At 26.1% G+C, this 56048-nt stretch overlaps 1 protein-coding gene across 1 annotated transcript; it reads left to right on the forward strand.

Moving 5' to 3' along the window:
- Window positions 1-33271: 33271 nt before the first annotated feature.
- LOC122855113 (hemicentin-1-like) lies at window positions 33272-51646 on the forward strand. The gene is made up of 6 exons (XM_044156275.1): window positions 33272-34309; window positions 43640-46321; window positions 46419-46587; window positions 48072-48250; window positions 48363-48635; window positions 48886-51646. Exons 1-6 carry the CDS (start codon window positions 34240-34242, stop codon window positions 49044-49046), a joined length of 3534 nt encoding a protein of 1177 aa, XP_044012210.1. The 5' UTR covers window positions 33272-34239; the 3' UTR covers window positions 49047-51646.
- Window positions 51647-56048: the final 4402 nt, after the last annotated feature.

Genomic DNA, 56048 nt, shown 5'->3' on the forward strand with positions numbered 1-56048 from the left:
AAGATGAATCACACGCAGTTCAATTTTCAAATGAAAATGAGTTTTTGTATATCACAAAGTATACTTTGCCGTTTGTGATTTTGCAAAAATCGTTTTCCAGTTTTGTGATAGTAAGTGAAGGTACTGTGACAAAAAAAAAAATCTGTACAATATATTTTAGTATTAATATCATCAATATATTATTTATACTTAATCCTATTTTGAAATTTAAAACTTATTGCAAGTATTTTTATTAATATAAATAAATTCATGTAATTAAAAAATATAGAATTATATATTTCTTCAAGTACTTTATCTTGAAGTATAGTATATATGTACGTCAGCTGCAACTATAAGGGCACGGTAGAAGTCATTAAAAAATTTATATTTATAATATTTAAAAAAAAGAAAAAAAAATGATTATTAATTTTAAATTAACTTCATTAGTATCTAACTCTTCAAAATTTGATACGTATTTTTTAATTTTTAATATATCATAAATGAAAAATTAAAATAAAAAAATCATATTGTTTCTTTGATTGAAATTAAAAATATCATTTAATCTTGATAATAAATAAATAATATATCTTTTGATAAAATATTTATATATTTTTTTTAGCAAATACCGAACAAGGGTCACCATGACCAAGCCTTAGTCTAAATTTAGCATATAATTTTTTTCTTTTTCTTGAATTCTACCCCTTCCATAATATTTCATGAGTCTGGTGAACGCTTGGAGAATCGTTGAACCCGCGTGAAAGCGCATCACCCTTTGGCCGCGTCCCAGCACAACACAACTATATATATTGCAAAGTCTCTCTTATACTTGTCTCCTTTTTTTTCACCATATATATTTTTTTTCTTTCTTCTCTCTTTCTCTCTTATTCTTCATACATGTATGTATATATGATAACCATTGACGTATTTCCCCTCGTTTCACATGCCAAAGGCACTGGGGATAATATTCTCTTAGACCCTACACCACCAAGTATAAGTGAGAGTCGAGTTTACCCTTTTACCACGCGTTGACTATATACTCTATATATATATATTATATTAAAAAACAAGTAGACTATATGATAGTGACATGCATCACTGTTTTTATAGATACACGTTGCGTCACTCTCTCGGGATATTAAACTTTTGTACATAATATATATAGTTTAGGAGTATTATATATATAGAAAAAAAAAATGCACTTTCTTTCTTCACTCTTGTCTTCTATCCCTAATAAATTTTTTTTCTTTCCCACATTGAATTTTTACTGACTTACTGTACTCGTCATAATGATTTTTTAGTATTTCATTGTTTTTGGAGATTAAATCGATATGAAAATGAATACTGTTATCAGTTAACGAATTAGTGTGGAAAATTAAGAAAAAATGTGTCACTAAAATATTTTAAAATAATAAGTATATTTAAAATAATGAAATAAATCAAATAAATGTTGAATTATTTTAATTAATATTTTATATCAATAAAACATGAATTATTTTTTAGAATTTTTAAAATAATTTTTCTGAAAAAATATAAAAAGAAAAGAGAAAAATGTTCAAAGTGAAACTTTAGATTTCAAAAATCAATAAAGTAGTTGGACAAAAGTCTTCAGAAATTTCATAAACTTCCAAGAAGAAATTTCCAAGAAGTAAAATTCAGCTTTTAAAATATCAGGTACAAAAAATATCAGTTTAGGAAAATATAATTGGCGGAACTTTACAATTTCTATAGGTACATAAGGCTTGTAGATATCTCGTTGCGACTGTAGCGTCAGTGTCTTACTGTGCAGTGTCTTACTGTGCAGTATTTTACTGAATAACAGTTCTTTTTTTCAATACGATTCGTTACGAGAAAAAAAAAAAAAAAAAAAATTCGATCTAAAATTTTCAGTCGATACTTTCGGTCTCGGTCTCGGTTCCGCATGAAGCCCTACAGTTAAATGTTAGTTCAACATTTTTCAGGTGTTTTGAATTGATGTAATTTAACAGGTAAAATATATTTTTTGACTATCTAAAAAGTAAAATTAATATTGTTTTTTAAATTCAAGTTTGAGTTGACATAAAAAAACATGTCTCTTTAATATATTCCAACAGTTATTGTGTTAATTTGACACATAATTTTTGTCAAAATTTAATTCAGCTTAGCGTTGGATTAACACAAAAAAGTGTGATCATTTTTAACATCTGATTTATGATAAATTTTACATTTTTTTCAACAGTATAAATGAAAAATAATGAGATTATTAGCTATTTTTGGATGAAGATTTATTAAATTCATTAAAAGCTCGTTTTTCAGAACAGTTTGTGCAATATTTACCATCACTTGATGATACTAATGAGCATGTACCTATATGTGCATGCATAAACACAAGATTTTAAAATGATAATCTAGTTGAAAATTTATATTCACGATGGTATGACAAATTTAATTTTTATTCAATGTTTTAATATTATATATTTATAAATTTTATTTATATTATATTATAATAATTTATTAATTATTATTACTACTTATTATTCAAATAACATCAAATCGTATCAAAAACACATATATTCATTTTATCTTGTATTTTTTTTTCATCATATGCTGCAAAAAATAAATGATATACAATTGAGCCATATGTTTTTTTTTTTCTTTTGTGATTAGAAAAATAATTCGTGACCAAAAAAATTCTTCGATAAAGCAGGAAGTAGTTAGGAGTAAAAATAAAAATGATCAGAGTAAAAAAAAAAAAATTTGTAAGAAAAAGACAAAATTTTTTTTGCCAAAGATAAAAATTATCTGTTCGAATTAAACTAGATAGCATATTTAAATACATTTTTTTTCTTTTATTTCTCGATTTAAATAAAGAAATAATTTCAAAGTAAAAGAAAAATATAAAGAAATATAAAGAAATTTAAAATAAAACGAATTTTTATAAAGTGAAAGTTATTTTATCTATTATTCTGCAAATAATATTTTTAATTTAAAAAAAAATTTAAATAAAAAATAAATTAAATAAAGCATAGTAACTATAAAAATTTAATCTTGTACTTTTTTATCTTTTAGTATTTTTATTTGTCGTTAATTCAAGCATTCAGCAAATTTATATTAGTTTATAAAAAAAAAAAAATATTATAATTAATTATTATTTTGGTCGTTAAAACGAGATGATCTATAAAAATTATAATTTCATGAATTTAATAATGGATTATACAGTCATTTCCGGTGGATCAAATAAAACTAACGAAAAATAAAAAATAAAACGAAAATGTGAAGAAAAGAGAGGTCATATTATTATCAGAATATATGACCCATAGTAGCTGACACATATAACTCGAGTTATAGTAGTTATTAGACGACTTTTGTGCAGTAGCTTATGGCGTAAATATATGCAGATACAATTAGCAGTAATAATCTTTGGTCGTTAATGTTTCACAAACTTTCCATGAATATTTGCATGACATTTGTCGCTATATTCTCGAAATATGAAAATGCATACATGGAAAATCTTCTTTAAATTACCTGTAAAATTTTCTCTTTTATATAATTATGTAAATGTACATATATATATGTTATGTATATATACTCAATTAAATACTAAATACTCGTCTAATTATATTACTATTATTTCGAAAGTATATTATTCGAAATTTTCAATTGAAATGTATTATTATTATTATTATTGTTTTTATTGTCATTACTAATTATAATGATAACTAAAAAATATTTATGACTGAAAAAATAAATTCTTAATTCAATAATTCTTAGAAATATTCAAATCAATTAGTAAATCATTGGAAGGTTATGTATAGCTTAAAAGTATTATTGACCTTCACGAGAAATGAAAAAAAAAAAACTTTTACATTTAAAAATGATTAATCAGATAAATAGTTATTAATAAAAAATTAGAATCTATCACACATTTTGGTAGATTTTATGGTTCATTCAATGTTGATTAATTATTTATATTTATTATTAAACACTATGGTGAGTTTAAAATAAAGTTTGAAAACGTTATAGGATTCAAATAATATTAATGATTATTTTAATATGGTATTTAAAACCAAGTATAAGTAGACCGTATCATTGGTATGTGATCTGGAAACGAGGGCAAGAACGAGACTAATACTAAAATGAATCGACTCAGGACCAATTCGTCATCGTTACACTTTTGTCCATACACATTACACATATATCAGAAAATAATTTCGGTCAGTTCATGTCAACAGATTTCATGTGTTCATGCCTTACACAGAAATACTCACACAATTTTATACCAATAGCCATAACAAAATTCAACTTTTTTTATTTAATTTTACTATAGTATAATATATAATATATACATATAATACATGTATCAAATAAATACATGTTTATTCCAAAAACACTCTTGAAATATCTTAGGAATATCTCGACATATCTTTAGATATAAATATAATGGATATTTGGAATTCGCTGCACAGCGTGAACATAAAATATATCTCAATTGAAATTAGAAATATTATTGCGACTGATATATCAGTTTGGTGAGTGTACACCGATTTAGATTTTTTTATTTCAAAATATTTTTTTTTTTGTTAGAATATATTTGAATTGAGAATAAATATTATTTATTGTATCAATTATTGAAAAATGATGTGAGAGGTTATAAATAATTTTAAAAAACGTAGACTATTAATCAGAAATTATTTTTTCAATATAAAAGCTACATATATATATATAGTAACCATGTCAATTCTATGCATTTAAGGCAAAGTTCTACATCGGACTAAAGATTAATTTAAACTGTAATACACAAATTCTCAGAAAAATTATTTAGTTAATCATGCGATGATCTCTTGTACTCATATATACATTATACACAATAAACTCTAATTCTTTTATTCTATTTTACTATTACTTCTCGTTGCAACTAAATTAATCAAATGATATAAAATCATATTTTGGTTTTTACTAAATTTAATAATAGTTATAAATATTTCCAATACATCCTTAGTCAAGAGGTTTTTCCCAAGTGAAATCATCAAACTACGTTTTTTTAAAATTTCTCGAAATTATGTAAAATGCTTAAATTAAAAAATATATATATACATACATGTATTTTAAATCACTTTACTTGGAATCTCTATTATAAGATTGCTTGAAATTTCGTTAAATTAAATTTAAACACAACTAGCATATATTATTTAAAATATACCTTATTTATATTAATTTTATTTTTATTAATAAAAAATTATATATTTACATTTTCCATTAAAAATCAAAGTTCTAAAGTTTAAAGTTTCACAAAAAGTTTTCCCACCCTGTAAGCACACAACTACTTTTATATAAAAAAAAAACCCTCAATTCTAGTGATTTAAAAAAAGCTTTTTCTCACATAAAAAATCTACATTTATTTGTTTAAGAATTTATAGTATTACTGTTTTTGTCACAAATTCAATAAAACGTCCGAGTTTTTTAGCTTTTTCTTTACCGTATAAAATAAAAAAAATAGTAATAATAATTTTAAAAATATGCCAAGGTACAAACTTATGTGAAATCCGGTAATTATGATTATTTCAAAGATTAAAAAAAAGAGTCACGCGTAGTACTGTATGATTACGTTTATGATCGGCATGTTTAGTTGAAAATAAAATCTGACATTTTAGCTAGTTAACGCTGAGTTAAATATTGTTTCCAATTAGTGGTCACGCGGCTCATATAATTTTTTAAACATAGAATTTCTTTAACCTTTTCTTATTATTGCTGCTATAATACCTTCCTTCTTCCCCCGGGTCTCATAAACAAGTTATACTCGTTAACCTTATCTTGCTCACTAGTTTTCTGCAGAATTGTCGAAGCAACTTTTGTCCAAGATAAACAAAAAAAATATAATAATAATAAAGTTGAAAACAAACAATCCTTCGTCTATTTTACCTTTAGCGTATTTTTTCATTTTTTTTTTTTATTTAAACTTATTTTTTTTTTTAATGCTTCTGTTTTCTAACCATTGTCCAAAGATTTGCTTTTTTTTACTTCATTTTTCTTTCTCTGGCTTTGGTCCCTGAGGTGAAAAGAAAAAAAAAAAAAAAGAGCCAAGATCACAAGCGAATAAAAGGATAATACACACATACACATACCAACACATTTTAGCCTCTTGTGTTGCAAATTATTCCCGGATGGTTGTCTCCAAATTGCAGTAGCAAAAAAAAGTTTAAATTTATTTATTCAAAATATTATGCATTGTGAAAATGTAACACAAGTTTTATTCAAAACAAAAAAAAAGTTAAAATTTTATTATTTTTTTTTCTTCAAATATTCTCTATGAATGTATAAAAAAATTTAAAATTTATAAGATTTAATTTGCGAGTAAATGTAAGATTGAGAAAATGTAGAAAATTATACTATTTTAACAAAAGAAAAAGATAAATTATTACAAACTTAAAGCAAGGCAGATGTTAAGAAATTGAATTTTATATCTGATGTAGCGTTGATAATTACTTGAAAATATGATTTATTAGATGAAATGAGATTGAGATGATGTGGTAAATGTATAATCAGATTTTATTTATAAATGTGTGATTTCAATCTGACATAACTTTTCACCTATATAATGAAGACATACGATATGAAACTACTAACTTATTCTTGAAGAAAATTATAATTTGTGAAAATTTCTTGTGCATTATCCTTAAAATTTTCACTTTGTATAAGTAATTATAAATGTATACATATTATTTTCTATAGCATATTGTTTGAAAATTTAATATGATAAACTCGTTCTATTATATTTCTTTCTTAAAAGTGTGTGTGTATATGAAACTTCTCTTACACTGAAGGATACTTCTACTCTGCTAATTATTTTTTGACAGATTGACATGCTTTTTAGAAACTCATTTAAATGTCTTGAATATAACTTGAAAATTAAAAAATCTAAAACCCATAATAATGCTATTTATGTAATACAATTGTGGTACTTGTTGTCATAGAAATTGTATAAAATCAAATCAACAAACTTTCTGTGTTGATAAAAAATAAAAAATTTTTAACATTATTTTTTTATTGCGAAAAAAATTAATTAACCCAACGACCTAATTACCATTGAGTTATTTGACTGGTAGATTTATCATTTTTATTTTTTTACCTTTGGTCCGAGCTTTAAGTCAAAAATCCGATATTGGATCGACTTTCAAACTCGGATATGCGGTTACTTTCAAAAGCAGCTCATAAAATAAAGAATGATATGTATTTAACATTTACCACGACGTAAAAAATAATATTAAAAAATATAAATGCCAGTGAGCCAATTGAAAAGAAAAAGTAAAGAAAAACTGTCTAGAGTTCTCTTTAATACATTGATAAAAACAAATTTGGCCTTCAATAAGGGTTAAACTTTGCACAGTATATAATGTCACTCAACTTGAAATAAATGGCGATTGCAAGACAATATGCCGATCCTCGTGTTGATGATATATACAAAAGGTTAAAAAAATCAACTTCAATTGAGTGAATTTAATAGATGATAAATATAATAATACAAGAAAAAGAAGCATCAGACGAAACTGTATCACTACACTTGGTACTAAAAAATAAAACGTGATCACGAACACAAAATTACAGTAAACACATGACAATACAATGACAACGACCAAGACAACTCGATGCAGAAGATATTTTTTTGTTTATTTTTTTTCTTCTTTATCTTTTTATTTTAAACTAACTATATATATTTTTATCATTTTTATCATTCCGCTCCAGAAAAATAAAATCCTCCAATGTGAAAGATAGAAAACTCCAATCAAGCGAAATACTTGAAGAAAATACTCATGGAAAATTGTTTGCTATAGGTATATTTTGCCATACTATCACCAGATAAAGTTAGATAATAAAAAAGTTGATTTCTCGAATTAAACCAAGGTACAGTGAAAGAAAAGCCAATCAAATTAAACATATACATCGGAGCAAAATATATAATATCTGGAAACTTTCTTTTTTTTTTTTTTTTTTCAGTTTCAAAGATGATAATAAAAATAAATCATTCGTAATATGATAAAAAAAAAAGTTTGAATTTATTATAATGAACCATTTAAAAAAAAAAAGCAATAAAAATATTGTAACTATTCAATATTTAATTAGTAAAAAAAATAAAAAATCTACCTGACCAAAATCACCTCATAAATATTACTAACACGCTTCAAAATTCTTTCAACTTTGATTATGCTTATTTTTTCTATTCAACTAAATAGAAGTAAAAAAAAAAAAAAATGAACAATAAAAGCATAGAAGTTGAAAAGAAAAAAAAAAGTAATATCATGTACCTTGACCTTGACCACAAAGTTCGTGAATAGACAAAGCAAAATGAGAGCTAAGCAAGCAGCAAAAAAAAAAAAAAAAACCAGTCTTAGTAGGGGCCAGGTCAGGCCCGAGCAAAGCAGCCACGAGAGTATTGTAGATCTGCGTGTACTTTTTCTCCATGGTTCATCAGGTAAACTCGACGAGGATTGATGCTTTTAGAAAACTCAATTTCCCTCTCTTCTTTGCTTACTTCAAGTTAAGGACAAAAGAGGTCACGAACCAGGTACGACGGTAAACATGGCAGGAAAAAAAGAAGAAGAGATGAAGAATAAGAAAAAAAAAAAAACAAAATTGTGTATAAAATATATATATAAAAAAAAAAGTAATATTCAAGTGGGGGTTCTCGCTGTGGAGCCTGTTCGGGCCAGACAATGGCGTCAGGGGGCCGGTTCTTGACACGCCAACTCTCTCGACTTGTGCGAGGCTGCCAAGTATAAAAACCTCTCTATACTAATACCCACAATCAGATAAAGACGGAAAGAAAAAGAGGAAGAAAGAAAAAAAAATAAACAAGGTGGGAGAGATTATAAGGCCCCGCGTCTAACTGCAAGAACGTGGGTCCATTACAGCGTTGCCAAGTTGTATAAAACCGGCTTGAAAGAGTCCAGGTAGCAAAACAATTCTCTGCTCCAAAGCGTCTACTTCAATCCTTCCTAACAGCCTCCAACAAACTTTAATTTTCTTACAAGCATTCCCTTCCATCAATTTATATTTACGTGGCTTCGATGCTCTTTTATATCATCCAAGTTAACCACTGATAATCATCATCATCGTCATCATCATTATTATCATTATCATCATCATGCCACGATAAAAATATAAACACAAAAGAAGCGTGTTATAGTCTCGCTCAGTGTTGCCACATTTATAAATATAACCATACATTAAACATGTAAGAGAAACGATTTAAACTTTATAGGCATCTTTCAACTTGCAAACAGTCTCTCTGTATAGTCAACGAAAAAAAAAAAGAGACGAGGAGAAAAATATTACTGGGGACCATCTGCTTGAGGCCTCGGGGGGCTTTGAATCTTTGATGGCTCTCGCGTGACTCGGCAGCAATACTCAACTGCTGCTGTTCACTTTTAGCTACATTTATCTCATTTCAAGCTGAGCTCTGCCAACCAACTTCATGATTACAAAAAAAATACTATATAATATATTTAACAAACCCAAAAATGTTTGAAAAGGAATCAACAAAAAAAAATCACACTAAGTTCTATGCATATAGACTTTATAGAAAACAAAAAAACTGTACCCTTTGAGAATGAAATATGAAAAACTATTATTATTGAAAGAAAAATATATTAATAATCTATAGGTACAATATTATTTGAAAACCATCGAATTTGATATTCTTTAACGTCTTCAAAGCCTACTCCTTCAAAGAAAGATGGAATATATTTATTTATTATTATTTTATTCAACCTATGATATAGCTGGGCTTACACTAGTTCAACAGCACAAGACCAATAAAAGGACTCTAGGTTAAAATTATAAGTTGTATCACATAGTGAACTCTCATAAATTATCTCTTATTAACAATAATAGTAATTACATTTAAAGTACAGAAATATTGTTTAGAAATAAATACAACTGATCAGTATTAGTATTAGCATAGACCTTGAGGTATATACATTAATCATATTCGTACCCAGAGCATTTGATGCATTGTAATAAATAGAGTACATGATATTGGTTTACATTCTAAGATTTCATTAAACAGACTCGTTTTTCTACAGACTTTGTTAGTTATCTTGATCATATTAAGTAGAGGTGATGAAGCTTGGTAAACAATGCAATCAAGACTTTTTTAAAATATTTCACTGAAACAAAAAAATTCCAAAGAATGTCAACTCGTCATCATTTTGAAGAACTAAAATTAAAAATTTTCATCCAATTATTTTGGCATAAAATCAAAGCATATCCTTCTCTTAAAATTAAAAATTGATGTTATTATTTTGAAGTTTTCATTCTTTCTTCGAGTATTGATGAAATGAAAATACAAATTTAAAAATATCTTTGATTACACAGTCATTGAGTTGATATTATTTTGTATGTGAGTACTTAAAAATAATGTTTTCTTGTTTTAAAAAAAATACCAAGAATGAAGAAGTCAGTTGATGGAAGAAATCAAGAGGGTGAAAAATAAAAAAGAATAAATGAAAGCCAGCGGGTGGACACTTTCCCAGCGGAATGGTATACACACAGCAAAGAAGATGTCTCTTGGTTTTTGTGAGAATCGCGTTTGAAAAAAAAAAAATAAAAGTGCTGGAAGGTTTATACGAGATAAAGAGGTAGGCTAAAAAGAAAAAAAAAAGGTTGACAGAAATGCGACATTCGCGGATTGTTGTTGAGGGTTTGTTCAGAGACGAATTGTCGTCGACAGAAAGAGGGTTGCTGTGTGGTTCAAGATGATGGTAAAGTTTAAAAAGAAAAAAAAAAGAAAAAATGATTTTAAAAAAATATAAAGAAAGCCCGGAAGTAAAAATAAAGGGGTGGCTACCAGGGATATATACTTACGAACAAGATTTTTTTTTTATACAATGAAAAAAAAAAAAAAAAAATTTAGAATAACGACTCGGACGGAAGAAATTCTAGTTTTATCTTGCGGAAGTGACGAATAGCCAACTTTTTTACCCTCTACAATTTAAGTTGATATTTTCAACACTTTTTATTATAAAAAAAATTCAACACTATATATATATACGAAAATTGAATTTCTATTAGTACATAAAAATTTTAAAAAGAAACATAATAATAAACTATTATTAGATGAATAAAAACGAGAGGAAAAAAATAAAAATAAAAATAGAGGTAATAAAATCTTTATTTGCTTCGTCTTTAAAATAATATATATTTTGGATATTTAAATATAAAGTATAATGGAATTCAATCGTCAACGATATACCCCAACCATTTCCGGGTTTATGCTAATATACATCTACTATATATAAATATTTTTATTTCAGGGGTGTGAATGTAATATCTGCAGCGAATTGGGTGGGACGAATGAGTTATAATATATTGGTAGCCTCGGGGATTGATATATACGTTGGTAACGTGTACCAAAAAACAAAAAAATATAAAAAAAAAAAGATAAATAAATGCCAAAATACGAAAAACGAGTTTTGCTGATAGAAGCGCGTTATTTTGCCTCGGCTTCTCTCACTTTTTGAATATATATATACCAGTTGTGACTTCTCCACCATCTTTTAAAGGTCCAACTGTAATTTAAGATCTTGAGGATGATGGTAACATCAAACTCTTAGCCTGGAGGAACCAAACAAGGCTTTAAAAATAAAATGAAAAAAAAAAAAAAAAAAATTCTTCAATCTTGTTTTTCAAGTTTTTTTTTTTACCAATTTTATTTTATTTTTTTTTATATTCTTTTTTATCTCAAACTTTTGATGATATATAATCCTTCTTCCAATTTTTTTATGTTAAATAACAATAAATAAACAGATGTTTTAAAGTCTGTCTTAGTAACAGAAGGACTAAGGCACAATTTTCGAGAATTTTTTTTTTGGTTTTAGGCTTTATTAGCATTGTTTTTCCTAATATTGAGATTTTGCGTTTATTAGGCTTTATGTTAATAATAAAATAGTGCTCAGTGCTTGATTAGTCAAAGCTTTATAATCCTTAACTCATTTAATAATAATAATCACAACAAAAAGGATGCTTCTCATCCAGACAAAAAATAACAACGTTGCAGCGAAGTGTCTACGTAAATTAATTATAGAGCTACGACATTTTTCTTTTTTTTCTGGGAGAAACACAATTCCATGGTGTCCCTGCGGAGTCCACCTTCGTAAAATTCAAAAGAATCTATACACCTGTGCAGTTAAGCTTTTCTTACATTGAACTCGGAAATTCTACAATAGTAGGTTGATCTTATTCTAAAAGAGAAAACGTTTAGAAGAAGTAAATCCAATTAGAAATATTTTTCATTTATCCAATAAAAAGGCAAATATGAATGTTTGCCTATCAACATAAACAGAAAATCAAATCTCGTTACATTAACTCTATTGCTGACACATGAAAATTTAAGTTCATTTCATATTGGTTGAAAAGTATATACAGTAACTAATTGAAATTAACAAATATTAAATTTCAAAATATCGTTCGTGATATTTTCCATTTTCATAAAGCAAAAATTGACGTGATTTTATACGATGACATTTTCCGCTATCAAATTATTCACGAGTATACTTGAAAATACATAAATATGTAACCATAAAATAATAATATATATGTACCAAATTTATACACAAAATCAGCAGTATGTTCAGTTATTTTGGTAATAATATATTGGATGATTTGCTTTGATTCAATTCAATAAATTTACCAAATGGTTTCAGGTTGAATGATTTTAAAGGCTAAGCAATTTGTTAAACTGCATGCTTTTGTAATGCTCTGCCAAATTGAAAAAATAATAATAAAATAAAAAAATTATAATTTATCCGTTTATATCAGCATAAATGTAATTAAAATGTCTGACATTTTAAATTCCAAAATGTGCAAAAAAATTGAACGTTATTTTTACACAACAAAAATATGAAAAAATTCAATTATATCTATTATTTATTTAACTGTAATTAAAATTTTTTTTTATCGATTTAATGTCAGTTCTACACCCTGGAAATAAAAAAAATTATAAATAATAAAATATTACATAAAGTGTAGAAATTCTGGAAAATAACAATTCTCAGTTATTAATTTATAACAGATTAATTTTTACAAAATTAAATTAATAACTGTTTAAAATAAATAAATAAATTATTGATAATATGATATATTATAATATATATATAAAAATATGCATTCAAGTTTATCAACGGAAATAAAAGAAAAATCTTATGATGGAAAAAATAAAAAAATATTTCCATCATGCAAAAAATTTATAAATGATAAAAAAAAAAAAAAATCTTAACAAGAACTTAAAGCTCGAAATAAAATAAAAAAATTCAGACAGAAGAGTCAATTTATACTCGTATATACAGTTTGTATCATTGGTTCAATACTTGTAGATATACTCGAGTGTTTCAGAAAGTGAGAAAACTTTTTGCAAGCATTGGATGGCTGACGTCTGCTGGACAAAGTTCTCGACCTCTAGGGTCTATAGCCCAACACAGCAGCAGCAGCAGCAGCAGAAGTACCACCACCAGTAGTATCTCACTTTCTGAAAAATAATCAGTAGACCGCAAAGCCACGAAAACTACTCTTTCCTGTATTCTTTTTTTTATTTTTTTGTTCTTGGATTTTCCTCTCGTTTTTCTATCCAAAAGTATCTTAAACTTTTTCCAATCCTTCTTGGAAATTGGAAGTGGTAGGAAGAGTCGAATCTGTCGCCAACTAGTCTTTTCAATTAGCTGAGGTAACTGGTAATCATGAAAAAAAATATAAAACAAAAAAAAAGTATAAGATATCCTTTATATAGATATATTTATAGGATAAAGTATCGATGTAGAAAAGTCCAAAGTAAAGTTTTATTCGACTATATTTTTCGTTTGTTTATATATTATTCTTCATTTTTTTTATTTTTTTGGTGCGGAGAGTAATGAAACAAAAAGTATAAAGTTACCATACATTATTATTATTATTATTACTATTATTATTATTATTTTTTAAAGTTTCATTGTAGATATCATATTTTTATGTTGTTGACAATTATTAGCTGTGTTTATCAACTGACTACATTCATTTCGAGTCAAATGAAAAAACAAATAAATATTGTTTAATGTTTTATTTTCAATATACAAGTATATATTAGGATAAAAAATTACGACTGACGAGCAAATAAGTACAATTGAAAAAAATGAATTAAGGTGGTCTGATGGCCAGACTAGTCAAGTGAAATTTATAAAAATAATTTATAAAGAAAAAAGTATTCAACATGTTTCGAGTGCAAAATAAATCATTTAATATCAATCGATGAATTATATTATGAAAATTAACAGGGTTATAATTTTTTTTCCATTGAAATATAAAATTTATCGTGTTTTTGACTATAGTGAAGTTAGTTAATTTCAAGTTCTCATTGAGACTCAAATTTTTACTTTTAAATCAAAAGTCCCGTTCAAATCACCATAGTGACTTTAGATATAAAAACGTTATCAAAAAAAAAAAAAAAAATATACAAAACACAACGATTATTTAAAATTAGAAATTTACTCTCAAATTTATTTGTTAATAAATCAAAAACAATTGATTATTTTCTTTTTTTTACACAGTAACTTAAGTTGTGATAAATTCAATAGGAAATGCATATTTATATCATTGGCATAATACAACATTTTATCACACTTCTAGTTAGCTATCAGACCATCTTCAAAAAAATTCTGCACGGTATATAAACTATTGGTTTTTACATTAAGCAAAACACACCTTGAACAACGTTAATTTGTCAAGACTCAAGAGTATACATATATCAAAATAGACACAAATTTTCTCACGTCATGCAATAAAACTCGTATAGTCACTGTTGAGTAAAGTAACATGAGACAAATAGTTCCTCTTAAAGTGAAAACCACAGGGTGTTGATATGCCCCTTTTCAACCCTAACCTCAACTCCAACCTCAATTTACAAGTTGAACTATTTTAGACCTCCCAACATCTGAACTTTCACTATTATACTAACTGAGGTCAACACAAAAAAATAAATAAATAAATAACAATAATTAAATAACGTCAATATGCAAAAATAAAAATAAATAATAAATGTATTTTCAATGAAATAAAAATAAATCAGAGTATAATGAACTACTAACGATAATAAACTGACGTTATATTATACACAATTTAATATTATTTATAACTTTGTTTCTTCATCATTCATTACTCTATCACAACACTTTATCTTTCTTTTTCTTTTTTTTCTGTATATATAGAATAAACTTTTATAAACACTCTCTATCAGAAAACGTAGCCAAGAAGTCAGTTTTTTATACACGATATCAATATCTATATATGTGTAAAGTATATTTCTACGCTTGTACACACATTTAACTTTATTTTTTTGTTTTGTTTCATTCTCAATTTTATTTACTCATTTATTTATTATTATTATCATTATTTTATTCTCATAAATTTCTAAAGGGGGAAGTAAAAAAAAATATTAAATACAAGCAGCAAGTATTTTTGTGGTTCACAGAGCACGATGATCGTTTGTTGGATTGCGTCTGAACTTTAGTCTATTTATAACTGATAACTTAAAGTACGATAAAGATGAAATTAATGGGTATCTTATTCCGGTCTTGCGTTATAATTTTCATCGAAATATGTATAACATAAAAATTACGATAAATTTTGAGTTAATGAATATTTTTAAAATTTGTATAATTCGATCGACACCTTCTCCGGGCAATTAGGTATTTCAAAGTTTCCGTTAGAATCAGGTATCTTAAAAATAAACATAAAGTTTTTTTTTTTTTTTGTATGTTATGACGGTGGCACTCATTGAATATTAATTTTTTGAAAAATGTAAAAATAAATAAAAAGAAAGGAATTTTGAAAAGTGATATAATACTGGTACTTTGTTCGTATTTTTAAAATCATCTTGGATTAAAGATAAATATTAATTGATAAATATTACTTTGTTAATTATGGTGTTGAAATTTATTTTTAACAAATATTTAAGAACCAGATTACAATTTAAAATCAGTTGTTTAATTGTCCTTTTTCCATGAAAATATTAACATGAAAATATTACAATTAACATATTTTCATGTTAATATTTTCTTTTAAAAAAAATGCGTGTTTATATTATGTTATCGACAACAATGTGTAAATTTTGTTATACATAATTGATAGATTCTATAATTGACGGATTAACTGTCATCGCTTTGATGGATATTTATGAGTGAAACAACACTTGCTGTGTTCAAAATTATAGATTTAGTTTGCAAGTGCATGACTTGTATCAAATGAAATATTCGCATAAGCCATGATTGGAATAAGTAAAATTTATCAGTATGCTAAATAACATATATATACAAAATATATGTACGTCTATGTATATAGCTGGATGACATACTGTTAGTAGAATCCAAGTTTAGGCTTGTGGCTTTATGCGTTCTAGTTTAAATGCATGCCTCTTGGGCAATTCATATTTCGAATATCAAGTCAAGTTTCTACCAACACGATACAACAACATACATATATGCAACGAATACTAAGTGCCCGCGAGGCATCTAATCATGAAGAGAGGACGAATTCAAAGTGTTCAAGTCAACAGACCCCATATATATTTAAACTGCTTTGTCTATGGTCAATATACATTTACGATGGATATTATCCTCAAACTACTTTTATTCTACATGATGAATTAAACATTGATGATTTCGGCATCGTTCCAAAAATTTAACAAGGTTTTAAGCCAATCATTTATGTTGCTTATCGATAGCTTTAATGACACTCAAAACATCCATACGTATATATATCATCATGCCTGTATGAACCTAAAGTTATATATAGGTATACTTTTTTTTATTATAATGTAGAGATAAAATTTTAAAAATTATTATTTCATCTGCTCTGGCACTTTGAGCTTGTGTATAACATTTAGTGTAATTATTTTACATAAAAAATTTATAAGGTTTTAAAAAATATAGATAAAAATAAAAAAGAAAATTGTCAAACGATTGTAAAATAAAAACTTGGATGAATTTTTTTTTTCAAATACCTATAATTATTATTATTCTTAAGATAACAAAAAAAATACTTTTATTATAATAAATAAATAAAAAAATAGTGTCAATTTAAAAAGACATCTTATATCTTGTAGTCGGCCATAAATTTATTTAGAAGGTGAATTTACTCATTCAAAAAAATTTTATATACTTAATGTGGCCTCAGTTTAGATTTTAATTCAAAAAAGTTTTATAATTTCAACTGATTTCAATAGTTTTAACTCGTACAAAATCAGATTTCAGTTTGGATAACCCAATGATTTTACAAGTAGATATTTTATTATCCAAAAATTATAGTGTACACACAAATATAATATTTTTCAAGTATATAGCATTAACTCTCATGTTGGGTTAACGTCATAATGTAATGGCTTATCTTAAGTATAGCGGTAAAGTTTCTTTCAATATACATAAAACGTAATTTTTTATATATATAAATTTCTATTTTTATTTTATTTTTTTTCTTTTCAAGAAAAGATCCACTGATGACCCTTGAATATGAATTTACTTTTAATGTATATGCAGTATAGAAATGGTTAGCATGTATCGATGAATAACCCATACATACATCGAAATGTCAATGTGTATAATGGTAATGTTGTGTACCTGTCAGCCATCACGAAAGAGACTGCATCTCATCGGGAACCCAAAACGGGCATAATGGATTTACCCGTTATAGAAGACCCTTGATGGTCAATGTATAGATATTTTTATTTTTACTTCTATTATTATTATCAATTGAAATTTTCTCATTTACCATTTAATAGCAAATAAAATGCTTGCCTATATTTATTTTTACATTTTTTTTTAATTTGAAATCAAATATGTATATTGGAAATAGAGTGAAGAAAAATAGTAGATACTAAATAAAAAAAACCGAATTGTCAATTTTTTTTTACCCCTATCACTCAATCCAATTTTATTGTTATTTTTTTATTTCAAATCAATTTTTTTATCAGTCAGGTACTTTTTCTTTTTTACACACATTTAAAATTAAAAAAAAAATTTTTTTTAAAGGTTTTTATTTTCATATGTTCTCTTTCAGAGATATATATAAATGGACTAAATACATGTACACATTTATTTGTCTATACAAATTTTTTTTTTTTTATTCTATACATAGTGAAACTAAAAATCGCATTTCTAGTTGCAGATTATTTTTATTCCCACAATAACCAAGTTTCTCTGTTGTGGTATTTCGACCATCAGGCCCCAACCATATTCTCTGTTTAAAAAAAAAAAAAAAGATATAGGCATATGATTTCCCTGTTTCATTCTCTTCCGGGTTATTTTTTTTTTTTTTAATATATTTTTAAAATCTCTTTCAAGTTTTATATATGTATGTATTTTTTTTTTCTTTATTTAAACCACCTGGCTAGAGATGATTTAAACCACAGCTTTAATATCCTAGCCACATCATATTTTTTCCCCAACACTTTTACTCTAAAAGCAAAAAACAGTTAGCAATAAACAAAAAAAAAAGCCTCTTGAAAATGTGTATAAAATTTTCTAGCACAATATATCGATACAAAAGTCTAGCCAATAAAATATAATTCTGTATTTTCTCACATTTTAAAATTTTATTATTTTGTTAAAAAATACTGAGTAAAAAAATAAAAACTACATTATGTACAGAAGTACAGTGAAAATAGAGTTGTATATTTTTCAAGCACCGGAAGTAAGTATTTTTTGCTTCTTTGGGTGTAATGTTGAACGAGAAAAAAGAAAGTATATATATAGGTGGGTGAAATTGGGTAGTTTTCTGGTTATTCTGAACCTCCCTGCAAGCAATTTTGTAATGTATATTTTTTTTCTTTTTTTTGTCAAGTGCACCTCACGACTTTCGTGGAATACTTGACCGCATCAGAAGAATGGCTGGTTTGATACTTACCAGACCACCATAAGACGACGATAAGAAACCCTTTCCTCATCTCCATATATAGTCGTTTTAACATATATATTTTTATTCAGCAACATTATTTGAGAGTAACTCGGAGAATAAAATTTTCATATATGAATGAGTATAGTCATGAAGTTTTCACTGAATAAATAAATACTCAAGTCAACACATATGTAAATAAAAGCTCTTGAATCTAAGGGATCATTCAGATTCCAAATGAACAAAATATTTTAAATAAAATTTTAAAATTATCATTTCGAAAGATTTAATATTTTTCTTTCAATATATAACTAATATTATCATTTTAATTACAAATATTAGTTATATTAATGATACATATTTCGTATTAAATCAACAATTAAATTCCGAGAAACTTGATGATCGAAAATTAATAACGTTATTATTATGAATTTATAAATTTTAGTATTTGCGATAATAATGCTTTGATAGAAGACGAAACAAGCACATATCAATAACAGTTAATATATACGACTAATAATTTCAATATTACAAGAATAATAATGATTATTATTTATCATAATTGTAAATAATTATTGAGTTTTATTTATTCTACTGGTAGATAAAATTTAATTATGATTAATCATTTTTATTTTTTTGCGAAAGTAAATCACTAGTTTTCGTAAAATGTTTGCTTCTTCAGGCGAAGAAGACCTTCTTGATGAAAAAAGTTTTCATACAAGGGCTCAATTACTTTCCTCTGTAGTTGTAATCGCGAGATAATTTCAATAAAGCATTTTTCATCTACTATCTCAGGTAGAAATAAGAGTCAATTTTTTGTCTCCTCGTATCAAATTAACGTGTGAAGTCAGAAAGTGACCTCAAATTGACTCTAATTTCTTCCTATATATAGTATATTAGGAATGCTTTATTGAAATTATCTTGCGATTACAACTCATGTGCAATTTCATGTGCACGTTTAAAATCTTATGAAGTTTGGAGTATAAATTGTTTGGCTTTAAAACTTCGTTCGAAGGATCATTGCAGACTATTTATATACTAACATCGACATTATTTTGACAATGTATTGGATGAAGCTAAACGACCCTAGAAAGAATCAAATTAGAAAAATATTTCTGTTAGTTCATAAATTAAGAATGAGGGTGGGTATGGGGATGGAACTTATTTTATATTTTCAAAAGTATTCAGATACTTTGCTAGCTCAAGATGTCTTGAGCATATTAAACATAATGAATCTTATCAAAGAAATTGTATTTGTTATTGTATTTCAACATCGTCTCAGCTGGTGGAAATATTTCTCCGCCTTTTCCCCATTTTTGTTCAACTTTTTCTACTTTTTTCCGAAAACGACCCATGGTTGGAGAAATGGCGAAGAAGTTTGGAGGAATTTTCGGAGAAAAAAGCCCCATGCCCATGCTCATTCTTAATTTATAAGTTAACGAAAATATTTTTCTAATTTGACTTTTTCTGAGGGTCATTTAGCATTATCCAATACTCTGTCAAAATGATGATGTTGTTGATAATTGCTGTGATCTCTAAACTCCAGTTTTAAAGCAATACAATGGAAAATGAAATTAATATCAGCCAGTTTTTCCACCGCAACTCACCAATATAAAATGATCTATTACATTTGGAAGGTCATAAGAAGTAAGAAGCAAGGTTATATAGAGCATAATTGAGCAGCCAATAATTTCTCTGGAGAAAAAAATGTTCATCTTGGTCCATTGCTTCCGTGACGAAAAAATATATATCCTGGATATACACGATTCGGATATATTCTAGATATACATATTATATCCAAGAGTGCAGCGCCCTACCAGTATTTTCTTCAAAATTTTCAGGATATATCCGATTAGCGTATATCCGAGATATTATATATATATATTTTTTCATGGAAGTTTTCCACAAATTTGGTCGATAATTTGTCTTCAAAGTGCAATCGTCATGAATATTCCAGTGAATAGTACACTATTTCCTAATTTGTTGTTGTAGTGCTTTCATCGTTTTTTTTTTTTGTTTCTAAACCTGTTAATATTTTATATTTACAGCAATAAACTTACAGCAATCATAAAAATTTAAACGAATAACAGCTTAATTTCTGATTAATTAATGTATTGAAATTTTCTTATATATTGAGATTTTCGTTGAATAAATCACTCAGTTAATCTTTTTACACCACATATTTAAATTTATAATTTTTTACTTTATTTTCCAATGTAACTATGTTTATTTTAAATTATTATTATTATATATTATAAATAAGTAAAAAAATTATACATCTTTAAAATCGCTTCCTCAAGTTCTTTTTGATATTTCTATAGAAAATACCAAATCTCGTTTATGAGATGGATAGAGATCCCAAGAGGCAAATTATAGAAAAATCAGACAAAATAATAAGATTTCCTTAATTTTTTAAATTTTTCTTCAATTTGTCTCTTTGGGATAAATCTCTATCCGTCTCCTAAACGAGATTTGGGAGAGATCTCACTGCGATCTTAAAGAGATATAATATTATAAAATCTGTCGAAAATTTATTGATTGAATTCCATTCTTGAATAGTATACTTTCTCCGATCAAAAAGACAACTAGAATCCACTTGATGAGCTTCTTCTACATAAAAAAAGGCATTTTAGATCAAGTAGGCCTCTTGGATGAAGAAGAAACTAGCTCGTCAAAATTTAAAATTTTTCTCAGTGTACAAGCCTATCCAGGTGGAAATTAATATCGACTTTTATTCTTCAACCTCAGTGTGACTATATTTTAAATATTTTAAACGATACAAAAGAGTTTGGTCATCTGAAAATCAAAAAAAAAAAGTGGATAAAAAAATTGCTCAACTCATCTTTAATGGAAATTTCAGATTGATGTTGTTGATTAGTCTCATACTCTCATTAAAATTCATATCATCTTCAACAATAATTAAACAAAAAACTGCATAATTTAAATAAAAAATACTAAATAATAAATATTTTTGCTAATACTGAATTCTATTTTATTTTTTTATAATTATTTACAGTAAAAATATAATAAGTGTTTCAGTTTCATGTCTATCGTTCCACTTTCAATGTGCTTTTTATAATTCAATTATAATAAAACATTTTTTTCATCTCTGCAATCGAATTTTTTCATAATAATTAGTATATTAAAAATTTAAAAAATTATAATATTATATTAACCGAATAATTCGTTGAAATTTTATCATAATTTTTTATAAAATTCCATCAACCGTCCGGCATGTTTCTATAATTAACCAAGTGCAACTGACTTAATTCATCGACCTCACGTTTGTATAACTTCCGTTTTTCACTTCCTGTATTCTATATTTATACCTATATATTTTTCATTTCCTTTCCGGTGATCTCTTTTTTCCTATTTGCTTATTATTCAATTTCTATAAACGTTTTTTATTTATATACATATATATATAATTTTTTTTTTTTTGACAAATTTTTTTATTTTATCTAAATATATATAGACTTATTCTTTTTATATTATTTACTTTTCATATTAAAAACAGCTTTTTTATTTATATTTATTTATATACTGAGATTGCAGAATACAATCTCATTGCAATGAGAAAAATTAAAAAAAGTAGTTGTAGATAAAGTAAGACCTAAGAAATCAAGAAATAAAGTGATGAGAAAAATAAAGTAAAATGTTTCAATGAAATTGAAGATATATATACAGGATAACCGTAGGAATCCGAGAAATTACAGTTTATATATATATATGTATAAAGGGTAAATGTATTATATAAGGACCACGGTATCTCAATCCTTTATTCCCAGTGCGGTCATAGGTCAGTATCAAAGTTAATTGAGAATTCGATCGGGTATATCTCCCTGGTGATATTCTCTCTTTTGGGAGTCGATATTTTGATTTATCACATGTTCCAACAGTTTACATAACGTTATATGATTTACATAAATTATGAAAAATCTTTTGTCTATTTATTAATGACTTTTAATCGAAAAAAGAAAAAAAAAATTGAATTTATTATTGCTTTAAAAAGATAAATAAATTTTTCTAATAAATAAAAATATGGATTTTAATTGTCTATATATAGTGATTTCGAAATTGCAATTGATTTCGCAATGTTGAAATTATTTATAAAATTATTATGGTTGAAATATTAAAAATTACCAATAAGAATGAGTCAAAATGAATTTAATTTCCCAAAAAAAAATGAGTTTCTTTTCCAAGTGAAAAGAAAGGTATGCAATGTATGTATAATTTTTTTTCTTCGAAAAGTCTTTTCATGATTTTATTTACGTTTTGATTGATAATTTTAAATTTAAAGATTGAATAACCTCAATTAATTTTAGTTCATTAATCATCGACCAAATAAACTGAAAAATAATCGTTGGGTGTCTCTGAGATGATTTGGAGAACTCCAGAAAGTCTCTCTTCCAAGTCTCGTTTATAAAAAAAATTCGAAATTTGCAAACTTTGAATTGATGTCTCTTAAAAACATCAAATCAAAAATTTTATTAACTTAATTTTACTCCGTGCACTAGGATACATTTTTTTTCATTAATCTATTTTTTTATAGAACCAATATATTCGTGATTAATTAAAAAGCTATTTATTAATCCCTGAAAATTTTTGTAAATTAAAAATTGTTTTGTCATTCATTGTGAATAGCGATGACTGATTAGTGATTATTATCTAATATTTTTTGTATAATTTTCCCAAATACATAAACGAAAATTATCATCAAACATGGGTATAGAAATTAATTCAAGCCGATTCAAGCATCATATAATTTGTGAATACATCAATACATTTATCAAAAGTCAATACTATTGCTAAAAGCTACATATTAATTAATCAAGCACCCACCGGACACCAATTAAATTTTCGATTTTAATAATATCTTCATATACATGTATATTATTAATACACATAGTTATTTCTCTTTTATACTTGTTCAATTTATATATATAGAGATATATACTATCTAAAAGTTGTATCGCGACTACTGGGCTTTAGTACGCATTCAACAATATATATCTAGACCATTACCAAGCTACGTAAAATTATGCACACCAGAGATTTAAGTTGCAAATATATATATATAGTATATTGCGTTAATATACTATACCGAGTGGTCTCGTGGGCGCCACACATTCTAATATAATTGTAGCACGAATCTACGGCTTACAATATTCATGCACGCATGCAGCTGAATATTAAGGACACTTTATTATTACAAAACCTTTGCTTTCCAATGGATTATGAACCCTATACTATTGCTTAAGCATCCGTGAACAATTATAATTTTTTAAAATTATTTTTGAGTTTATTATTTATTATTCATTACATTTATTATTTTATTTATTTTATCTACTTTATTAGTCACAGGAAATTAAATTATTTATTTTCAATCTTTTGAAATGAAATAAAAATTAATTTTTTGCTATAGCATAAATTTATAACTTCTCGAAATATTGTATTGGCTTAATAATTAAAAATTTCTTAAAACTAATTAGTTACATATATATTAAAAAAAAAATAGTCTTGAATGTTTTTTAAAAATTTCTGAAATCGAAGAAAAAAATGTATATTGAATTGAATTTTTTAAAAGTCTTGAATCAAGTAAACTTCTTGAATTATAACCAAAGGTGTCTTGGATCAATATAGAGTATTATTGTTGATTAAAAAAAATTCCTACTTTTTATTTAACTGGCATAAATCACCATCAGCTGATGATGAACAGAATAATAATTTGTTATTGACTATAATGGAACCAATTAATTGTTTTACATAAAATTCAATTGTCATTTATTTTTTCTTTTTTTATTATTGATCGATCAGGATCCTTTTGTTGGATATTTATATTTCCCAGAAGCATAACAATCGATTTTTTTTCAATTCATTATTATTTATTCATTCAATTTATTTAATTTTTTTTTTTTTTAATTTATTATACATTATAAATTTATCAATTATAATCACATATATAATATTATTTTAATTTTTTTTAATAATAATAATGTAGTTATTCATCTTCCATCATAACGGCAATGCCAATTATTTAGATTAAAATGGAAAGTAGCACGAGCTTACTCGCCAACAAAGCAAATTTAAAAAAATAAAATAAAATAAAATAAAAATATATATATAAATGGCATCCAGCACACGCGTTTCTTTATTTTACTTGCACATACACCGCTTAGCATCACAATCCGTACAAATTGGTCCGCTCAATTTGAGCGAATTGCCGAGAACTCGGGTGCTGCTGGTGTTGCGGTATAGGTGTTATCCAGGGTATGAGAAGAAAAAACGAGAATAAGAGATAAAGAAAAAAAAGAAAATAACAAAAAAAAAAAAAAAAGACACATATACCCTCGACGTCGTTTGCGCTCGTTTTCAATTCTCATACCCGAACTCTCAGCAAGCCTCAGTTAATCCACCCATACCATGACTCTATGGGTTCGTATAAATATGGAAATTTTACCCTTCCATACTAAAACTCTATATTCTCCAACTATTTTCATGCCTAAGGTATATGCTATATCTATATACAGATGTGCAAAACGTTTCGTGCGACCGGATCACACACTACACATTGAATTTAATGCTTCAATGAAAAAGAAAAAAAAAATATAATATAAAAATTTTAAAATAAATTAAAAGACAAAAAAATATATATATGTGTTCAACTGATTTCCCAGTTGACAAAAGACTGAGGTATATGTGATTTTATATTTTTTATTTTATTTAGCTTTTTAATATTATTGTCGTACGAAAAAATAATACAAAAATTTTTGTGGACATACGTGTGGTTGGTATAGGTATAACTGAGCGAATATAATTACAACAAGTGTACGACGTTCATGTATATGAGTTTATTTATAAATGTATTTTAGTGTAGGAATTTAAATTTTTCATATATGTCTATTATAAATGTGTTTGTGTATGTGTGGAGATGGATGAATTCGTTTGAAACACTCAGAATGCAACCGCGAGAAGCCATCAATGATTCAAACTCATTTTAGTCTATAACCAACTAAACTCAAGTGTATATATATACAATACACATGTATTGTATAACCAAAGTTTATATATATTTTGTCACAAGTTCATATATATGTATATATGTGAGATTAAGTGCGGCAAACTTGCAAGCGAGTTAACCACTAATTAGCATTCAACAAAACCACGCATTCAGTGCACGTTTGTTACACAGATTTTCAGGATTAAATGTAGCGTATATATCCTCTATATGAACCTATATGTATGGAATATGGGTTCATCCTTCAATTTACACTTAAAGATTAAATTTTTTGGTTAAAAAAAAAAATCGGTTTTTATGGATTTTTTTAAACTTTTTTAATTTTATTGATTAAAGGATTTTAAACGAGGATTTAAAAATATATAGCCGAGTGAATAATTGAATATAAATTTTCATCTATTTTTTCTTTAATTTTTTGAATGATTTTATTTTTTTTATGATGCTATATATATACGTGTATTTTAGGCCTGCATATGGGTTGATTTATTTTTAGTATAAAATCCGGATGCAGAGTAAAAAAAAAAATTGTGAGGAATTAATTTATCATAAAAATGACGTCAGCCACGCGTTTATAACTGGAACTTGACTGAAAAAATTTTTTCCCATGACTGAATAAAAGTTTTCTAAATTGAAGGAAATTTGTTATAAAGGAAATGACGAAGTTTTTTCTTTCTTGTAATATTTTTCTCTACCAAATTTAGAAAACAATTATAGTATAATTTTCAGGTCATTGTATTTTGTTGACGAAAAATTATTTTCTCAACTGAAAAATGAACTCCAATTTAAATTTGACGAAAGATTTTAGATAAATAATTATTCTGCAAATGATTTCAATGCTTCCAAGACAAAAAAAAAAGTATCAAATGAATTTACTAATTGCTGACAAATAATTTTAAGGATTTTTTAAAAATTTTTTCGTAGAAAATTTGAAATAGTTAAAAAGCTTGAATAAATTTCAAATAAAAATTGGATATTAAAATAGTATTTTTTTTCTTTTCATATAGAGCAGTGTCTATTTCAACAGATGTCTCAGATCTATAATGGATATGAGGACATTGTTGAGAAATATTGCTTTTGTTCATTCAACTGTCCAAAACATTTCAGTCATTCAGAAGTTTTCAAGGAGGTGAAATTACTTATTTCAAAAATTTCACGATGTCAAGTAATTTCGTGTGACTTCATGTGATCCAACTTAAGATTGTATTTTCAAAAAAATTTCATAATTTTAACTGATTTAATTATTTTTAGCTCATTTAAAATGAGATTAAAATCAGGATAAACCAAAAATTTTACAAGTGGAATCACTCCTCGTTTTGAACAAATATACCAATAGCAGTGGTTTTTTTTCCAAAATTCTAGGAAGTTTCTCTAAAAAAACGTAATTACTATATTCCTTTAAAAAATTATCATCAAATTATATAGACAAAAATTTTCCCACTGCAGTCATGACTCATCACTTTTTTCTCAAAATTTCTCTTACATGATTTTTTAAAACCGAAAGTTAATTTTTAATTAAAAAAAAAAAAATTCATAAATGAAATCACAATAGTTAATTACATGTTTCATAAATAATTTCACTTTATTCCAGACTACTTTTAAAAAAATATAAATAAATAATAAAGTGTGTGTGTGTGTGCTTTTTTTTTTAAATTAGAAAAAAAAAAATTTATTAAATGTGATTTTATTGGAAATTGAATGGATTATTCGAAATAATTAAATAAAATAATATGATTATTGATATATTGGTTTAACCTTAAATAAAATAACAGTGTCCCATTGACCCTTATTCGCGTATAACTTACTGTCGACAGATTTTGCAGTGTGTCCAGTCAGAATAATAAGTGTTGTGTGTGAGGTATATCGTTTACCACTGTTACACGTTTGACTAGTTGGTGATGCGGTTTTAGTTCGCTGAACTCAAAACCCTAGTAATTTGCACCAATGCCAACTCTCTTTTTCTCTCTCTCTAAAATACTCTCACGTGACACGGTTTGTCAACGAGTTTTCATTCCATCTGATATCACACACATCAAAATCACGCCCCGGATGTTTCTAGTATTTCCGAGTATGTATATTTTATATCCTATAATTCATTTTTACCCTTTTTTTGTTTTTTTTTTTATTATATTTAACCACAAACGAAAAATATAAAAATATATTATTATTTAATTTTTAAGTCATTCTATGGCAATATAAATAAAAATATAGGTATAAAATCATTATTTTATATATGCATATTGGCTTTATAAGCGCATCAGGGTTAAAAAATAAAAAGTCATTATTTTTTTTTTTTTTTTTGTCTCGAACGAATTATGAGCTGATGAACACATGGAAGAAGATAAATAATAATATTCAAGTTATTTTTAAATTATCTTTCTGCCTTTGCTTTGGATCTTTCTCGCATCCAAGAAGTTATTTCGTATATTTTATATTTGACTGAATAGAGCAAATGGAAATCTTATTATCGAACGAAATTGAGTATCATTAATCACACCACTCCTGCTCTTATTATTAATCAACAGTGATATATGTGATAATCGAATTTTCAAATACCTATTAGTCCAAAATATATATATGTATTTAAATAACATGCCAAGTCGATAATATGCATCAAGTTGTTAATTACTCGAAATACAAAATTTACATATAACATTTGTATACACATCATTCGTTTTAATCAAAATAATTAAAATAAAATACATATACCAAAGTGAAAAAAATCGTTAAATATATTTAATAATTTTTATATTAATGAAATATTTATCTGTCAAGAGCTCCAAGAAATATAATTTTGTAAATGACATTCGTCAGTAAACAATGAAGTTGTTTGTAATAAATTGCGTTACACACAACAATACGTCAGATAAACAAGAAAGAAAAAGAAACTTATTATGCGTTGTTATAATAATTAAACAGTTTAAAAAATATTGTATATAAGAATTTTAATGTCTCAAATAGTTAAGTTTAGTCGTGTGACGTAAATATGAAAACTAAAATTTAACCAGAAGATGCTGTACACTATCTCATTAACTATTAAAACCTAAAAGATTATTCTCGTTTTACCATCAACATGATATATATGTTACCGCATTGCGTATGTCTGTGTGTATGTATATATACACAGAGAGTATATTAAAGTGTATAAACCGTATGACAGGGCTATGTTAAATTTAATTAGTTTGTTAATCCAGTAATATTGTGAGCGTTAGACATCGACACCGTCTGCCGTCTATATATATTTGCACACACCAGGCTGTCCCAACGATGATAGACAAATATCATTTATATAAAATTATAAATTTTATATGCATTAATAAACTAATTTTATAATGTTAATAAATGATATAAAGATTAATATCTTAATCTTTTGATTTAATAATAATGAAAAAAAAAAAAATTATAAAAATTATGATTTAAAATGAAAAATATGAGAAAAAAAGGCATTTATTTTGATGCAACTTAATACTGATGATGATGAAATGTCTAGGATATGTCGTTGTTGGTGAAAATTTTCTTTACAATATCGTTGAAACGATATTTTTGTAGAGCAAATATCACTAAGTAATCTCCAAAAGTTGTTCCAAGCCGTCTTTGAAAACATCTTGCAGTGACGTACATCTATTCTTTCATAAAATCAGGACAGTCTTGTATATGAATTGTTAGAAACTTTTATTTATTATTTATTATTAAATAGAGTTTTTAAGATGATCTGCTGACTCAGTATTAAGTAACTTTTTTACAAAATATTGTTGTATTATGTAAATGACATAATCTGCATCTGGTGTATCCTCCAACTATTTACAGATAAATTTGAGAGAGAATTTTCAATTTCAAATAATCGTTGTGTTTTCTAGTTTTTATTTTTTTTCATAACGTTTATATATATACAGGGTGATCTGAAGAAGATTTTTTATTTAAAAGTAAAAAGTTGAGTCTCAGGGGGAATTTAAACATTCACTAAATACATTGGGTTGATAAATTTTATATTTCAATGAAAATAAATAATAGCCTCGTTAATTTTTCATAATATAATTCATAGATTGATATTAAATTATTTATTTTGCACTCGAAACATGTTGAATACTTTTTTCTTTATAAATTATTTTTATAAATTTATTCACTTGACTAGACTGGCCACCAGACCACCTTAATTCATTTTTTTCAATTGTACTTATTTGCTCGTCAGTCGTAATTTTTATCCAAATATATACTTATTATATTGAAGATAAAACATTAAACAATATTTATTTGTTTTTTCATTTGACTCGAAATAAATGTAGCCAGTTGATAAACACAGCTAATAATTGTCAACAACATGAAGATATGATATCTACAATGAAACTTTAAAAAGGAATAATAATAATGCATGGTAACTTTATACTTTTTGTTTCATTGTTACTCTCTGGAACGAAAATAATAAAAAGAATAATATAAAGAAACGGAAAATATAGTTGGCTAATTCTTCTATAATCTATTTCATAATTTATTTTCATAAATGTATTCGGTTTGACTAGCCCAGCCATCAGACAACTTTAATATTTCAGTTAAAATTTTTTCTCTTGAATTTATGAATTTTATAAAAAACACATAATATAATAAATCTGTCAATACCAGTACGTTATATAATTATTAAAAAAATTAAATAATATTATTTAAATAGATAATAAAAAAAAATGATAAATACTCAAAATTCAGAACACAGCTCAGACGTATTGGCAGCAGGCGGACAGCTGCTGTTGCCCGGTATATTGAATTTCAAAACGGATTTAAAACATTTCTATCAGATAGCAAAGAGGAAAGAAAATAAATATATATAAAAAAAAAAAATATGAAGAAGACTCGTGGTTTGGAGTATAGGTATACCAATATGTATATAGGATATAAAATATATGTACAACACAGAAGATAGCCTGAAGGATCGAAGTTGAGGATGCGCGTCGGCGGAAATGATGGCAGATGGCTCAAAAACGTGTATATAGGTATAAAATATATTCAGGTATATTTTTAAGCAAACTGAACATCAAGAAAATGGTTTGTGTGTATATATATATAGTCGATGTGAGGAAAATAAAAAGACACCGGCAACTCTAGACACCTGCTAAGAAATGCCCAACAGGATTTTTGTTGGTCGAGTTAGGGTATTTTTTTTTTTTCTGCATCTCATTTACATTTTTTATTTTTTGACAATAGATATCTATGTCTATTTATTCCTTGAAACATTTTAACGTCAAGAAAATTATTTCGACTACTAGACAGTAAAATTCTGGTATATTATTTTTTCATTTTCCTGTTTGTCTTTAATCGACTAACGGTTCTCCCACCCTTCGATATAACTCACCATATGCCCATGCACAAATAGAGGGGTGATGATCATAAGTATTTTCAAAACTATCATAAGGCAATGGTTTTATCGAAATTCAAGAGTTGAATTTTATATTTTTTGCTTTGAATATATTTTCATAATATAAATCAATATTTTTTAATTTTTTTTTTTAACTTTTTTTTTATGAGCAGGTGGCTACGTCAGTTGCAATAATTTTTTTTTTTTTTAATTCGAAATTCTCTTTCACTAATTCATTCTTTAACTTCAAATAAAACGACTTTTTGCAAGCCACTGATTTCCAACAATTTTAATCACTAACAAAGCTAAATACATATTTTTTTTTCATTTTATTATAATCTAGCTGATGCAGTCGAGGTTTGTTCTCTAAAAAAAATAAAAATCTCACTTTTATCTCTAAATGTCGAATGTACAAATCTATACCAATAATGCTTATAAAAACAAAAAAAATTTTAATAATTTACAAACAAAATGTAGAGTATACTTGTAAATTTATTCATTTTTATTTTTGTGTAATGTTTTTATACTTCTCTGGTGGAAATATTTCTACGAATTTTTTCAAATTTCTCACTGAGTACTCCAAATCGACCCATGCGAGTTTTTACTTTCTCCGCGTGTTTTTTTTTTTTTTGGTGGAGAAATATTTCCGAACATTCCTTCAATCAAGTTGATTCGGAGCAACGACGGAAAAAATTTCTCTTTTTTGGTGATTTTGGGAAAATTTCTCCGCAGTAAAATTATTTTTTCACGCTTTTCTCCGAGTGTGTCTTTTTCGTAGAGAAATATTTCCGAACATTTCTCCGCATAAGTCAATTCGGGGGAAATTTGGAGTAATCGTGGAGAAACCGCGGAGAAATATTTCCACCAGGCTTCTTTAAAGCTTTCAAATACTAAATGGAATTTTTTTCTTCTGATGGAAAGCATGAGAAAAGTAATACATGCATTTCTATCCGATACGAAGAAAACAATCTTTTTTTTTTTAATAAGTTTATTTATTTTCTTTTTTGTCAAATAAGCTAATAAAAAAATTGAGTGGAAATGATTGATCGTTATATGTTGGGCACCTTTACGTGATACCTTGAACTCCTAATTAGATGCAACTTTGCACAGCACTGTTGGTTGTCTTTTCTGCATAAAGATTACTACATATATAAAAAGGGAAAAATGCAAAGAAAAAAAACTGAATTTCTCCATTCACTTTTACCAAAGAAATACACCTGCCGATTTTTGTGAACACATAACACATTTAAACATCATCTCGGAATTTTTTTTTATTTTTTTTTTCTCCGTATGTATCAGCATATATAATTTACCTGAGTTCTCAAAACTTTGAATTTACATTACTCCAAAATTTATTTATCTCATTATAATAATTTACAATAATAAATTTAATTTTCATTGAAACATATTATCAAATTAATTATTCATTAAAATATCTATTTAACAAATTTTCGTTAATTAAACATATTTCATTATTATCATCATAAAAGAATTGTTAAAAATTTAATTTTTAGCAGTCAGTTGATATAATTTAATAAAAAAAATTAAGTAAAATAAATTATATCAACTTGTATGATTTTCCATGAATTTAAAAAAAAAAATGAGAAAATACAAAGCCAGGAAAATAATTAGTCGGTGGTCCAGGTCTAGAAAAAATTATTTCATGTCTGGGCCCTGGCACTAGGCCCTGAATAAAAAAAAAAAAAGGAAAAGAAAAAAATGAGAACCAAGGGAATGAACCACCTGCCACTTGGGGGCACATCAGGGGTATTCAAACCGTCATTCCTTCTTTTTTTTTTCATTTATTTTTTTCTTTGTATAATATATTTTTTTTTATTCTTCTCCTACTCTTGCATCCTGTTCTTTACATATACTCTGAAACATGATAAAAAAAGAAAGATACTCTCTCGGGGCGCAGACGCATATTATTTCTCCCTCTACATGAGCAATGAAAACGTGTTCTTTTCGTTATATTCTCTCTCTTATTTTTACTCCCTTTTTTACGGGGCACGCATTCTCCGTCTTCTCGCTGGTGGTTACTACATATAGTATAGTACTGTAGTTCAGCACGGTATAGCGAATAGAAAAAATATAAAATAGAGAAAGAGAATTGCTGCGAGGAAACGGGACATCGATGTGCGCAACAGAGAAAAAAATAAAGAATTGTAAAATTATACGGTGGGGGTTTTCACTGGTGCTACGCGTTGGGACGCTCAGTTGCTGTGCGACAGTTGAAATGCGCGCTACTTGAAATAATTTTTCAAATATATATCTCATTAAAAAATGCAACAATATACTTTACGCGCCAAGTTTTAAAACAATTAATATTATGATTTCAATATTTTAATAGTATTCTTGGACGCATAGTGATAGTGATTAAATTATTTTTCTAATTTATATTATTTAAATTAGAAATTTTATTTTGAACAATAAAAAAAAATTTGTGAAAATTTAATTTACAGTTTTACTAATATTGTGAAAGTGAATTTATTGTTATTGTTTTTTTTAAATAAATCTTTAGTTTCGTTAAATATTATTTTAACAAACTAAAGACTACAAATGATATTTACAAAAAGGAAAATAATTTTAATGCAATTGGAATATTAAAAAGTTTATAGAAAAAAAACATAATTATTTATGTTGATAATTTATTTATGTGTTTAAATTGTGAAATAATAATTCTAATGGATTTATGTCGTGTTATTTTATGTGATTTAAATATTGTGTTGCATTTTTAAAATCACCACAAGCAATTATAAAATAATAAGTTTTTTTTTTTTTTTATAAATTACAAAGAGTGAAAAGTGAAACAGCAATGTTAACATTTCGATGAAATTTGTTATTATTTAAAAAAAAAATATATATTTTTTTAAATTGTGTATCAAACGTGAAGCATTGATAACCTCAGTAAAATACTGGATATATATCGTGAATGGCTTTTATTTATTTTTAAATAAAATCCACAAATTTGAAACGTGGATAAAAAAATAACAAAAAAATAAATATTATTTGCAAAAATATGGATACGAACAGGACACCTATGATCATGAAATTTTCATTGATAAATTTGATGCTGCTTTTGTGCATTGGTGAGTGAAATAAAAACGAAAAAATAATTTTTAAAACAACATCAAAAATATTAACAGTTATAAAAAAAGGGGATGATGAAGTAAATATTTAGTCAGCCGTAAAGTGATATTTTTGTCAATATTATAAGCGACGGTGTTATCAATGACCCGAGTGTATCATTCAAATATTAATGTAGCGTAATAACTACAAAATTATTTTAATGTACATAAATTAATATTCAATAAGTAATCAAACACTAAATAAATTCACGGAACTATTATTTATGGAAATTTAAGTGTCACGATTTTCGGAGTTTTATAAAACGAAATCGTTATAGGCACTCATACGGGAAAATTTACGGGAAATACGGGGACATTTACGGGTTTCACACACAATGTAATCAGTCCTACACATACAACGGTGGCTATATTTACCGTAAATTTTCTCGTAGCTTGTATAAATGTCCCCGTAAATTCCCCCGTATTGAGTGCCAATAGCGTTACCGTTTATAAAATTACAAAGTCTCAAAAATCGTGATTTCTATAAAAAACAAATTTTTTTAAATCACGAAAAGTTTCTTAAAGTTATATAAAATCATAAAAAATAGTTAAATATTATTAGTAATAGTTAAATATTAATAAAAAAAATTATAAATAAATATTTTCTGATTTATATTAAACTTTGAAAAGTTCAATTAACATTTGAGTTATTTAAAAATTAAATTCGAGTTATTTCAAGTTAGTTGTAAAATTAATTGACTGATGAACTTTTCTTTCAACGAAAGTAATTAATAATTTAAAAAACACAAATCTTAATGCCAAACAGACATATGGTTAATTCAAATATAATAAAAAATTGAATTTCAACAGTAACTTGAAAGTATCGAGTTGGCATCGATCTCGTATTAAATCAAGGTCGTGAAAGTTGTCGAGTGAGACGTTGAAAAACACTTTAAAATCCACACAAACACACAAATGAAATTTTATTTTCACCTATACATTGAATAAAAAATAAAAACCAGTTACCTCGCCCAACAAACACAAAGAAAAACTTTACATTGGACAAATAACTCGTTTTAACTTGAAAATATTATAGTAGTAATAGTATTTCTATTTTTCATTTTTTTTTTTTTTATACTCTATCGACCTCATTCAACTAAAAATTACAAAAGTAAAATAAAGAAAACTTGCAAATGAAAATAGAGTATCATGCTTTAATAATCAAATTTAAGGTATTTATTAACCAATTTATTGTTCAATAAAAATTTAACAATCAAATGGGAATTATATTCTCACAACTTTGACAATAATAATCAAAATTATAAAAGGAACAATCTGATTTTTTTTTTTTTTTATATTATCATCATTGTAATTGTTAAAAATTTATTAATAATTGACAAGGGCTATTTGTTGTCGGTCTTTCTTTTTAATAATAAAATAAAATATGCTGGTAGTTGGACTATTAAAAAATCATAATACTCCAATTTTGTAAAAATGAATATACCAATTTTCTTTATCATCAAAATTTTCTATTTTTCTATTTTATAAATGTAATGAATTATTTAATAAAAAAAAAATATTTTATAATTAAATTTTTAGTATTTTCATTATGTTTATTTATGAATTTAAATTTATACTATAAAACCATCAACAACAACGACTTACCACTTAAGTTTGTTCTTTAGTGTCCATGTAGTGTCTATTATTAGTAGACGAGCCACTGAAATTATGTCAGCATAGTAGACGGTGACTACAAAGCATCTATTAACAACATACACATACATCCACTAATATCATATTCTACCATCAAGATGAAAATACACATTTGTCAACCTAAAACTCTAAAAAAAAAAAAAAAGAAAAAATTTAAAAAAATTAATAACAAAAAATGAAACTACAGTGTTTTATTAATTTTTAAATTTTATTTTTCTTTTGTAATATTTATATCTGATATCAATGGCATTACAAGACAAAAATAAACATTAAATTTTGAAACATTATTATATTATATATGATTAATATCAGCATTAACATGTATAAATAATAAATATTAAAAAAATTAAAAAATACATCATGGATGGTTATATTTTGTAATATGATACATTGTCATTTTTAAAACATTTATTGACATATTATATTTGATCTTTTTCAATGCTATAAAAACACAGCTGATACTATTGATTCTATATAGTTTTTTTTTTTATTAATACTACAATTATTATATTTTTATAAATATATATAAAATTGTTTCATTAATGTGCTCGTTGTAAATCAAGTAAAAGTAATAAAATTTAGACTTTCACCGGATAAATAACTTTTTTTTTTTTTCTGCAATATAATTTATATTTTATACAACTGTTTATATATTAAAATTATAAACAATTGAATTTAATATTTTTATATTTATTCGATTAATTTTAGTATCAATTTTAAAATAAAATTTATTTACGATTGTTGATTCACTCGTAAAAACTTCGACTGAAATTTAATTTTAAATGAATTTAAATTATTAAAATCAGTTGGGTTAATTTTTTTTTTTTATAAATTAAAATCTCAACAAGACTTGAAATCAATAATTGAAATTGTTTGAGATTGTTTTATGACTGTAATTTTTTTTCGAATTGATCACCCCTCAATAACTAGTTGGGTGAATTTTTAAACAGTACAATCATAGTATATAAATATAAAGTTAAAAAATAAAAACAATTACTTTGTCAGTGAATGAACAATATTGCTTGTTCTCTGTTGAATTAATAATAGTATGTTTAGTGGTTCATGGTCAATTTATTACCACTGTCCAACTGATAATGTCAATGATAAATTATTAAATTAATATTCTGTTTCCCCTCGTTATTATATGGTCACATGAATCTTAAAATTCCTCAACGTTCTCTCATTATTATTGTTAAATTATTATTATAACATACAAACATAGAAAATACTTACATGCCACAAAGTGCATACAATAAAACGAGCAATGATAGTGGTTTGTGTTTATCGTCGTTGATATAAACAGCGGTCAAGCATAAACATTATTGTTACAAGAATAAACAAAATAACACTGACCGCATTTTTTTAATCGAACAATAATAAAAATTACAAATCATCGAATCAAATTATTTTTTATTTTATTACTTGCTGACAAATTTAATATCAATATTTTTAATTCATTTTAAATATATATATTTCAATAAATCGTCAATTTGTTTTTATAAAACTTTTAATTTCAAAATCTCTACATATAAATTATCATATAAATTTATTTTATTTTTAAATATATATATATATATATATATATATATGAGAAGAATAAATTAAAGCATGAGAATATGTGTGTTACGCATGAAAACTTTTAACGAAAAAAAAAAAAATGTTTACAGTGAATAAATTTTTATTTTTATCATGATTGGAGTCTCTACGCATATTAACGGATATTCTCATGTACAAAATGAGTAAATAATAAGACAAAAAAAAAATAAAATTCCATGTGACACTTGGCACCGTCACGTTCCATGGTTTTTATCAGAATCCAAAGTAACTTGGCAATACATATTCACACGATAAAAACTCAAGACATTGAAAAATAAAAAATCAACAATCTCTAGTGTATATAATTACGGTCTTCATAGTTTTAACTCATCTTTCTGCTTATGTACACCAAGTCAACGTCGAAAAAAAAAAAGGTTTTATCACAAAAAAGTATGGAGATGTATGTATTTGTTTTATAAAAATACGAGAAACACCTGTTTGAACATCACGTTCAAGGCTTGAATAAATATAGAGAATAAAAAATACAGAAATATATTTTGATAGCGTATGTGTAATTTAAAAAAATAACTATTTCTTCATGGAATAATTTTTTTTCTCCATATATACTGCTTGTTAAATTATATTTTTAAGACAAATTTTTTAAAGTTTCAAGAATCGTTCGCTGAAGGCAATTAGAATCGCACGAAACAAATTTCTAGGTAATACTAAAATTTGATAATTTTTTTTGCAAAAAATGTCAACAATAATTAATATATTGTCATGTATGTATCCTGGTGAAAATGATTTCTCTGATTTTCTTCGATTTTTGTTCGATTCTCTCCGATTTTTATGCGGAGAAAATTCGAGTAAAGCAATTCCCAGAAAATCAGAGCAATACGGAAAAATATCGGAGAAAATCATTTTTACCAGGGTTTACAGGTATTTTCAATTTAAATTGTTAATTTTTCATTTATATTTGAATCAGACAAATATGTTTACCTGTGAATGCAGAATCAAATTATTAAAAAATTGAGTCAGCTCAACCTTAGGCTAGAAAGCATATAACGAGTCATGTGACTTGGTGAGTCGTTGCAAGTTATAATCATGAGTCAGCTTGTCATTCAATCGGTCAGTGAATAACGCCTTGAATTTCCTCATAAAAATTTCTTTTTTTAAAGACCAAGATAAAGTGAAAAAAGCCAAATAAGAGAAAACATTAACTGAGTCACGTACATGAAACACTATATATCGATGAACAACGTAAAATATATGAGTTTGCCAGAAAACTATATAAGTGACTCCTTTTGGATGAGTATACATTGTTCACATGGAATTGAGTCTCGGGTTTTGCTAAAAGGTCCCGTTGGAAAAAAAAAAGAATATTGCCACTGTACAGACACAAAGTTGTTGAACTTTTTCTTTAGCACTCTTAACTCTATCTCTATATATACAGTATGTGCTAACAACATCCATGTGTATATATATAACTGTCCATACACATATGTGCTAATATGTTTCAAGATAAAAAAAAAAAACTATACACATTATCCACACATACATACAAACTATCTAATAAAATAAAAAATAACAAAGAAATAAAAAAAACTAACATGCTTCTCTATCCCAAAGAAAAACAAATGAATACGGTGCTTCACCAGTAAACGTGGCAATTTTTTATTCAAAGACTCTATGCTTTTCTCAGAGACTCAACTACAAAAGGTAAATCGCATCCATCCGCGTTCTTTTCAATAAAAAAAAAAAACATAAAATTTAAAAAACATAATAATAAAAAAGTAAAGAAAAACTATTTTTTTTTCTTATCGTATTGCTGTTATTTTTTAATATTATTGTTTTTTTTTTTTTTTGTTTAAAGCACTCACATCCTGAATGGAGAAGACATTAAAGAAATTTCTCTTTTTCCGTGACAATGGCTAGAGAAAAAAATAAATATAATAATAATAATAATAATAAAAATAATCAAGAGGAAAAAAGAGAAGGTAGTACAATTGTTGGTTAAAGAGCCAAAAACCTTTCTCCATCGGTTTAACCCAACACATCTGGTGAATTTACTATATACCGGAACAATGTACATGCACCTTAATGTCATCAACTTTATGCAAGTATGGGTGTACCACGATAAATTCATTTTCCAACGTAAATCCTAAAATTGTACCGGTCACGTACACTCATGCTTGTGTATTATATTGTTTTATATTTAATTCCGAATAAAAACCTAAATACGGAGAGAAAAGAGAACTGTCAAGAAAACTATTTGATTTTTTTTTTTTTAAATAACTTTAATGAAATAAATTATAAATATGACAGTTAATAATTCAATTGGTTTTTAAAAAAATTATCAATAAATAAAGTTGGATTAAAATTCAACTTTATTAAATGGAGAAGAAAAATTTTCCTATTTTTAAATAGACTCATTTTTCAATTTAATATACAAAACTCAAAGCTAATTTTTTCACTGGAAAACTTATCAGGAATATAGCTAAAAGTTATCCCCGGATTTTCCGATATTTCCCCGTAAATTAAAATATTTTTTATCAAAGAAAACTCGGAGAAAAATCTAGATTTATTAACATGTTTTCCGTTGAAGTTTTGTTTACGAAGAATTATCAAAAGCATTTTATGAAATTTTTCCAGAAATCTCAATTACGTAGAAATTACGGAAAAATAGTACATGAAAATATTTAGACAAAGGTAAATTTGGTTTAATCAATAACTGCTGTTGACTATAATATGGTGTTTAAAAAATAATAATAATAAAAAGTCGATAAAGGTAAAAAGAGTTGTGAGTTACTGAGAAATAAAGGCCAACAAGTAAAGAGACACTGAGCATCTGAAGAGAGAATGCGGTCTCCAAGTTTTAGTACACGAGAGTATACTCGACCTGGTGCTTGGCACGCCAACGACGATTCAACGACCGCCAGCGTCCGCAACAACACACATACCTGTTTATACATATATATACATACAAAAAAAAATTTACTTAATACTGCATACATATATTCTGTATATACCTTTACTTTAACCCCTTCCTCAACTTGACTCCCTCTTTCCCAACTCATAAATACCAATGTGAATAGAAACGCTGCTGTACGCAAATGGCATACTCCAGCGTTCGTATATATAAGAACGAGTTTACTGACGTGGACGACTTATAGACACGAATGAATTACTCTTTTTTATTTTTACTATTATTATTTAGTTTTTTTTTTGCTTCTCATCCCTTGTTCGTTTTATTTCTGTTTCTAATAAAGGACTGCATCACATCATCGATGTTTAAATATATATGAAAAAAAAAAAAACTAGAATTGCTTTTTTTTTTTTTTTTCCTCTTGCATTGTTCTTTTATGATTATTTCCTTTTATTTTTCTTCTTTTGGGCGTTACGGTACTCCAATGAGGCGAAGCATTTTTTTTAAAGATAATGACGAGGATGATTTTTTACCTTAAAGGCACGAGACTCAATTTCTTTAGACTTATTGCTTTTTTTTTCTTTGATTTTTATGTTATGTCTCTTTTTCTTATATATATATACTTGGTATCGTTTTGGAGTAAAGTGTTACTAGCAATGTTTTTTTTAAATTTGTGCCGCTTTAACTTCTTGAATATGTTGTTACATACCAACACGTTCTTGATAATATTTTACGAAAAGAGGAAGTATATACAGACTTGCTTGGAGGCAAAACGGTTCACCGAACTTAGCCAATAGGAATTTTTTGGATAATAATTTTTCTTATTTTTTTCTCCACGAATGAGATTACAATGATTAGATATCCTGAGGCTGGAGAAATTTGCCCTTGACCATTTTATTTACTTAGAAATAAGAAAAAATTGAAAATAAGTTACAAAAATTTAAAAAAAAACTTTCTCACATCTTTTTTCATTTTATTGGTAATTTTTTTTTTTTTGTTACATGAACATCCGCTTAGTTGAATCACCAGCTGCTGCTGCTGAGAATTTTTTTTTATTCATTTTTTATTTTTCCATATCATTAAAAGTATCAAGAGACAAAATATATATATATATTCATTAAAAACAAGAAACAAGTTTTTCCTTATGAATATTATTATCAGTATTATTATTTATTCAGCAGTATTGGATTTTTTTTTTTTTCATTTTTATTATTCATCATATGATCTAGTGATTATTAAAACTTTTTCCAATTTTTATCCAACAAATTTTTTTTTTAATACAAATAATATTATTGAATTTTCATTTTATCCAAGTTTAATAAAAATATATATATATATATTGTCCTCAAAAATAAAGTAACTTAAATGAAAAAACAAAAAAAAAAAAAAAACAAATCAATATACTGTAAGGTTTTTTATCAGAAAGGTCAGTGATGCAATAAATTGCTTAGAACACAATTTCAAGATTATGATTATTATTTAATTTTTTTTGTTGTTATTTTTTTCGATTTAAGAACTTCCGATTCATGCCATGAGCACAAAAATACAACTGCATAGAAAGCATGTAGTTTAGTGCGACAGGAAAAGACACTTTAAACTTGATAAAAAAAAAAATAAATGAATATAAAAAAAAAGAACGTAAAAATAATTTATATATTTTATTTACCTTCTCAGTTTGTTGCAAATAACAACAACAGCAATATGAGTACTTGATCAAGTCAACAGAACGTCACCTCGTTCTCGTTCGACCGTTACATGACCCAATGTCGACCCATTTTCACCTGGGATTCTTGATGACTATACACACCAATACAATTGCACATATCACACATATCACATCTATACACTAACACAATATTATTTTGATAATAAAAAATATATATACGATAGCAATCAGTTACTTAATACTCCACTGGTCCAAGTAAACACGCATACGCACACACAAAGGTCATACGGTACCTACGATTCTCATCGAATAATAATAAATAATATATAAAAAAAAAATATAAATAAAAAAAAATAAAAATAACATCGCCAACGGGTCTTCCACCTCGGCGACAACGTAGTTTTTATTTGCTTCATCATAAAACGCGTTCTATTTTATTATTTGAACCCCATGAGACATAGACACGATAATCATGTCGTCGATGTCATCTTGTTGTTATGAAGCACGTTCTCATCTTACCTCGCTGGGGATCTTATCACAAATCCAATATTATATACAAAAATATCCCAGGAGTCACTTTCTCTTATCCATCAAGTGAATTTAAAATTTTTTTTTTCATTGTTTGATTTTATATTTATTATTATCACTCACTAATGATCACGACTTGTAAGAAACTTGAACTAGTCAAAATAGAGTTTGATTTATTGAAGACAATTTGCATCAATGACAGATTATTCAACGTTGAAAAAATTATTTTTAATGAAACTGTTGATATTTATTGTTTGATGAAAACTAATTCGCTCGAGAAAAAATATTTATTTTATATTTATCGGTGTAAAAATATATAAAATGAAAATTATAACTGAAAAATTTCGTCAGTAAATTTGACGGACACATTAATTTTTTTATACAAAGAAAAAATGTATTTTAATAATTTTTTATTCCACTAATATGTGTTTAATCTCTGAAAGAAAAAATCTATACAACTTTAATAATCTATTACAAAACAATAAAAAATTTGACAACTTTCAATAATATTGCACTTGGTTTTGTTTAAAATTATTTACCTGTGCTGTTTGTTTTTTTTTTTTTTTTTTTTTGGCTGAAATTTTTACTCAACTTTGACAGACTGACTTAATAATAAACTTGAATGTTTTGGGATTTAGAATTATTCACTTTATGCTAGCCTCATGTGCGATAAAATGCAAGCTTGCGTGTCAAGGAGTTGGCCGCATGATTCGAGACCGGCAATAAACAGTTAATTTGAATTGTCGTTTACTCCAAACGATCTCAGTGATTTTCATCACGAAAGAAATATCAAATTATTGTTTTTGTATAGTTTTATACCTATATATTTATTATATAACACAAGCAAGGTTTTTTAATTTACAAGTCATAAATTTAATCATGAAAATAATTTATTCAAAGATTTCATCAAAATAATAATATTTCATATTAATATTTAAATACAAAAAATTAATAAATATTTTTTAATTTTATTATGTTTTAGCATTAACACGAGTACAAGCAGCTGAAGAGACACAAGTTGATACACACGAAGGTTCAACAGTATTATTACAGTGTCGTTTTCCACCAGTACATGAAAATGCAACATGTTTTTGGTTAACCCATACAAATAATGTACATGACAATGCAGCAATTGATGACAAATCATTATCACCAAATTATCGTGTTGACATGAATTTAATTGAAGGACGTTATGATCTTGAAATACGTGATGTATCATATGAACGTAACAATGGTAAATACGAGTGTCGTGTTAAAGTTAGTGGTAGTGGTGTTAATTTATATCATAAAAATGTAACATTAACTGTACTACGTCCACCTGGTGTACCAACAATAACACCATCATCACCATCAGCAACAGAAGGTAAACGTATGGAATTACAATGTAATACATACGGTGGTAGTCCAGAACCAGAAATAAAATGGTATCGTGAAAATTCATATAAAATATTACACAATGGTCCAATTTTAAGTTTAGAACCAACAAAAAATGATGATTCAGCAAAATTAACATGTATTGTACGTAATCGTGCAATGTCTGCTGGACAAACATTAAATGCAACAACAAAATTAAATGTTAATTATTTTCCACGTGTATCAGTTGGTCCTGAAAATCCATTAAAAGTAAAAGTTGGTGATAAAGCAACAATACAATGTATGGTTGATGCAAAACCAATTGCAAATCGTGTTAAATGGACAAGAGATGGTAGTTTTATTGCAACATCATTTAATCATACAATACCACATGTTACATTACAAGATGCTGGTAAATATCGTTGTGAAGCTGATAATAATATTGGTAGAGCTGGTGAATCATCATTACAATTAGATGTATTATATCCACCAACTGTTATCATTGAAGGTGATAAAGTACGTGTTGCTGAAGTTGAAGATACAATAAATGTACATTGTAATGTAACAGCAAATCCATTACCAACAGTAATTGAATGGATACGTGAAGGACGTCCAGAATTTCGTGAAAATGGACCATTACTTAGATTAACACGTGTTACATCTGATCATGCTGGTAAATATACATGTAGAGCTGTTAATTCAATACATCCAAGTGGTAGTGAAGTTAGAACACATCAAGGTGAAGCAACTGTTACAATATTAGTACGTCATAAACCAGGTGCTGCTAAAATAACACCAGATTCACCAGTTGCAATTGATGGTACAAAAGTTATATTAGCATGTATGGCAAATCCATCTGGTTATCCAGAACCACAATATAAATGGTGGAAAGAAGGTGATGATGGTCCAATACCACTTGAAACATCTGGTGAAAGATTTGTCATTGATTCAGTACATCTTGGTAGTGATGGTACATATAAATGTCATGCTATTAATGAAATTGGTACTGGTGAAACAGCATCTGTTAGACTTATTGTACATCAAGCACCAAAAATATTAACAAAATTACAACCACAAGTTACAAGAAAAGTTGGTGAATCATCATTTATGGTATCATGTATTGCACAAGGTAAACCAATGCCAGAAGTACACTGGTTAAAAGATGATATGGAGCTAACTGCTGATGAAAGTCTTTATAAAGTTAGTACAATACCATCAGCTGGTCATGGTAATGTTATAACTGTTAATTCAACATTAAGTTTTCTTGGTCATGCACGTCCACAAACAGATAAAATTATTGCAAATGATCGTGGTAAATATACATGTGTATTTTCAAATGAAGTTAAAAAAATTGAATCACAAATGATGCTTAAAGTTGAACATCCACCAATAATATTACATAGCCATTCAAAAGTTGCATATCAACTTCATGATATTGCTGAAGTTACATGTAAAGTACAAGCATGGCCAAAACCAGAATTTCAATGGAGTTTAGGTGATAATGCTGTACATTTACAAGGTTCATCAAGTGATGGACATTATGAAATTGGTACAACAAGTGAAAATGATGATATTTATACATCAATATTACGTATATCAAATATTAAAAATTCTGATTATGGTGAATATAATTGTCGTGCTGCAAATGCACAAGGTAATATTGTATCAATAATAACATTACAAGAAAAAGGAGCACCAGAAAAACCAAGTGATTTAGAAGTTATTGAAAAAGGACCAACATATGTTACATTATCATGGAAAGATGGTTTTGATGGTGGTGTTAAAATAACAAAATATTATGTATCATATAGACGTATTGCAAATAGTGATGAACAAATATCACCAGATTGTGCACCACCACGTACACCAGCAAATGAATGGGTTGAATTTAATGAATGTCATCAATCAAATCCTTGTAATATAACAAATCTTGAACAATTACAAACATATGAATTCAAAGTTAAAGCTGTTAATACTAAAAATTCATCTGATTATTCTGATGGTAAAAAATTCTCAACAGAAGTTGCTAAAATTCCATCACCACAACGTGTTAATTATGATCCAGAAAGTGGTATGTTAACAATTAAAGTTGGACCAACATGTTTAACATTATCAGCATGGATTGAAAAATTATATGATAATAGTAATGGTAAATGGGATTCACCAATTGTATGGGAAATTGGTAGTGCACCAACACAAATTGAAAATAGTATACCTGATTCAGAATTATCAAATGGAAAATTAAGATTTAGAGTTAGACTTTGTCTTTCTAAAAATAGTCAAAAATGTGGTGAATGGCTTGAAGCTGAAAGTAAGTTTTTTTTATTTTTTATTATTCTTTATTTTTTCATTATTTTTTCTTTGAACAAAATTTTTTATTAATACTTTTTTTATTTTTATTTCTTCAGTTGGACCATCGTATATTGCACAAACTGGAGCTTTGACAACACCGACTCTCATTGTTATGGTCGTCTGTGCAACAGTACTTCTTTTATTCTTAATATTGACACTAGTATTCTGTCGATGTCAAAAAAAAAATGCTGCCAAAGCAAAAGACTATGAAATGGACTCCAATGCGTAAGTTGATACATATATATATTCATTTGAATCATCAAAAAAATAGGGGAATAAAAAAAAAAAAAAAACAAATGTCATCATAATAAGAAATTTATAACAGCAAAAAAATTTATATTATATCAAGAGCTTATCCTTTTTTTTTTTTCAATATGTATTTTTTTCTTTACTTCACACTTTTTTTTATTTTTTAACCCTATTTTCTTCGGCTCAACCGAACCATCGTGTGCCGCTCGTAAAGCGTGAAATGAAAATCTCTACGACTTGATGGAGAAAAAAAAAGTACGACACAAGCTAGATGATGTCGTCTCGCTTCTCGAGTTAGTTGCAGCAACTTGCACATTCTTATTTTTTTTCTTCGAATAAAAAAAAATCATAAGCTTCAATATATACGGTTTGGTTAATACAAAATACTGATAATCTCAAGATTTGTAAATTATTTCCTGATAGTAAAAAAAAATAATATATAAATATAAATAAATATTTTCTAAGAATTATATTCCTTTTAACTTATTTTAAATAACAGATATATTTTCTTTGTGGCTTGTTATTATCGATATTGCTTACTTTGCCACAGGTGGTATGAAACTTTCAATAAATCGATAATAATAACATACACATTGTTCTATAACTACAGAGAAGTAAAGAAAAAATAAAAAGTTTGCAATGTAAATTTTTTTTTTTTTTTACTTTATTTTTCACCCTTAATGTTCTCATTTTCTTGATTGTTTTTTCAAAAGTATCAATTTTTATTTTATTGTATTTTAAAAAAATGTTTTTTTTTTTTTTTTTTTATTTCTTACAATTGAATTTTTATGATCACGTGGAATATTGGTTTGTGAAAATAATAATAAATTGTAGAAAAATTTACTTTGACTAAACCAATTTACGAGTACTTGTTTTGAAATTCTCTTTTGTATTTTTATGATAATTTGTATCACCACAAGTACCATATAAACTTCTTTGTATAGAAGCAGCGAAGTACGATTAAATTTCAAACAAAGAAACAATCTTTTTATTTTTATATACAACACATATGAATATATATTTTGATTTTATTTTTTTATCATTCACTACGTTCATTTGTAAGATTTCATCTTTTCAAAATATCGTTAGTTGCTGATGCAAGATACTCAAGTTTATACCACCGTATACATTTCATTTCTTTTAATCCAATTCAATTTTTTTATCTTATTATATGTTATTATTATTTATTTTTTTTTTTTCTTTTTTATACAAACTATCTCAATTTAAATTTACAAATTTACAAATTTTGTGTACACTCGATGAATACAGATACTTGAGTTTTCAAATAGTCGTTGAATAGATTCGTTATTTTTTGTTAAAAAAAATAAAAAAAAAAGTACTTGTTAGATATTCAAGGCGTTCCTTCTTATTCATGTATTTTTTAGTATTATTTACATCTACTCAAGTGACAAACATTTTAATTTATTTATTTATTATTTTTCTTTTATTTTGTCATGCAGAGTACGTCCAAGTTTAGTAACTGGAAATGGACAACAAAATCAAGCACCACCACCATACTCAGAGAACAAAGCAATGGAACACAGCATGGATCATGCACTTGCAATGGAAGATGCTAAAACACCAGCCTATGCACAAACAGGATATGGATATCATCATCAAGCACCTCACAATATTAATGGTAAAATTATCAACAATATTAATAATAAAATAAAAAAATGTATTATAATGAGCTACAGTATATTGATCATGTTATTTAAAATTAATTTTCTTTGTAATTTGTAATTTAATAGGTGTCAATATGGGATATCTTGACAATAGCTATTCAAATTCAAACAATGGTGGTTCAGTTAACTCACAAGATTCAATTTGGCAAATGAAACAAGCACCACCAAACGGTGTAAATCCACAGTATGATCTTGGTGGATATGTTCCAGAATCAGATTATCCAGCCCACCAGCATTATCTACCACAACGTGAGGATTATCGTGAAAGCCACAACTTGAGCCGTCAACAATTTTGCCCTGAGCCTTTTGCAACTGTTGTTAAATCCCAGAATCCAATAGGTCAGTATAAATAAAATTAAATATAAAGTAAATAAAAATAAAATTCAATGTCCTAAAACTACAATAAAGTAATTTCAATTCAAATCATGTTTTTCAACAATTCCCATTATATCAAAGACATAAAAACAAAAGAATTTTTTTATTTTTATATTTCTAACAAAACATTTATTTCAATTTTATTATTTTATTATACTAACGACTGGTCATAAAAATGTTTTTTTTTTAATTTTTGTTATTTTATTAAAAACAGATTCACAATACGACGTGTCAGGACTACCATACAGAGAGGCATATGATGAGGATGTTAAACCACCACAACAAGTTAGTTTATCGTATGATGAAAGTCTTGAATCTGGTTATTCAACACCAAATAACCGACGTCCAAGAATAATAAGAGAAATAATTGTCTGAGATCAACCAACCGGTTCGCGAGCCGGTAAATCGCATACAACTTGGCTCTAGCAGCAGGCCCCCCCTTTCCATCATCATCATATGGAAATTGTTATTGAAAATCCAACTGATGCTGGATCATCGTTATCACCACCACCACCATCATCATTACCACAAACAACAACATCAACATTATTATTACCACAATCATCATCATCATTAACATCATTATCATCACCATCATCAACATCGCCATCAAATCATCCACAAAATCATTATTACGGTACATTACCAATGCGTAAAAGACCACAATTAATAAAACAACAACAACAACATGATTTTGATTTATCAACATCAGTTAGACGTGTTGATAAATCTGGTTTACTTGAAATACCAGAACCAGAACCACAAAGATCAACACGTCCAACAACACATTTAATTGATCGTATGTGTCAACTTGAAGCTGTACCAGAAGTGCCTGATCATATATATTCACAAAGTCCAGAATTAAATAAATTAACACGTTGTAATAGTGATAATTTACGTTTAACAAGATCAATTATTGAACGTCATTTAACTGGTGCTGAAATTGATAATAATAATAAAATTGATAATAAACAATATCAAAATACAATAACATTATCACCAAATTTATCAATTCAAAAACAACAAAAATTATTAACAGAACAAACAAATAATTTTATTCATCATCATCATCATCAACAACAACATAATAATCATAATCATAATCATGGACAACAAACAATTAAAAAATTTGATTGTAATAATAAAAATTTAATGGATATTGATGATATTAAATATAAAAATATATCAACAAAATATTTACCAATTGATACAATTGGTAATAATTCAAGACAGTCATCATATGTTGATTTAACAGGGGCAACTTATACAAAAAGTACAGGCAATAATTTATCATCATCATCATCATCATCATCATCTAAAGTAACATTGTCAAATAATTGTGATGATATTATAGATAAACAAAAACAATCACCTGATTGCCTTAGTAAATACAGTCCAAAGTCAATAAATGATAATAAAAAAATAATACAAACATCGTCAATACCAGATGTCATTGAAGCACATGGATCCAAAGTTGTAAATTGTGATAATAATGGTAATGATAATGATGATAATAAAAATATACCAAGGGGTGAAAGAGCCGAAGCTGAAGGATGTGAACATACTGCCATTGAAAGTTCTGAGGAGGCAAGAGTCTCATTTAAAGCATCAAATAAATTACTTCACAATGACAACATACAAACATTACGTGTGATAATACTCTCAGAACAATTGTGAGAATTGTGATTATCTCTTATTAATTTTATTATATAAAAATTTTAAATTTCATTTTTAATAATTAACTTAATAAAACGAAAAAAATAATTAATTTGAAGACACTTTTTAACTTTTTTTTAATTTTGACTTGTTAAAGCAATATAGTGTATTTTTTTTATTATTATTTTTTTAATTATTTTTATTTGTTTAGTGTTTTTAGACAAATTTTTTTTTTTTCTTCATCTTGTTCAACAGAATGAATAAAAATGTGCAAATTTTTTTTATGTATGAATGTGTATTATTGTACAGTGAAAGAGTGAATATATAAAAAAAAAAAAAAATCAATTTATTTGTACAGATTTTTTAAAATAATAATTATTGTATCGAGACTTGGGATGAATGATAAATCACCGGAACATTAAAGCTGATGATGCCACAAGAAGCCATATAAAACAAAATATAGAGTGCAGAAAAAAAAAATAAATAAAGTGAAACAAACAAACTCAAAAGAACAAAAAATAAAAATAAAATAAAAACTATAGATAGTATGAACTACTTAATAAAGAATTAAGAAAAAAAATTCACGTAAGAAAAAAAAACTGCCACGGCAGAGTCGACATACTTAATGTATTTTTGAAGAAATATGAAAGAAAAAAAGAAAAAAAAATAAATGAAATATATATATGAATGACAAAGTTTTTATTCACTGAAACTAAAAAATGTATACGTCTGGCACGAGAATAAGTTATTCGTCAAATGAAATCGAGCATTTACTACTGAGCTAAAGATAGTCCATTTAAAAACCGAGTATTTTAAATTAAAAAAACTTGAATTATATTTTTTTTAATTTAAAATACTTTTTTTTTTTTTTTTTTTCATTTAGTTTGCATAATTTAAACTTATAGTTATACAGTTAATTTCGAGTTTAACTGATTAGTAAAGTTTATGGTTGACGTGTTTAAAATATTTTTGATATTTACATACCTTAGGTATTTGGTATCATCAAACTACGAGAATAACAAGGTAATAACCTCCTTCTCATCACCCTTGCAATGTTGAATTTTCTTAAATGCTTATTATTGACACAAGTGCAACACAAAACAGCAAGTCAAAGTGTTTATATTTTAAATTGTGGGAGTTGAATGTTTAGTAAAGGTAGAAAAGCTACAAGCAACGTGCTTTGAATATCAACTTTAAAACAAAAGCGCTGTTCTACAAAACTATTCGAACTTGAGACAGAATATATATTGTATAAATAAAAAAGTAACAAGAGTAATGTAACTTTGGTATGTCTTGAAAAAAAAAAAAAAAAACAAAAACGTGTTACAAAAATGAAAATCGACAACTGCATCGACTTGAAATTCTGTCAACAATAAATTATACAAAAAATAATTGAAATTTTTATCGTCATTCAATTCAATTTAAAATACCAAAAATAAATAAATAATTATTTATGAATAAAATTAAAATCATCATTTTATTTATTTAGTAAATATCGATTTCATTCGACATTAATAAACGCAAAAAAAAAAAGAAAATTAATTAATGCCATGTCAAGTAAATTTATCAATGTATTTTATACTTTTATATCGTGAGAAATAATTATATGAATGATTGTGATTTAACCAGTGAAAATGATAATGATCTAAAAGTTATATTTATCAATGTGACGTGATTATTATGAATATAAAAAATAAAATTATAGCTTTTATTATAAAAATAAATAAGAAAAAAAATAATAATAATAGTTATAAAATATATATGAATAATAAATATATATATTATAAATAAAAAAAATAGAAGAAAATTGTTTGTGCTTCAAATAAATGTCGAGTCTTTTAAATTAGCACAAGCAAGATTTATTAAATTTAAAAAAAAATAATAATAACAAATTGAATCGTATTCTCGTTCCACTCTCATCCATTTTCATAGAATTTGTTATAATTCTCTAGATTGTAAATATAGCATTTTCATTTTCTTATTTACAAAAAAGATACTTAAGTGATTAGAAGAAAAAAAAATATATATTAATAAATAAATACATCAATGTGTTCTTGTTTTTTTTTTTAAAAAAAAGGGGAAAAAATAAAAAGCAAATAAACAAGATAAATTAATAATATGTAAAAGCATTTACGACGAGACGTAAACTGTATTTATGATAATTTTTCTTCATTGTTTTTATGTGTAGTTCGTGTGATTGTACGCTGAAAACTTGAATCTTTAAATATCTGTTTTTTTTTTTTTTTTGTTTTAATTCATCAATTTACAACAGTAAGCAATTAAGAAAGGCTCGTGGATTGTCAAGTACTGTTGAAAAAAATAAAATATAAAGACAGTCCAGAGCCTCATTCAAAAAGTCAAAACAATTTATGATCAATTTGTACTTTTGATCTCATTCGCTACGTAGCTCAAATTTAAATTGAAATATTTAAAAAAGAAAAAAAGAAACAAAATGAAATTAATTATAGTCGTTCACGCACATGCATATTAAATAAGTAACTATTGAATCGAAAAATATAGAAAACAAAATAATGAAATACAAAATGCAAACGAGAAAATAAATAAATATATAAATTTGCACTTATTGATAAAAAATAAAAACATATACAGGCACTTGTGTGATCACAAGTATCCTGTCTACGCTCGTCGATGTTATGTAATACATTAAACATTATTATGATGTTATTAAAATTAAAAAAATTAAAATTGTCGACAGATGATTGTATAACGTATATATAGTCTCAATCAACTGCCGACAATTGCCAACACGTGTCGACTAAGGTATGACGCCAACCCCATTGAAAATCCTCAAATCCGGAAGTTTGAACAAAAAATTAAAGCTAAAAAAAACAGAAATGGCACAATTGTTCTAATTTCCGGACGGTATTATATATCGGGAAGTTGAAACTTAGTCGCACGAGCACCTGCGACCAATTAGTTTTCAAGGAATGACTTAGAGTTATAAAGAAAAATATAAGAAAATGGTAAAAATAAAGGAAAAAAAATAATAAAGTGAATAAGAAAAGAATTCAAATATTTTTGCATAATATAATCTTAGAAGACGTAAGAGATATAAAAAGAAAGATAAGAAAAAATAAAAATACAAGAGAAAATTAAATAATAAAAAAAAAGTAAGAAAGAAAAGAATATATAAAATACTTATGTAACGGGTGATTAAATTTAACGAGCGTTGGCAGGATCTAATATACATTTTCCCACCCACTTTTGGCCCACCCCTACCAACCTTGTATAGAAAAAAAAAAGAAAAAATTAAAAAAAATATAAAAAAAAAAATTTAAAATTAAAAAAAAAACATATATACAAATAATTATGTACATAGAAACGAATATGCGATAAAAATTCATTCTAGTATTTATATACAATGTAATTATAAGAAAGAAGCTAAAAAAATTTTAAAAAAATGATTATAAACAAGTCCGAATGAAAAGTCATTACGAAGAAATTAAAAGAAAAATAATTTATAAAATTCTAATAAAAAAAAATATATTAGAAAGATGAAAAAATTGGAATAAAAAAAAACGAATTAATAAATAATTAACAATGAGTTTATGTATGAATGAATGAGATTGGTAATATTTTAATTAATTACAAAAGAAAAAAGTAATAATATTTTAATTAATTAATTTGTTTCCTTCCTTAAAAAAACAAAAAATGTCATTTTAAAATTGTAAATAGTATAAAAACTAATATCATGAAATTATATATATTAATTATTGCCTATTATTAATTACATAATTATTATTATCAATTTATTATTTGTACAAATTTTATGTTGCAATAAAAAAAAAATAAAAAACAAATCATTAAGTTAAATAATAAAGTAACAGATTTTGTAAAAAAAAAAAAAAATATATATAGTTGTTTTTATTGTTTTATATTATAATTTTAGCGATTAATTATTGTTTTATTTTATTTTTTTTTTGCTATTTTGATGTTTAATAATAATGATACAATTTTCAAGAAATAATACTGATGAGCTGGGAAAAAAAAAAGTCTTGGAACATCGAACTCGTGAACCCAGTTCACCACAGAGTTATAAAAAATAATATATAAGTGTGCTAATTACGAATACGAGACGAATGTATACCGGATGCAGAGTCATAGACAATGGGGTGCTTCAATGATGGAACATCGGCATAGTCGAGGTCACTGCCTGTAATTCCCACGATATAAAGTAATTACTTTATTCATAACACACACTCTTGGCACTTTAATAATTTTTTTCGACTTAAATTTTATTCATGCATTTATTAAATGATAATCACAGTCATCATTTTTTTTTTCTTCTTTTTATTCCAATGTTTATAATTTTTTTGAATGTATAAAAAGTTTAACTTGTTTGAGATTTAAAATTATATATGTACTGCTATTATTCAATTATTTGTGTATTTATTTATTATAATTTTTATTCAATTCAAAAATATTTAAATGCATGTCGTGATATTAAAACTAAGGGTCTTGTATAGTATAATATCGTTTTACAATAAAAATATTTTAAATTGGTTTAAATTTTTAAATATTCTTGTTGAAAATATACACAAATATCCTACAATGAATATCTTCATTCGTAAATAAAAAATTAAATGATTACAAATTGACATGAATAAAATTGATAATAAATAATAATTTCTATTTTAAAAACAAAAAAAAATCTTATACTCCAAAGCATTCCTACCAATAACGAATAAAGAATTATTCAAACCTGCTAGTTATAATTAAATTTTTCGAAATCTTAAGAAAATAGCCTTTTATTTCTACAAGTACTTGTGTCGAATTTACGTAACCTTCCAATTATTTTATCCCTAGAAATTAGAGTTTATGTATAACTTTTTATACAAGATTACTATTGTGCAAATCAAGACTTTTTTTTATTTTTTTTTATAGTTTCAATTCTACCTTTAAAATAACATTTACTGATTCAATAAAAAAAAATACATATGTAAAAACTGATATTGTGTAGATAAGTTTAAAACAAACTTTAAATTTTTGGATCATTTCAGTTCAAAGATATTGTTTCGTCGGAAAGGGAGGTAAGTGAGGAGAGAGAGAAACAGAGCCAAATGCATTTTAGAAAAAATATAAAATAAAATAAAATGTTGGGACAGTGTTGAACTACCGTGCCTAATTCTCTGACGTGCTCTGACGGCACGAGCCGATGCCGGCCAGTTCCTCAAACTTGCAGTGTTGGCTATGATGTGAATAGACCTTGCAAATTCGAGAAAAATTAGGATTAGGCCGATGACCTCGAACGCACCACTGTCCTCAAAAAAATAAAATAAAATAACATGATAATTGTAAAAACATTTTGGAAAGTGTTCTCAGGCTCACATCAACGCTTGGTTACCCGGGCGTCGTTGTGAACCCTCCGAAAAATTTCCAGAATTTTCTAATTTTGAGGCCCAAGAGCTGGGTTAGCGTCTTGGACCTTTTCTGAACTGCAGTTGCCTAATTGCCTTTACAATCTCATGGCCTATACACGTCTCTTTCTCGTCACTGGTCTTCCTAGAATATTAAAACTTAAAATTAAATACTAATCACAATTTGTTAAAATAAATACATTAAGCAATGATTTAAATAACAGATTAAATCGGTCAACATTAAAATTAAAACAATTAACACATAAAATTGAACTGTGTTACTCATTAGATAAATAATCCATCCTATCCTAAATTGTTAGATATAAATCCCTTAACGGGCAAT

Source organism: Aphidius gifuensis, linkage group LG4, assembly GCF_014905175.1.
Source record: "Aphidius gifuensis isolate YNYX2018 linkage group LG4, ASM1490517v1, whole genome shotgun sequence".
NCBI lineage: Eukaryota > Metazoa > Arthropoda > Insecta > Hymenoptera > Braconidae > Aphidius > Aphidius gifuensis.

Coding starts and splice junctions, on each gene's coding strand:
- LOC122855113 (XM_044156275.1), top strand. CDS start 34,240: ATGGATACGAACAGGACACCTATGATCATGAAATTTTCATTGATAAAT. Junction 46,588..48,071: donor TATGAAATGGACTCCAATGC/GTAAGTTGATAC, acceptor TTTGTCATGCAG/AGTACGTCCAAGTTTAGTAA. Junction 48,636..48,885: donor TAAATCCCAGAATCCAATAG/GTCAGTATAAAT, acceptor TATTAAAAACAG/ATTCACAATACGACGTGTCA.